Source organism: Coenobita brevimanus, chromosome 19 (genome assembly GCF_032717465.1).
Source record: "Coenobita brevimanus isolate Jiangsu-jjx chromosome 19, ASM3271746v2, whole genome shotgun sequence".
Classification (NCBI taxonomy): domain Eukaryota; kingdom Metazoa; phylum Arthropoda; class Malacostraca; order Decapoda; family Coenobitidae; genus Coenobita; species Coenobita brevimanus.
The window spans coordinates 19,716,861-19,788,949 of record NC_136972.1 but is presented as its reverse complement, the minus strand read 5'-3'; positions in this window follow the sequence as shown (position 1 = coordinate 19,788,949).

The window sequence follows — 72,089 nt, the reverse complement described above, 5'->3', positions numbered from 1 at the left end:
TGAAAGTGGCAAAAATTAAACCCTATAATCATCCGTCATAGTACCTCCCTCCAGGTCATAGCATTTTGAAAAAAGAAAGGCTTTCAGCTGTCTCTTAAAGGATTCAACAGTAGAGAGTTGTCTTATGGACAATGGCAATCTGTTATATAATCTAGGGGCTCTATATGCAAAAGAACGATCAGAGAAAGATGACTGGTGAATGGCTCCTGGCTCATCAAGGCCCAAGGAATCATCTTCACTGCGTAACATCACACCCGGGCGTGTCGATGGGAGTTTTAACAATTCAGCAAGATACTTCGGTTCACCAAACTTAAGAACCTTGAATGTAATAAGACACAGTTTAAATTCATTTCTAGCCTTTACTGGTAACCAATGAAACTCAATCAGAAACGGGGTAGTTGAGGTTCTCGGGGGGAGACCAAAGATAAGCCGTGCCGCCCTGTTCAACACAGACTGAACTTTTGTTAGCATATTATTTGGAAGACCAACCCACAGTGAATTACAATAATCAACACGAGACAAGACCACTGCATGGACCAATGTTAAGAGGCACCGTCTATTCAGGAATCTTCTCACAGAGTACAGATTTCTGATATGCAAGTTACACCCTCTTACAACCTGATTAATATGTTCTTTGTAATTTAACTTAGAATTAAAATAAACACCCAGATTTCGAACAGAACTGACTGGATGCAGCTGTGACACACCGATGTTCAAAGCCAGGGCATTGTCAGTGTCATCACCCCTTCTGTTTCCTCTGATGATGATGATCTCAGTTTTACCATCATTCAGTTTAAGTTTTCTCTTAGCCATCCAAATCTTAATATCAGACATTAGAGATTCAAACTTTGTCTTAGTATCTTTGATATCTGACATCTTAACATAGAGCTGGGTGTCATCAGCATAAAAATGATAGGACACATCATGAGCATCAAGTAGAGACGATAAACTACTTGTGTAGATAGTAAATAGAATTGGACCCAAAACAGATCCTTGAGGGACTCCAAATAGAAGAGGAGCAGAATCAGAGCTAGCGTAATCAACAACCACTCTCTGAGATCTGTCCGACAGATATGACTTAAGGAGCAAAAGGGCACTATCACGAACGCCATAAAAATACAGATCATCCAACAATAGTTTATGATCTACCGTATCAAAAGCTGCAGACAGATCCAAAAGAACTAGAAGAGAGGACATCCCACTACAAGTGTTTGCCACCAAGTCACTCTGAATCCTTGTTAGTGCAGTTTCAGTTGAATGGTATTTTCTGTATGCTGACTGAACAACAGGAACAACTCTGTTGTGTTCCAGTAGTGGTAAGAGTTGGTCAAGTATGGCCCGCTCAATAATCTTGGATAAAAAAGACAGGTTAGAGACAGGACGATAATTTGTCATGCTCTCGACATCAAGGCCAGGTTTCTTAATTAGGGGCCTAAGCAAAGCACGTTTCTCAGACTGCACAAAATTAAATTCTAAGAAGCATCTTTTTTTTTTTTTTTTTTTATGTGTCCGACTCTGGGCAAAGGCTTCAGGGCCTATATCTTGGGGGCAGTAGCCTATCCCAAGGCCCAGTAGTCCTCCTACACCTCCACATGTCACCACTTCGGCGCTAACACCCACCGTCCATACTGAATACATGCTAGGGCTGTCTCATACAGGACTGGTGTATTGGTATTAGCGGGGGTATTTATTTATTATGTTGCAGATAAAGTATGCAGCATGCTCATACACATCAGGCAGTTGTGACATGTTACATGGATCGAGTGAGCAAAATGTTTTATTAAGTTCTCTGATGTAACATTTGACTTTGTTTACATCCAGCGGATGAAATGTTGAAAGCAAATGATCCACGGTGCACAGTGGCTGGAAGTCAACTGAGTACGCTTCACTAGGAGAACTGCTGTCTAAATCACTTCTTATGCGAGATATCTTACTTGTAAAAAATGAAGCAAAATCAGAAGCCAATTGGGCATCAGATACAGAAGTTGGTTTAACAATTACATTCCTCCGACCAACCAAATTGTTCACAACTGCAGACAGTTTTTTTTTTTATCACCACCACATGAATCAACTTTATTTTGATAATACCTAGCCTTTTGGGCTTTTACAGTGTGAACGACTGCTCTTCTCGCAAAAACATAACACAAACGAGTTACTTCGGTCCGCTGCAAGCGCCACTCACGTTCTGCCCTTCTACATTGTCTACGCAAAGAATTAATGGATGGACCATATCACGGAGAATTATCACGTACAGTGAATGTTTTTATTACCTCAGGCCAGTAATGGTCAAAAATTGACCTGAGCTCGTTGTTGTAAATATCAACCAATTCACCAGAAGAAAGACTTGAAGAATCAATGGAATTTAAACGTTGATTAATTTCAAAACACATCAACTGGCGGTCAACATTGTTGTAATTTCTGAACCTGATGACCTTTTTATATGAAGAGGATTTCGGGACATCAAAACTAAGAGTGATCAGAGCATGATCAGAGATGAGGGGGTCAAATGAGTCAACCTCCACATCTGATATGCGCCTGCAACCAACAGGGGACAAGATCAAGTCAAGGACATGTCCTGAGACATGAGTTGGATTACTCACATGATTGAAAAAATTGTTCTGGATGATCAACTCAAGGAATTCTGAAGAAAATGGTTTTGACTCTGGACTGTCAACCCAATAATTGAAATCACCACAAACAAGAAGTCCTCCAGGTTTAAGAGAAAACCCTTCAAGAAACTGCCCAAACTCCTCCATAAAACCTCAATCTCTGCCCGGATGACCTGGTCGATAGACAATTGCAATTCTAATGGTATTCTGATGGAAATTTATTAATACTTCCATAAATTCAAAGGAAGATGGTTTCAGGTCTGAGTCAATGAGAGAAACGTTTGCAAGTGCTGCCGAGTAGATGAGTGCTGTGCCTCCTCCCGGATAGTCAGCAGCAGGCCTGGGAATACTAATAATAGAATGTGTCTTAGGCAAAGCATTACCGATACCTGGTAATCCGGCCCTGGTTGCATGGTGTACGCGAAGTCAGCACACCACGCGGCTCACTCTACCGTCGGCTGTTCTGTGTATGAAATTGACTTTGATACTTATAATACTGTCAGGGGCAATGAATGGCATCTAAATATTGACTGACCTTTGGTAAAGCCAGCAACCACGTCATGGCCTCGGCTTGACTAGCTTAGGCGGTTTAACCACCAGACAAGCTGTCATCCAGTCCCTGTTGCCCAACGTTATCTGATATCATGTATTAAGACATCAATAACCAAGATATTACTCATCATTTGTTATACTTGTCAGCAACATTATACTATTATCACACATGGGGTATTAGTAGTAAATAATGGTAATGACCTATAACAGAGTTTGTAAAGTAACAGTGATTACGTCAAGCAAAGGAACGAGCACACCGCCGACCACTACAAACATCTGCTTATAGCTTCCGACTGTTTAATATTACACACTGACTGTATACAACCGTCAAAATGATAAATTGTATGATTACGGAGCTCACTATCATACGAATATACTACTATTTTATATCACCCTGCGTTCAGATTTGGTGTATAAATAACTATGCTATGGAGTAACACACTGTGTAATGTGTTTTTATGCGTTATCATAACAAAAACGTTATTTTCCAAGACAAATGGATGACAGAAGAGTGGTTGAGACAGTGCGACAAGGCCTTACTGTCTTGCCCTTGAATGTGGGGAGGGTGGAGGGTAGATGAATGAATGAGAACGAGGGAGGGGGGGAGGGGTTGAAATTGGGGGTGCGGCGGTGCCACATATACCAACCTGCTCGTTGAGCCGGTCGCTCAACTTTTGCTGGAGACTGTACCTCTCCACTCCATCCCTCCATATCATCCTCGGCCTCCCCTTCCCTCTCCCCCCCTCTACCTCCCTGAGGCCACAGTCACACTGCAGGTACGACTTATCGCAAACCACCCACGACCTGCAAGTCATGGGTGGTTTTGGTGAGGTTTACGACTTGTCTTCATATGTCTTGGTCTAGCCGCAGGCCACCAAGGTGACCAAATAATCGTCATGAGGTTTTTCGTGCTGCACGAAAAACCTCTCCGTGACCACTTATGTTGTGGCATGGAAGCTGCCCGGTGGGCGGCTGGACTGCGTCTGGCTGCCTTACAGACTGTGCCTGGTCAGCCACACCTGATTTTTAAGCTGTGGTTGCCATCCAGACGGAGGCTGGTCGCCGCCCGCTATGTGCGGTGGCAATCCACACTCCGTCAAGGTTACGACTGGACTGCGGTGGCCGCCGCCCACAAGCCTCCTGTCTGGGGTGGTGGTTGAAGTCCGGCAGCCGTCCAGCCGGCAGATGGTCGAGCGACAGGTGGTGGGCTGGACCGAGACCAGCTGCCGGCCAATCTGCGGCCGGTGTCAGTCTAGTGGCGGCCTAGAGGTTGCGGTCTAAACTGCGACAGGATGTGGACCGGCTTCCATTTGTCGGCGGCCTGCCGACAACTGGCTGGCCACCTGTCGGTGTCTTGACCTGTGTGTACCTGGCCATGGTCGCCGTTCGGCCGCCCACTGGACGGACGCTGGATGGACACTGGATGACCACCGGTAGCCGATCAGTGATATGACTGCTCGGAGACCTCCACGGTTGGGGACTGGTTTCGTGATTTTCAGGTTTGTGACAAGTCGTACCTGCAGTGTCATTGGGGCATAACATATATATATATATATATATATATATATATATATATATATATATATATATATATATATATATATATACATATATATCTATCTATCTATCTATAGCCCGATGCCCCAATCCCACAAAGGGTGGCCGCAGACAAAACGCCTCCAAGTCGCTCTGTCACCCACCATTTGACTACCCTCCCCCCAACTCACCCCCCCCTCCCTCATATACCTCTCAACTCCATCCCTCCACCTCATCCTCGGTCTACCTCTCCCTCTCCCTCCCTCCACCTCACCTACATACACCCTCTTAGTCAGTCTTTCATTCTCCATTCTCTTCACATGTCCAAACCATCTCAGTGTATTTCTCCTAATCTTCTCAACCACATCCACATCCACCCCACAGCGGCCCTTCACTTCTTCATTCGTCAACCTGTCCCTCCACTTCACTCCACATGCTCCTCTCAAGTAACTCATTTCCACTGCTCTCACTCTTGACTTGTTCCCCTCTAGCAAGGTCCATGCCTCACTTCCATACGTCAGGGTAGGGATCACAATACTATCATGCAGTGATTTCTTAACTTCCATACTCACCTCCCTATTTCTCATCATTGCTTTCAGTGTACCGACAGCCTTCCTTCCCTACTGTACCCTTTCACGCACTTCATCCCCCAAAGTTCCATCCCTACTCATCACACTACCCAAGTACTTGAATGCACTCACATTTTCCATATCCTCACCATCCAACCTCACTGCACACTCTGTGACTTCATTCCTCTCAAACACCATAACTTTACTTTTGTTTACATTAACTTTCAGATTCCTCCTCCTACGCACTGTCCGAAATTCATTCACCAAACCTTGCAACTCCCATGCATCTTCACTCAGCAGTACTGTATCATCAGTAAACAGCAACACCGGAAGCTTCCAAATCTCACCCTCATTCATTAGAGCCACCCCCACATCCACTGCCCTACCCTGCACTTCCTTTACAACCCCATCCATGTATATATTAAACAGTCATGGAGACATCACACAACCCTGTTTCAGTCCCACATTGAGATCAAAGAAATCACTCAGCTCACCATCCACTCGCACCGCAGCCCTAGCTCCCTCATACATATTCTTCACAGCACTCAACAATTTCCCCTCCACTCCATATATTCTTAATACTTTCCACATACCTTGCCTATCTATTCTGTCATAAGCTTTCTCCAAGTCCATGAAGGCAGCATACACTTTCCTTCCCTTCTCTAGATACTTCTCCACTAAACATCTTCGAACAAATATCTGATCTACACACCCTTTTCCCTTCCTAAATCCCCCTTGTCCTTCTCCAACTAGCTCCTCTGTCATATGCCTAACCCTATCAATGAGTATTCTACCATATATTTTACTAATCACACTAAGTAGGCAAATACCCCTATGGTTACCACATACTTCTCTCTCCCCTTTTCCTTTGTATAAAGGAACAATTATACTTGATTTCCAGTCCTCTGGAAACCTTCCCTCTTCCCAAGCCAATCTACACAACTTCCATATCCACTCCACAACAATCTCACCCCCATACCTAAGCATTTCGCCACACACTCAATCAATTCCTGGGGCCTTTCCTAACTTAATCTTCTTCATCACTTCCACTACTTCCGCCCTGCTGATCTCTTCCTCCCTCCTGTCATCTCTTCTTCTCCCAGCCATTCCCCAACCACTTATACTCGCACTGCTCTCACTCTCTACATTCAACAAATCTTCAAAGTGCTCCTCCATCTCCCCAGTTTCTCTCTCTTCTCCACCAACAATCTATTATTCCTATCTTTCACTCCCCTACTATTTCCCGTTTCACACTGCCTTACTTTCTTTACCTCCTTCTAAAACAATGTATATATATGTATATATATACACATATACATATATGTATATATATGTATATATATACACATATACATATATATATATATATATATATATATATATATATATATATATATATATATATATATATATATATATATATATATATATATATATATATATATATATATATATATATATATATATATATATATATATATATATATATATATATATATATATATATATATATATATATATATATAAGCAGCCGTGGCTCAGCGGGTTAGAGCGCTCCGCTCTGACCGAAGGGTCAGAGGATCGAATCCACCCAAGGGTCATTGGTAGTCATCAGGAAGGGCATCCGGTCATAAAATGCTACATGGTCCATACCAAATTCCTCTACCCAGGGGCAACGCTTTATCCCTTATCCAAAAAAGGGGTACCTGGCATAAAACTCACTTTATATATATATATATATATATATATATATATATATATATATGCAAACTAACCACAGGAGAAATGAAAGGAGAGACAGTGAGTACTTTCCTATATTACATCTTCAGACATAATGAGACAGAAACGTAAAGGGTAGAGGTGTTTTATCCACACTCGCAGCAGGTAGTGGCACACAGAACAATGGATGACCTGAATTTTAACTGCAGCTTAACTTATGGTCACCTGCAACACAACAAAGGATGACCTGAATCTAAAATTGCACGTGACAAAGGAGGAGGGAGTAGGAGGGGAGGAAAGGGGAGTGGGAGGGAGGGGGAAGGGAGAGGGGAAGAGGAGAAGGGGGAAGGGGTTAGGGGGGAGGGAGGAAGGGATAAATACTGCTGCCTAACTCAAGACCTAGACTCGCAGGAGTCGGCAACTTCCGGCCCGCGGGCCAGATCCGGCCTGCAGAGTCTGAACTCATGGCCTGTCACCCTGCTTGATATTTATATAACAATCCAGCCCGCAACAGCCTAGCCAGCTGAATAAGTCAGCGCTTCGCGACGAAGCCCCTGCCCCCCTGCAGATGGAGTTGGTGGAGCTTCAGTGTAATGACGAACTGAAGGCAAATTACCTTACCACTTCTCCATTGTCCTTCTTCCGTGACCTCGTCCTCCCTTCTGACAAATTTCCAAATTACATTGAGCATGTAAAACGCATCATTGCTATGTTTGGCAGCACTTACTGTTGTGAGCAATTCTTTTCAAAAATGAAATATACAAAGTCTCGCATTCATTCCCAGCTAAGTGACCGCCACCTCAATGACATTCTGCTCTTGTCTACCTCATCAATCGATCCAGACATTGAATCACTTCTCCATGGCAACAGCACTAACCATCCCACTAATCTGCATGTCTCTTGATATAACTGTTTTCTGCAGTCACTGATTTGCATGTTTTTCAATAAATTTCTAGTAATCTAGTCACTGGTTTGCTTGCTTTTCTACAAAATTTTTGCATATTGTCACAAACTGTTTTCTGCAGTCACTGATTTGCATGTATTTCAATAAATTTCTTGTAATCTAGTCACTGATATTTCTGCTTTTCTATATATTTTTTGTATATTGTAACAAACTGTTTTCGGCAGTCAATGTTTTGCATGTTTTTCAATAAATTTCTTGTAATCTAGTCACTGGTTTGCCTGCTTTTCTATAAAATTTTTGTACACTGTCACTTTTGGGTTCTCTTTGGCACTCCGGCCCGCAGGCTACTCCTAGAAGCTTTCTCTGGCCCTCGCACTGAAGAGGTTGCCGACCCATGACCTAGAGGATTAATGCTTCGTGTGTCCCACACAGGTGTGACGAAACCACCAGGAGATGACAGGGAACAAACACTTGTTAGTCTGGGGGATACAGTTTTAAAATGAATTCAGTTAACAATTTATCACACTTAGAATGACCATACCACATGTTTACATTCTTTTCATATGTGCCAGAAATTAGACAAGATTCTATTACATTTCTTTCATCTAAGCTTTTTGATCTTGCTAGAATCTTGGAGCCTGTCCAGTCAATATGGTGATCACTGGATTCTTTGTGCTAAAATAAACCACTACTCTTTGGGCTGTCCTTACACTGTATTTATGTTGTGAGATACTAGTTTCCAAATCTTTTCCAGATTGTCCTGTGTAAAATTTGTTACAGCTTTTACACGGGATTTTGTAAACAACGCCCGAATTACTGAAAGGGCTGTTCTTGATGAGGGTTTTATTTTTTATGGTGTTATAATATTTGAATACTACTTGTACATTGAGTTTCCTCAGTATGTGAACATCAAGAAAATTTTCATGGAAGGGGAGGACAAGGGTTCTTTGAATGTTCTGGCGATCTGGCTTATTAGTTTTCCCTTCAAGGAATCGTTTCTTGGCTGTATTATGGCACTGAGTTAGTATGCTTTGTTCTGTGTGCCACCACCTGCTGCGGGTGTGGATAAAAGACCTCTACCCTTTACGTTTCTGTCTCACTCTGTCTGAAAATGTAATATACGAAAGTACTCACTGTCGCTCCTTTCATTTCTCCTGTGGTTACTTTGCATACATATCTTCACGATGAAACGAAGTCTCTCTCTCTCTCTCTCTCTCTCTCTATATATATATATATATATATATATATATATATATATATATATATATATATCCCTACATGTCAAGTGGGGTTGGTGGAGGATTAGTGCCCCTCCACGTAAAACAATTAACTCTAAGCCCTTGGCCACCCCGTTTGGGATACATGGCATCTGGCAATGAATGAATGAATATAATATATATATATATATATATATATATATATATATATATATATATATATATATATATACTGTATATATGTATATACATATTGTTACGGAACAGAGAAAGATAATGTACACTTTAAGTGAGAATACTAAAAATCACTACTGTCCCGTAAAGTTCCAGGTTCAAAACAAAAGAGTTAGGTAAAATTACAAGTTAAAGTTTAATGCTCAAACTAACAACTAAACATTCAGGACTCATGAGGATAATGTAATGGCAAAAAACAGGTTAAATATATGGTTAACTGCAATAGCCTCTATTAACACGAAATTAGCAAGAGTAAATTTATCTAAGTCAGCCCTGATAAAATGTGAATGCCAGATAATACTCAGTGAATGCAAGATATATTATTGCAGATACGAAATAAAATTAATAAGGGCTGAAACCCAAAACACATGAATCACAAAAACCTTACTAGGCCTATGAATTAACACCCTACGATACACAGTACAAGAAAAAATGTAATAACTCATACTCAAATTACACAGCTGCTAGATGGTTGGAGATTTCCTGAGCACTCACAATAATAACAACTGTACAGGGGAGGACAGAGATGTGAACAAAATGAGGAGTAGATCTAAGTGGCAATTAATGCAGAGACTGAGCTCATTATATACGGGCCGGCAGAGCTTGATAGAACTTGTAAGAAGGATGCGCAAATGAAGCCAGAGGGGACAAAGAGTTGACACTCCTGCTCTGAACAACAGAAAGAACGACTTACTCTACTATTAGGAAGGAGGGGGGGAGTGAGGTAGAACACGCTCGTGATCAAACATGCAGGATACTGTACGTTAGAATTACACAAAGGATGATGAAATCATAGGCTATGTAACAATATATGTATATATACAGTATATCTATATCTATCTATCTATCTATCTATATATATATATATATATATATATATATATATATATATATATATATATATATATATATATATATATATATTGCCAGACGCCTCAATCCCGTTTGGGGTGGCCACAAACAAATCGCCTCCAAGTCGCCCTGTCCCCCGCTATTTCACTGCCCTTCTCCCAACTCACACCCCCCTCTCTCATATACCTCACCACCCCATCCCTCCATCTCATCCTCGGCCGCCCCCACCCTCTTCCCCCCTCCACCTCACTCACATACACTCTCTTCGTCAGTCTTTCACCCTTCATCCTCTCCACATGCCCAAACCACCTCAGTGTGTTCCTCATAACGCGTCCTATCACATCCACATCCACACCACAACTCTCCTTTATATCCTCATTCGTCAGCCTGTCTCTCCATGTGACTCCACAGGATCCTCTTAAATAACTCATTTCCACTGCTCTCACTCTTGTGTTCTTCCAACAACGTCCAAGCTTCACTTAAATACGTTAGAGTTGGTATCACAATACTCTCATGTAGTAACTTTTTCACTTCCACGCTCACTTCCCTGTTTCTTATCACTGGTTTCAAAGAACCAGCAATCTTTCTTCCCTGCTGTACCCTTTCAAGCACTTCACCCTCTAAACCTCCATCCTTACTCATCACACTACTCAAGTACTTAAACGTACTCAAATTTTCCAATTCCTCACCATCCAACCTCGCTGTACATTCACTGACTTCACCTCTCTCAAAGACCATCACTTTACTCTTCCCTACATTCTCCTTTAGATTCCGTTTCTTATACGTACACTCTTTCAAACTCATCCATCAAGCCTTGCAGCTCCCTTTCGTCTTCACTCAACAACACAGTATCATCTGCAAACAACAGTACAGGGAGTTTCCAAACACTATCCTCTCTCACCAGGGCCATTCCAACATCCACTACCCTACCCTCTTTTATTACCCCATCCACGTACAAATTGAACAGCCATGGAGACATGGCACATCCCTGTTTCAACCCAACTTTGTAAGAGAAAAATTCAATTAGTTCACCATCCACACGCACTGCAGCCCTCGCACCATCGCACATACTCTTCACAGCATTCAACAACTTCCCATCTACTCCATATATTCTTAACACTTTCCACAATCCTTGTCTATCCACCCTGTCATATACTTTCTCCAAATCCATGAAAGCCGCATACAACTTCTTTCCCTTCTCTAGAAACTTTTCCACTAAAGATCTAAGAATGAATATCTGATCTACACAACCTCTTCCCTTCCTAAAGCCTCGCTGTTCTTCTCCAACTAATTTCTCTGTTCTTTATCTAACTCTGTCAATAAGTATCCTACCATACACTTTTCCTATTATACTAAGAAGACAAATGGCCCTATGATTACCACACATTTCTTTTTCCCCTTTTCCTTTGTACAAGGGAATAATTACACCTGATTTCCAATCCTCCGGGACTCTACCTTCCTCCCAGGCCAATCTGCACATCTTCCACATCCATTCTACTACTATCTCTCCCCCATGCTTCAGTATTTCACCACACACTCCATCAATTCCTGGGGCTTTCCCCGATTTAACTTTCATCATTGCTTCCACAACTTTTTTTTTTTTTTACAAATAACAGAACGGAGGAAGGAAAAACAAATGGGTAAAAAAAAAAAATCCATACACAAGATTACTGGTGTCCTCTGTTCATAAAATATCTGTAACAGTTAGACTTGAACAGTTGTGGGTTGAAATTTGGAGGAAAATAACTCTGGGGAAGCGAGTTCCAGAGAGATGCAGTTCGGGGAATGAAAGAATTCTGATAGGCAGAAGTTCTGCAATATGGTTGAGTGAAATTCCAGTCATGAGTGCTACCAGATGCTCGTGTAGCACGAGGGAAGGCATGGAGAGGTGGCACCATGGACGCAACTTCGTCTGAGCATTTGCCAAAAAAATATCTGTAAAATAATGCAAGGGAGGCAACATTCCTTCTCACTTGCAGGGGAGGTAGTTTATATGTAATGGCAGGGTTGTTAATGATTCTAACGGCTTTATTCTGAATTTTGTCTAGTTGTCTTAATGCAACCTCTCCACAACCATTCCACAAGGGTGAGCAATATTAAAGCTGAGAGCGCACATGACTCTTATAAATTATAGCTAACTGCTCATCGGCAAAGAAGTTACGGACTCTGTACAATAATCCAAGTTTCTTTGAGGCAGTTTTAGCAAGTGATCTGACATGAGAGGTCCAGCTGAGGGCACTGTTAAGTGAGACACCAAGAATTTCAATACTTTTGAAGATGGGAATATTAGTAGCACTGAAGGTAATGTACGAATCTGGTAATATCTGTCTATTAGTAAACTGTATATATTTAGTTTTACTAGCATTAAAAGAGACAAGGTTGTTTTGTCCCCATTCACTGATTGTAGATAGATCTTGATTTATGGAGATGGCTGTACTGAGTTGAGAGGTAGAGATATTAGACTTTGTAAATGGATGTCTGAGTGTGAATGAACTATGTAGTGTTGAGTCATCTGCGTATGAGTGAATGGGATTGTGAGTGACAGATAAGAGATCATTAATATGAACCAGAAATAGGGTTGGCGCCAGAACTGATCCCTGCAGCACGCCGGCGTTAATTGAGTGGAAATTCGAATATACATCATCTACTTTTACTCTTATTTTCCTGTCACTAAGATATGAAGAAATCAAAGGAACAAAAGACGTTAGTCCATAGCAAGGGAGTTTGGACAGCAGGGAACGGTGCCATACTCTGTCGAAAGCTTTAGAGATATCAAGAGCTACCGCATGAGTTTCTCCAAAAAGATCAATTGATTGATGGATGGTATGAGTTAAGAGATTGAGTATGTCAATGGTGGATCTTTCGTGGCGAAAACCGTATTGTCTATCACTAATTAAGTTGTTGGATTCAAGATGTTTAATAATATGCTTATTAATTAAAGTTTCAAATACCCTACCAAGAGAAGATGTGACAGCTATTGGTCTGTAATTGGAGGGGTCAGACGAACTTCCCTTCTTCGGAACTGGGTGGATATTGGCTTCTTTCCATGAATTTGGGAATAAAGAAGTACGTATGCATAGTCTGAATAATTTAGCTAGGACAGAGGCAAGTTCAGGGGAACACTTTTTCAAAACAATTGGCGGAATTCCATCTGGGCCTGGAGCTTTGTTGGTAGGTAAATTGTCTAGGTTTACGTATCTTGTCTGTATTTTAAGTGGGGCAATTTCGGGAGAATCAAGTTCCAGTAATGAGACATTCTGGCTGATATCATCTATGGTAGAGTTTCTTGCAAAGGTACTAGCAAAGATAACTGCTTTCCCACGTGGGTCATTTGTAATATTGCCATCTGAAGATTTTAGTGGGGGAATGGAAGATGACTTGTTAAAGTTATTATTGAAAGAATTAAGAGTTGACCAGAATATTCTATTGTCATTAGGGTTGTTAAGTAGTTTTGATGATTGCTTTTGAAGAAAGTTTGATTTAGATAGATTTATTACAGCTTTTGCATGATTTCTAGCAATTTTAAATTGGGAGAGTGATTCAGATGTTTTTGATTTTAAGTAAGAGTTATATGCTAATGACTTTGGGCTGTTGCTCTGGCACAGTTGCCATCAAACCATTTTGGAGAGTTTGATCTTTTAGTGAACTGTTGACTTGGTATGAATAAATCCATACCAGCTAGTATTAAGTCGCAAAGGTGGGACTGGGTAGAATTGGGATCACTAGAGAAGAAAGACTGCCATGGAACATCAGCAAGATAAATTCTAAATCCATCCCAGTCTGCCCTGTCAAAGTGCCATCGGGTCACCCTGACAGGTTCAGAATGGGGAGGTGTAGGAGGGTTAACTAATGAGGCTTTGATGAGATTGTGGTCAGAGGATCCAAGTGGTGACAGTACCTCTATCCTGTATTGATCTGGATTATTTGTCAAGAATAAATCCAAGAGATGGGCATTATGGTCAGGATTATCAGGTATTCTGGTTGGTTGTTTTACCAACTGGGTGAGATTAAATGATTCCACAAACAGCTCGCTTTCTAGACCAGCGTCGTCAGTAAGGGCAGAATGCAATAACCATTCAACATTGTGTATGTTAAAATCACTCAAAATGGTAATTTCATTGCCAAGGGCAAGGTCAAGGTTACTCAACTGAGTGGATATGGAATCAAATACACTGGGTTCTGAAGAAGCATTGGGGGAACAATAAACTACACAGATATATTTGGTAATGTTTTGGCAATTTAATTTATATAATGAGTAATAAAAACTGGATGAAGTGAAATTTAAAATTGTGTCAACTGCATTTTGGGATTTGATATAACAACAGGTGCCGCCCTTGTTTCGAAAGTTTGTAAGATGGTAACCAGGAAAACAAAATGGAGATATATCGGTAGAGGGTGAGATTTGCGGTTCTGTGAGGAAAAAGGCCAAAGGGGATATGGACTGAAGGAAAAAATGAACTGAGTTTAAATTTGTGGTAAGGCCGCGGATGTTGGTAAAGAATAAGGCCGCACCGTCACCTCTTCGTCAACGAGCATTCCCGGAAATAGCAACAGTCGCTGCCGGGAGAGTCGCTTGATGGCGACCGGGAGGACCCTGTGCCTCCAGCCCTACCCTGCCTGTGGTGGGAATCTGAGGTACCACCTCATTTGATAGTAAGATTGCAGCGGCCATTACTAAAGATGTGAATAGAAGGTGTGATATGTTATGTGCATGTAGTGTAGTGAAGACAGTTGAAGGTAGAGGTATTATGAGAGCATGCTGGCCTACTCTCTGGGTAAATGAACGCACTGAAAATGTTCAGAAAAGGGAGATGGTCAGGATCAAGTCCTGAGGGCTGGTGAAACGGGAGCTCCAGCTCTCCCTATCACCAGCTTACCATCAACCTCGGGAGTTCTGCCCTGTTCGACTGGTGCTACAGTCTACCACACACACCACATACAATATATATATATATATATATATATATATATATATATATATATATATATATATATATATATATATATATATATATATATATATATAAAGTATATATGTATCTCTCTCTCTCTCTCTCTCTCTCTCTCTCTCTCTCTATGGGGTGGTACTACTACTCTGCGGCCAGGTTGTGTTAGGAAGAATACTGCCACCGTATTCCCTGCGTGTCGTAAAAGGCGACTAAAAGGGGCGGGGTGAGGGGACTAGGGACCCCCTCCTCTGTTTTTTAGTTCCTAAAAAGAGACAGGCCAGAAAAAGGGATGGGGGATGGAGTTATCCCCGTACCCTGAAGATTGGGTCTATGAATGTGCGTGGATGTAGTACAATTGAGGCTAAAAGGGAGGAGATTGGGAGAATGTTTGTGAGAAGAAAGTTGGATGTGTTAGTTTTGAGTGAAACGAAGATGAAAGGGAAGTGGGAATCTATGTTTGGAAGTGTGAATGGAAGATTGTCAGGTGTTGATAGAGGAAGGGCAAGGGAAGGTGTGGCCTTGTTAGTGAGTCCGGAAGTACAGCAGTGTGTGATTGAATGGAAGGAGGTGTCATCGAGACTGATGTGGGTGAAAGCGAAATTTGAACGTGAGTTGTGGGTGTTTGTGAGTGCATATGGGCCTGGTAGTGAAAGGGATGAACAAGAGAGGGAGTCTTTCTGGAATGATGTTGATGAGTGTCTGCAGAGTTTTGGAGCAAATGTGAATGTGGTAATGATGGGAGATCTGAATGCTAGAGTGGGAAATGTAGCAGTTGAAGGCGTAGTTGGTATGCATGGTGTGCCTGGAAGAAATGAAAATGGGGAACGAATGATAGCGATGTGTGTTGAGCGAGAGATGGTGATTGGGAATACGCTGTTTGAGAAGAAAGATATTTATAAGTATACATGGGTGAGACAGGAGGGTGGAAGGGTTGTTGATAGAGCCTTGATGGACTATGTGGTTGTGTCTAGGAATGTAATAGGAAGATTGTTGGATGTGAGAGTTCTGAGAGGGGAGGGTGGAGGTATGTCTGACCACTACCTGGTGGAGGGAAAGTTAAGAGTAGGTAAGAGATGGGTGAGAGCTAGGAGGGTTAGGTGTGGCAGGGAGGTTTTGAAAGTGAGTGAGTTGGATAAAAGAGAGAAAAAGATAGAGTATCAGGAGAAATTGAAAGATGAGTGGAACGCAGTGAAAGATCGGGAAAATGGCAGCGTAGAGGGTGGAGGAGCAATGGCAGTTGTTTAAGAGTGCTGTGGTGGGGCATGCAGAAGAGGTGTGTGGTGTGAGACGTGTGGGTGGTGGTGTAAGAAAAGGAAGTGAATGGTGGTGCGAGGAAGTAAGTATGGCTGTGGCTGAGAAGAGACGTGCATATGAAGTGTGGCTGCAGAGGAAGGATGAGATGTCATATGAAAGGTATAAGGAAAAGAGGAATAGAGCAAGAAGGGCTGTGTGTGATGCTAAAGTGGCAGCAGATGAGAGGTGGGGTAGGCGGCTGACAGAGAATTTTCAACAGAATAAGAAAATGTTTTGGAAGGAGGTGAAAAGGGTGCGAAAGGGAGAGTCTGGGAAGGAAGAACGAGTAAAAGCAGAGGATGGAAGGATGTTAATTGAGATGGATGCAGTAAGGAAGAGATGGGCAGAGTATTTTGAAAGATTGTTAAATGTAGAGGAGGAAAGGGTGGCTGAGATTGTGGCAGATAGAAGGGTGCAAGGAATAAATGTGTTGGAAGAGTTGAATGATTCTTTGATCACGAAGGAGGAAGTGGAGAAGGCAGTAAAGGAGATGAAAACAGGGAAAGCTGCAGGTATGGATGGGTGTGCTGTGGAATGCCTGAAGGGTGGTGGAGTGACTATTGTTGACTGGTTAGTAAGATTATTGAATGTGTGCTTTGAGAAAGGTATGGTCCCAATTGACTGGGCAAATGCTTGTGTGGTCCCGTTGTATAAAGGCAAGGGTGATAAGTATGAATGTACTAGCTTTAGGGGTATAAGTCTGTTGAGTGTTGTAGGTAAAGTGTATGGTAGTGTTAATTATGAGAGTTAGATAGGGTACAGAGGGAGTGATTAGTGATGAGCAGTGTGGCTTTAGGAGAGGGAGGGGATGCGTTGATCAGGTGTTTGCTGTGAGACAAGTGTGTGAAAAGTATTTAGCGAAAGGCAAGGATGTGTTTTGGGCATTTATGGATTTAGAGAAAGCGTATGATAGAATTGGTAGGGAGGCTTTGTGGACTGTTTTAAGATTGTATGGACTTGATGGTAGGTTACTAAAAGGGGTGAAAAGTTTTTATGTAAATAGTAGAGCCTGTGTAAGAGTGGGAAATGCTGTGAGTGATTGGTTTCCCGTGAGAGTGGGGCTGCGACAGGGATGTGTGATGTCGCCTTGGTTGTTTAATATTTACGTGGATGGTGTTGTAAGGGAGGTGAATGCAAGAGTTTTAGGTGGTCTGAGTCTGGTAAATGTTGATGGAGGAGAGTGGAATCTGAAGCAGCTGCTGTTTGCAGATGATACTGCACTGGTGACTGATTCAGAGGAGAGATTGAGACAGTTGGTAGAGGAGTTTGGAAGGGTGTGTGAAAGGAGGAAATTGAAAGTAAATGAGAATAAGAGTAAAGTGATGAAGTGTACGAGGTTGATAGATGGTAGGGGGATGAATATAGTTTTGAATGGTGAGTTGGTTGAGGAGGTAGATTGTTTTAAATATTTAGGGTCACATGTTGCTGTGGATGGAAGAATAGATGCAGAAGTGAAGTTTAGAATAAATGAAGTAGGAAAGGTGCTGGGAGGAATGAAAAAAGTGTTTAAATGTCGTTCGCTTAGAATGGATGAAAAGAGAAGGCTGTATGAGGGTGTTGTGGTACCGACTGCATTATATGGGGCTGAAACATGGAATATGGGTGTAGCAGAGAGGAAAAGTTTGAATGTAATGGAGATGAGATGTCTGAGGAGTATGTGTGGAGTGACGCGTATGGATCGAGTGCGAAATGATGAAGTGCGAAGGAGAACTGGAGTTGTTCGGGAGATGGCTGGTAGAGTTGAGCAGAGGGTGTTGCAATGGTTTGGGCATATGGAGAGAATGGATAATGAGCGATTGGTGAAAAAGATAACTAGATCTCATGTGAGAGGTGTAAGACTGAGAGGAAGACCACGAATAGGATGGATGGACAGTGTGAAGAGAGCGCTGGATGCGAGAGGGATGTCTGTCGAGCAAGGAAGAGTGGCTGTGCGTGACAGAAATAAATGGAAAGAAATTGTGAATGAATAAGTGATGACGCAGCCCTGAGGGGATATCCTCCCGCATTTGGTATGATCAGCTAGTCAGGTCAGGTGCGGGTAAGGGGATGGGTCTGTTAAGATGTGGCAGGGGTAAACCAGTTCTGCTGTCGGGCCCTGCTGTGGATGTCACCGATTGCATTGCGCAGTTGACCCTTGTGCAGTGTGATGCGGCAAGGATCTGTCCGTTCTCACCTTTGGGGCTAAGATGCGAATGAATGTGTTTGAATGGATGAGTAAATGGAGAGTGAGTTGTCCTGTCTCGGCTACCTCCCTTTCCGTGGGGGAAGCAGCCTAGGTATATAGATAGATAGGTAGATATGTATATATATATATTTATATATATATATATATATATATATATATATATATATATATATATATATATATATGTATATATATATATATATATATATATATATATATATATATATATATATATATATATATATATATATATATATATATATATATATATATATATATATATATATATATATATATATATATATATATATATATATATATATATATATATATATATATATATATATATATATATATATATATATATATATATATATATATATATATATATATATAATATATATATTATTATATAGATATATATATATATATATATATATATATATATATATATATATATATATATATAGAGAGAGAGAGAGAGAGAGAGAGAGAGAGAGAGAGATACAGATAGATAGATAGATATATGTATATATATAAACATATATGTATATATATGTGTATATAGATATGTATTTATATATGTATATATATATATATATATATATATATATATTATATATATATATATATATATATATATATATATATATATATATATAAATATGTAGAGTAGAAATATATATATATATATATATATATATATATGTATATATACAGTATATCTATATATTACATCTATATCTATATCTATCTATCTATCTATATATATATATATATATATATATATATATATATATATATATATTGCCAGACGCCTTATATCCCGTTTGGGGTGTACAACAAATTGCCTCCAAGTCGTCCTGGCCCCCGCTATTTCACTGCCCTGCTCCCAACTCTCTCTCATATACCTCTCCACCCCATCCCTCCATCTCATCCTCGGCCTCCCCCTCCCTCTTCCCCCCTGCACCTCACTGACATACACTCTCTTCGTCAGTCTTTCACCCTTCATCCTCTCCACATGCCCAAACCACCTCAGTGTGTTCCTCATAACGCTTCCTATCACATCCACATCCACACCAGAACGCTCCTTTATATCCTCATTCGTCAGCCTGTCTCTCCATGTGACTCCAAAGGATCCTCTTAAATAACTCACTTCTACTGCTCTCACTCTTGACTTGTGTCCTTCCAACAACGTCCAAGCTTCACTTCCATACGTTAGAGTTGGTATCACAATACTCTCATGTAGTAACTTTTTCACTTCCATGCTCACTTCCCTGTTTCTTATCACTGGTTTCAAAGAACCAGCAATCTTTCTTCCCTGCTGTACCCTTTCAAGCACTTCACCCTCTAAACCTCCATCCTTACTCATCACACTACCCAAGTACTTAAACGTACTCATATTTTCCAATTCCTCACCATCCAACCTCGCTGTACATTCACTGAGTTCACCTCTCTCAAAGACCATCACTTTACTCTTTCCTACATTCACCTTTAGATTCCGTTTCTTACACACTCTTCCAAACTCATCCATCAAGCCTTGCAGCTCCCTTTCTTCTTCACTCAACAACACAGTATCATCTGCAAACAACAGTACAGGGAGTTTCCAAACACTATCCTCTCTCACCAGGGCCACTCCAACATCCACTACCCTACGTTGTACCTCTTTTATTACCCCCATGCACGTACAAATTGAACAACCATGAAGACATGGCACATCCCTGTTTCAACCCAACTTTGAAAGAGAAAAAAATCACTTAGTTCACCACCCACAAGCAATGCAGCCTTCGCACCATCGCACATACTCTTCACAGCATTCAACAACTTCCCATGTACTCCATATATTCTTAACAGTTTCCACAATCCTTGTCTATCCACCCTGTCATATACTTTCTCCAAATCCATGAAAGCCGCATACAACTTCTTTCCCTTTTCTAGAAACTTTTCCACTAAAGATCTAAGAATGAATATCTGATCTACACAACCTCTTCCTTTTCCCTAAAGCCTCCCTGTTCTTCTCCAACTAATTTCTCTGTTAGTGTTCAGTTCCACATTTTTCGTTCGGTTTCGTGCTTCCCATACGTTAGAGTTGGTATCACAATACTCTCATGTAGTAACTTTTTCACTTCCATGCTCACTTCCCTGTTTCTTATCACTGGTTTCAAAGAACCAGCAATCTTTCTTCCCTGCTGTACCCTTTCAAGCACTTCACCCTCTAAACCTCCATCCTTACTCATCACACTACCCAAGTACTTAAACGTACTCATATTTTCCAATTCCTCACCATCCAACCTCGCTGTACATTCACTGAGTTCACCTCTCTCAAAGACCATCACTTTACTCTTTCCTACATTCACCTTTAGATTCTGTTTCTTACACACTCTTCCAAACTCATCCATCAAGCCTTGCAGCTCCCTTTCTTCTTCACTCAACAACACAGTATCATCTGCAAACAACAGTACAGGGAGTTTCCAAACACTATCCTCTCTCACCAGGGCCACTCCAACATCCACTACCCTACGTTGTACCTCTTTTATTACCCCCATGCACGTACAAATTGAACAACCATGAAGACATGGCACATCCCTGTTTCAACCCAACTTTGAAAGAGAAAAAAATCACTTAGTTCACCACCCACAAGCAATGCAGCCTTCGCACCATCGCACATACTCTTCACAGCATTCAACAACTTCCCATGTACTCCATATATTCTTAACAGTTTCCACAATCCTTGTCTATCCACCCTGTCATATACTTTCTCCAAATCCATGAAAGCCGCATACAACTTCTTTCCCTTTTCTAGAAACTTTTCCACTAAAGATCTAAGAATGAATATCTGATCTACACAACCTCTTCCTTTCCTAAAGCCTCCCTGTTCTTCTCCAACTAATTTCTCTGTTCTTTCTCTAACTCTGTCAATAAGTATCCTACCATACACTTTTCCAATTATACTAAGAAGATAAATGCCCCTATGATTACCACACACTTCTTTTTCCCCTTTTCCTTTGTACAAGGGAATAATTATACCTGACTTCCAATCCTCCGGGACTCTACCTTCCTCCCAGGCCAATCTGCACATCTTCCACATCCATTCTACTGCTATCTCTCCCCCATGCTTCAGCATTTCACAACACACTCCATCAATTCCTGGGGCTTTTCCCGATTTAACTTTCATCATTGCTTCCACAACTTCCATCCTACTGATTTCTTCCTGTCTTCTCACCTCCCTCCTTCTCCCAGCCATTCCCCAGCCACTTATGCTCGCATTACTTCCATCCTCTGTGTTCAACAATTCCTTAAAGTGTTCTCTCCATCTGCTCACTTTTTCTCCCATCTCTACTAGTAATCTACCATTTTTATCTTTCAGTCCCCTGCTAACTTCACTTCCATCCTATCATACTGTTTTCACCTCTTTCCAGAACATTTTCTTACAGTCCCTCCACTTTACACTCAGATTCCTTTCAAATTCCTCATACACTCTCTTCTTACTCTCTCTTACTAATCTTTTCACCTCTCTCTTTCTTTCTACATATAACTCTCTCTTCCGCCTCTCAACTTCTTCCACGCCCCTATTTCTCATCCATTCATTGTATGCTTTCTTCTTTTGTGCCACAGCCTGTCTCACCTCTTCAGTCCATCACGCTGTTCCTTGCAACCCCCCCCCCCTCCGTCTTCTCTTCCTTTCACACACCACATCACATGCTGTACATATTTCTTCTGTAAATATCCTACACACACCTTCCACGTCTCCCATCTGCTCCAATTCATATTTGCCCAATCGTTCCTCCACTTCTCTCTTATACTCTGCCTTTTTCTCATCCTCTTATAACCTTTCCACTCTCCTTGCAACTACTCCTTCCTCTCGTCATTCCCTTCCTCTATTCCTCCATCATACTTGTATATATATATATATATATATATATATATATATATATATATATATATATATATATATATATATATATAAATATATATATATATATATATATATATATATATATAGATAGATATAAATATACATAGATATAAATATAGATATAGATACATACCTATAAATATATATATGTATATGTACATATTTATATATATAATTATATATACATATTGTTACATAGCCTATGATTTCATCATCCTTTGTGTAATTTTAACGCACAGTATGCTGCATGTTTGATCACGAGCGTGTTCTGCCTCAGTCCCCCCCTTCTACCGTTATAGTAGAGTAAGTCGTCATTTCTGGAGTTCAGTACGGGATTTTCAGCTCTTTGTCCCCATGGCTTCATTTGCGCGTTCTTCTTACAAGTTGTATCAAGCTCTGCTGGCCCCTATATAATGACCTCAGTCTCTGCATCATTGCCACTTAGATCTGCTCCTCATTTTGTTCACATCTCTGTCCTCCCCTGTACAGATATTATTATTGTGAGTGCTCAAGAAATCTCCAAACATCTAGCAGCTGTGTGTAATTTGAGTATAACTGTTACTGCATTTTTTCTTGTACTGTGTAGCATAAGGTTAATTCTTAGGCCTAGTGAGGTTTTTGATTAATGTTGGGTTTTATGTCAGTCATTTTTTATAATAGTTTGTATCTGTAATAATTTATCTTGCATTAACTGAGCATTACCAGGTGTATTTTCATTTTATCAGGGCTGACTTAGATAAATTTACTCTTTCTAATTTCGTGTTAATAGAGGCTATTGCAGTTAACCATATATTTAACCTGTTTATTTGCCATTACATTATCCTTATGAGTCCTGAATGTTTTGTTGTTAGTTTGAGCATTAAACTTTAACTTGTAATTTTACCTAACTCTTTTGTTTTGAACCTGGAACTTTACGGGACAGTAGTGATTTTTAGTATTCTCACTTAAAGTGTACATTATCTTTCGCTGTTCCGTAACATAAATTTGGCGACCTCTTATCAGGATATTCAGGATATTATCATAAGGATATTGCTTGATATTTTGTGACTGTGATTTATTCATGATGTCTACTATTACTACACTTGATGAAGCCAAAGATTTTTTGTCAAATGTGCAAACAGTGTGTGATATAGAAAACAGAACAAAGAATGAACTTAAGCTTGTTGCTCAACAATTGGGAATTGCTGTTCGCTCTAATCATTCTAAAGATCAAATTGTTGACATGATTAATGAAAGCTTGTTTAATGTAACTCCTCCAAATAAGCAAACGCAGATTGAATTAGCTAAGTTACAGCTAGCTCTGCAGGAGGCTCGTGCTAAAGAAGCTGAATTTCAGGCAAATGCTAAGCAGGTGGAGTCTCAGGCTCGTATTCAGGAGGCTGAATTTCAGGCAAATACTAAGGAGGCGAAGTCTCAGGCTCGTATTCAGGAGGCACAGATACAGGCACAAATTGAACTTGCCAGGATTCAGGTAGACCATGAGTATCGCATGAAACAAGGTGGAACTGGATCATCTAGCTCTGATGATTTTGATGTGGCTAAAAATGTTAAACTTGTCCCTCCTTTTAATGAATCTGATTTAACAAAGTATTTTCAGTTGTTTGGGAGGGTAGCTACAGGTTTTAATTGGCCCAAACAGAATTGGCCAGTACTCCTTCAAACTGTTCTCACCGGTAAAGCTCAAGTAACTTATGCATCTTTGCCTCAGGATCAATCTGATAATAATGATGTAGTTAAGAGCTTGATTCTTAAGGCCTATGAGCTTGTTCCTGAAGCCTATAGAGTAAAATTTAGGACAACTTATTAGCAAGATAAGCAATCCCATGTTGAGTATGCAAAAATCAAAGAAGATCTGTTAGAGCAGTGGTTAAATTCTAAGAATGTGGATTCTGATTTTGGTAAATTTAAGCAGATGATTTTGCTGGAGGACTTCAAAAGGTGTATTAGAAAAGATGCAAGCCTATATCTTGATGAGAGAAGAATAGATAATTTGTCTGATGCTGCAGTTTTAGCTGATGAATATGTTCTCACTCACAAGAGATATTCTAGAGAAAAAGGGAAAGCTGAGAGTAAGTACGTTGCCTCTACTCAGAGTACAGGTAACAGGAAAGAGAATAAAGATGATGTTTCTCAGGAAGTAAATACCAGCTTCACCTCTAGATTTCAGAAACGTAAATGTACTTATTGTAGTAAACTTGGTCATACTACGGAGAGATGTTTCAGGAGACAGCGTGATGTGAACAAAAAGGAGTCTCTAAATATTCAGTCAATTGGTCTAGTGTCCACTCTTGAGAGTTCCCAGAATTCTTTAACTGAGTTAACTGAACCTGCTTTGAGGGGTAACTTAAATTCTCATGATGGAGCTCCTCTTTTGAGCAGTAACGTGGGTGACACTCTCAAGAGTTCATGTGCAAATTTCCTGTCTGATGGTTTTGTCAGTCCTCTGGACAGTAATGACAGGAAATCAGTTCAAATATATCGTGAGACAGGTGCTTGCCAATCCCTTATGCTGACCAGTGTTCTAGGCTCTAATGTTAATTCCTCTGATGAAACTGTAATCTTACAAGGTGTAGGGAATAATTACTTCTCTGTCCCTCTGTGCAGAGTGAATTTAGAGTCTGGTTTTGTTAATGGTTCCGTTATGGTTGGGTTGGTTGAGACACTCCCAATGTCAGGTGTAACTTTCTTACTTGGAAATGATATTGGTGGAAGTCAAGTGTGTCCAGCTCCTCAGTTGTCTAGTGAGCCAGTGGCTCCGTCCCAGGATTCTGATGTCCCTGATGTGTTCCCTGCATGTGCTGTCACTAGGGCTAAGTCTAAAGTTACTGGTGACTTAGAGGATAATGATGATGATGATGTTATCCTAGCTGACACTTTTCTTGCTAATTTGGACCACTCACCAGATGAGGCAGTACCCCGTAGTGTTGATAATTTGTCTCGTCAAGAGTTGGTTGAGTTGCAGGTTGCTGACCCTGAGTTGAAAGGTCTACCTAACTCTGCTTGCAGTGAGGAAGAGTTAGCTGGTGCTTCTACTTGTTATTATATAAAGTCAGGAGTACTTATGAGAAAGTGGAGACCCCCACCAGCATCAGCCGACTGTGAATGGGAGGTTGTACATCAAGTTGTCATCCCTCGTGTTTGTAGGCAGAATATCATTAGAGTGGCTCATGATTCCAGTTTAGCAGGACACCTTGGAGTGAGGAAGACTGTGGCACGCATTTTGAAACACTTCTACTGGCCAGGTATCTTCAGAGATGTTTCCTGGTATTGTAAGTCTTGTCACACCTGTCAAGTTGTGGGGAAGTGTAACCAGACCGAAAAGGTTGCACTTCTAGTTCCCATTCCTTCTTTTGAGGCGCCATTCACCCGTGTGTTGGTGGATATTGTGGGCCCTCTTCCTAAGACTTCTTCAGGATTTTCTTATGTGTTGACCCTGATTGATATGGCTACTCGTTATCCTGAAGCCATTCCACTTAGAAATATCTCAGCAAAGAACTTGGTTAAGGAAATGCTGGGGTTCTTCACCAAGTTTGGTCTGCCCAAGGAGGTACAGTCAGACTGGGGAAGTAATTTCATGTCAAATGTTTTCAAGCAGTCTCTGAAAGAGTAGGGCATCACCCAGATCACATCTTCAGCTTACCATCCCCAGACCCAAGGAGCGTTGGAGAGATATCATCAAACACTCAAATCGATGCTCAGGAAATACTGTTTGGAACATCAGAAAGACTGGGATTAAGGTCTTCCATTCGTTGTATTTGCTGCAACAGAATCTCCAAATGAATCACTGGGCTTCTCACCCTTTGAACTACTGTTTGGCCATGACGTAAGAGGACCCCTTAAGCTACTCAAGGAATGCTGGCTGTCGAAGGAAGATGACGTCAACCTGCTGGAGTATGTGATGAAGTTCAAAGAACGGCTGTCCACTGCTTTACAGCTGGCGAGAGAGAATTTAGGAGCTGCTCAGGAGAACATGAAGACTTGGTATGATAAGAAGTCCAGGTTATGCCACTTTCAGCCAGGAGATCAGGTTTTGATTCTGCTACCGGTGCATGGGCAACCTCTTCAAGCCAAGTTTAGTGGTCCTTATTTCGTGGAGAAGAAACTCAGTGATGTCAACTATGTCATTGCCACACCAGATCGTAGAAAGAACAAGCAACTTTGTCACATCAACATGCTAAAGTTATATCACAGGCGGGACGAAAATAACCCAGTCTGCACTGTAGCTGTTCCACCCGAGTCTGCAAGTGAAATTCTCCCATGCAGTATGAGCCTGAGTGATAGTTTGGGGAAGAATCCTGATATCATGAATGATCTCCAGACTAAGCTTTCTCATCTAGCTCCCGAGGAAAGGCAGGAGTTTTCGGCATTACTGCAGGAGTACCCGCAAGTGTTCTGTGACACTCCAGGAAGAACCACTGTGGTGATGCATGATGTCGATGTTGGACACGCAAAGCCAATTAAACTGCCTCCTTACCGTGTGAACCCAGTGAAAGTTCCTCTCATCCAGAAGGAGTTTGGCTACCTGTTGGACCACAAGATGATTGAGCCCTGTCAGAGCGAGTGGAGTTCTCCTGTCACTCTAGTCCCTAAGCCAGGAGGGTCACAGTGGCTTTGCATCGACTACAGACGTGTTAATCAGATAACCAAAACAGACACTTACCCTCTCCCTCGCGTGGAAGATTGCATAGACAAGATCGGAAAGGCTAGGTACATAAGTAAGTTTGATTTGTTAAAGGGATACTGGCAAGTACCTATGACTGAATGTGCTAGGGAGATCTCATGTTTTGTAACACTAGGAAAGACTTCTGCATGTTCTGTAATGCCATATGGTATGAAGAATGCACCAGCCACTTTTCAGAAGCTCATGAGTGTTGTAACAGAGGGTTTGGCAGAGTGTGTTGTTTATATTGATGATGTATTAACCTTCAGTGACAACTGGAAAGATCACCTATGCCATGTCAGTAAATTTCTTGAGCGTTTGGTTCAGGCTAATCTTGTAGCTAATTTATCAAAGTGTGAGTTTGCTCCAGCTAAAGTTCAGTACCTTGGGTACGTAATTGGTGATGGAGACGTTGCACCACCAGGAGCTAAGGTTCAGGTTATAAGTGATCTTCCCAGACCTAAAAGTAGGAAAGAGCTACAAAGATTTTTGGGAATGGTAGGTTATTACAGGAGATTTGTTCTTAACTTTTCAATTCTTGTATCACCACTTACAGACCTACTGAAAAAGGGAGTTAAATTTGTCTGGACCGATAACTGTGAATCCTCTTTCAATAAACTTAAAGCTATCCTATTAAGTCAGCCAGTGCTCGCTACTACAAATTTTGCTAAGCCTTTTAAGATGGCTGTTGACGCAAGTGATACAGGAGCTGGGGCTGTTTTGCTGCAAGAGGATGATCAGGGTATTGAACACCCTGTATCTTATTACAGTAAGAAGTTCACTGCACCTCAAAAGAACTACTCCATTATTGAGAAAGAGCTTTTGGCCTTGATTTTGGGTTTACGGCATTTTTCATTTTATTTGTGTTCTGGTTTTGACCCCATAGTCATTTATACCCATCATAACCCACTGAAATTCCTTAGTAAGTTTAAACATAAAAATCAGAGATTGACAAGATGGAGTCTACTTCTTCAGGAGTATTCATTAGACATACAATATGTCAAGGGGAAAGAAAATGTTATTGCAGATTGCTTATCTAGACTTTAGACAGATTGTTTTAGAGAAATAAGAAATTTCCTTTGTAAATTTCTTTTCTCTGTGTGGAGGTGTTACATAGCCTATGATTTCATCATTCTTTGTATAATTCTAACGCACAGTATGCTGCATGTTTGATCACGATTCGCCTCGTGGCTTCCATAGTGACCAGGCTTGCATGTTCTACCTCACTTCCCCCTTCTCCCCCTTATAGTAGAGTAAGTCGTTCTCTCTGTTGTTCAGAGCAGGAGTGTCAACTCTTCGTCCTCTGTGCCCTCATTTGCGCGTCCTTCTTACAAGTTGTATCAAGCTCTGCCGGCCCCGATATAATGAGCTCAGTCTCTGCATTAATTGCCACTTAGATCTACTCCTCATTTTGTTCACATCTCTCTCCTCCCCTGTATAGTGTATTATTATTTTTGTGAGTGCTCAGGAAGTCTCCAGCCATCTAGCTGCTGTATAATTTGAGTATAAGTGTTGTTACCATTTTTCTTGTACTGTATGGCCTAAGGCATTAATTCGTAGGCCTGGTAAGGTTTTTTGTGATTCATGTAGAGATTTTAATGTCAGCCAATATTAATATTATTTTGTATCTGTAATAATATATCTTGCTTTAACTGAGCATTATCCGGTTGTCTCATTTTATCAGGGCTGACTTATATAAATTTGTTCTTGCTAAATTCGTGTTAAAAGAGGTTATTGCAGTTAACCATATATTTAACCTGTTTTTGCCATTACATTATCCTTATAAGTCCTGAATGTTTAGTTGTTAGTTTGAGCATTAAACTTTAACTTGTAATTTTACCTAACTCTTTTGTATTGAACCTGGAACTTTGCAGGACAGTAGTGATTTTACTATTCTCACTTGAAGTGTTCATTATCTCTCTCTGTTCCGTAACAATGTATATATATATATATATATATATATATATATATATATATATATATATATATATATATATATATATAGATAGATAGATAGATAGATAGATAGATAGATATCCATCGATTCATCCATCATCCAATCCTACGTTGCCCCATGAGGAGCGTAGGAGTTCGGGGCTAGGCAAGTTGGTCCTGACGTTTAAGATGAGAGTGACCAGCCTCACTCATCCCTGAGTGGTATTACGTGAGGAATAACCCCAGCCACCCCTTGGATATAAACCTTCACCAGCTAAATCCGACTGGAGCACCGCAATTACCTACTAAACTACAAGGCGCCATAATTTGGTTATATGGTTACCACCCAGCGTAGTAAATGGTTTCCTGGTGTAAAGGAAACCATTGGGCTTGTCACTTACTGTAGCGTCACCCACATGTGGAAGGACGAGGAAAGAAAGACAGAAGGGGAAGGAAGGAATGGAGAGAGGAAAGGAAAGGGCAGACACCCGAAACCAGCACTACATCGAGTAAATGGATGGTGAGCGCCCTCACCTTCAACTCTCTCTCTCTCTCTGTATATATATATATATATATATATATATATATATATATATATATATATATATATATATATATATATATATATATATGACAGAACAGAAGAAGGAAAAACAAATGAATAAAAAGAATAATCCATCCATCAGACTACTTGTGTCTTCTGTTCATAAAATATCTGTAATACCGGTAACAGTTAGACTTGAACAGCTGTAGGTTGAAGTTTGGAGGGAAACAACTCTGGGGAAGCGAGTTCCAGAGAGATGCAGTTCGGGGAATGAAAGAATTCTGATAGGCAGAAGTTCTGCAATATGGCAGAGTGACATTCCAGTCATGAGCGCTACCAGATGCACGTGTAGCACAAGGGAAGGCATGGAGAGGTGGCACCATGGACGCAACTTCTTTTGAGCATTTGCCATAAAAATATATGTAAAATAATGCAATGGAGGCAACATTCCTTCTAACTTGTGGGGGAGGTAGTTTATTAGTAATGGCAGGGTTGTTAATAATTCTAACAGCTTTGTTCTGAATTTTGTCTAGTTGTTTTAATGGAACCTCTCCACATCCATTCCACAAGGGTGAGAGTGCACATGACACTTATGAATTATAGGTAACTGCTCGTTGGTGAAGAAGTTATGGACTCTGTACAATAATCCAAGTTTCTTTGAGGCGGTTTTAGCAAGTGATCTAACATGAGAGGTCCAGCTGAGGGCATTGTTAAGTGAGACGCCGAGAATTTCAATACTTTTGGAGGTGGGAATGTTAGTAGCCCTGAAGGTAATATACGAATCTGGCAATATCTGTCTATTAGTAAATTGTATATATTTCGTTTTACTAGCATTAAATGAGACAAGGTTGTTTTGTCCCCATTCACTGATCGTAGATAGGTCTTGATTTATGGAGATGGCTGTACTGAGTTGAGAGGTAGAGATATTAGACTTTGTAAATAGGTGTCTGAGTATGAACGAACTATGTAGTGTTGCATCATCTGCACATGAGTGGATGGGATTGTGGGTGACAGATAAGAGATCATTAACATGAACCAGGAACAGGGTTGGCACCAGAACTGATCCCTGTGACACGCCGGCGTTAATTGAGTGGAAATTGGTATATACATAATCTACTTTTATTCTTATTTTCCTGTCACAGAGATATGAGGAAACCAAAGGAACAAAAGACATTAGTCCATTGCAAGGAGTTTAGAGAGCAGGGAACGGGGCCATACTCTGTCAAACGCTTTGGAAATAACAAGGGCTACTGCATGAGCTTCTCCATGTAGGTCAATTGTTTGATGGATGGTATGAGTTAGGAGACTGAGTATGCCAACGGTGGATCTTTCATGGCGAAATCCATATTGTCTATCACTAATTAAGTTGTTGGATTCAAGATGTTCAACAATGTGCTTATTAATTAAAGTTTCAAATACCTTACCAAGAGAAGATGTGACAGCTATTGGTCTGTAATCAGTGGGGTCAGAGGAACTTCGTTTCTTTGAAATTGGGTGGATATTGGCTTCTTTCCATGATTTTGGGAATGAAGAAGTACAAATGCATAGTCTGAACAATTCAGCTAGAACAGGGGCAAGTTCAGGGGAACACTTTTTCAAAACAACTGGCAGAATTCCATCTGGGCCTGGAGCTTTGTTGGTAGGTAAATTGTCTAGGATGGATTTTACATATCTTGTCTGTATTTTAAGTGGAACAATTTCGGGAGAGCCAAGTTCTAGTACAGGGACGTTCTGGCTGGCATCCTCTATGGTAGAATTTCTGGCAAATGTACTGGCAGAAATATCTGCTTTCCCAGGTGGGTCATTTGCAATGTTGCCATCTGAAGATTTTAGTGGGGGAATGGATGATGGCATGTTAAAGTTATTATTGAAAGAATTAAGAGATGACCAGAATATTCTATTGTCATTAAGGTTGTTAAGTAGTTTTGATGTTTGCTCTTGAATAAAGTTTGTTTTAGCTAGATTTATTACAGCTTTTGCATGATTTCTAGCAATTTTAAATTGAGAGTGTGATTCATATGTTTTTATTTAAGTAAGAGTTATATGCTAATGACTTTTGGGCTGTTGCTCTGGCACAGTTGCCATCAAACCATTTTGGAAAGTTCGATCTTTCAGTGAACTGTTGACTTGGTATGAATAAATCCATATCAGCTAGTATTAAGTTCCAAATGTGGGACTGGGTAGAACTGGGTTCACTAGAGAAGAAAGACTGCCATGGAGTGTCAGAAAGATAATTTTTAAATCCATCCCAGTTTGCCCTGTCAAAGTGCCATCGGGTCACTCTGACAGGTTCAGAACGGGGAGGTGTGGGGGGGGTTAACTAATGAGGCTTTGATGAGATTGTGGTCAGAGGATCCAAGTGGTGACAGTACCTCTATCCTATATTAATCTGGATTATTTGTCAAGAATAAATCCATGAGATGGGCATTATGGTCAGGGTTATCAGGTATTCTGGTTGGTTGCTTTACCAACTGGGTGAGATTAAACGATTCTGGAAACAGCTTGCAGTCTAGACCAACATCGTCAGTCCTGGCAGAATGCAATAACCATTCAACATTATGTATGTTAAAATCACCCAAAATGGTAATTTCAGTGCTAAGTGCAAGGTTAAGGTTACTCAACTGTGTGGATATGGAATCAAATACACTGGGTTCCGAGGAAGCATTGGGGGAGCAATAGACTATACAGGTATGTTTGGTAATATTTAGACAATTTAGTTTATACAATCAGTAATCAAAACGAGATGAAGTGAAGTTTAAAATAGTGTCAACTGCATACTGGGATTTGATATAACAACAGGTGCCGCACTTGTTACAGAAGTTTGTGAGGAGATGATAACCGCGAAAACAAAATGGGGATATATCAGTAGAGGGTGAGATTTGTGGTTCTGCGAGGAACAGGGTCATAGGGGATATATATATATATATATATATATATATATATATATATATATATATATATATATATATATATATATATATATATATATATATATGCTAGGAAGAAGGAACCAAGGGCCACGAGCCCGCAATAATCGTTCCTTCCAAGAGAAAAACAAAATACAAGAGAGAGCCAAATTCAAGATCTGATCATTTCGAGATGCCGAGACACATTGTGTTAGAAAGACTGGAGATCATAGCTAGCAGGAAATACAGACAGAGGGAGACAGTTCCAGAGCTGACCTGTTGCATAAATGAAGGACTGAGAGTAACGGTTAACTCTTGCATTAGAGAGTTGGACAGAAAAGGGATGAGAGTTTGCTGCTAGATGGGTGCAACGCGCCCGTCGTAGAGGTGGAGGAATGCAAACAAACAGTTCAGAGGAGCAGTGACCATTGAAGTAGTGACAGAAAAGAGATAAAGATGCAACAGTGCGGTGAAGAGACAGAGGTTGAAGGGACCCAGTAAGAGGAGGAAAGTTAATGAGACGAAACGCCTTTGACTCCACCCTATTCAGAAGAGTTGTATGTGGGGAGCCTCCCCACACATGCGAGTTGTATTCCACACAGGAGCGGATAAAACCCGTGAATAGAGTCAACAATTATGCAGGGATAAAGAAGGAATGGAGACGACTTAGCACACCTAATCTCTTAGAAGCAGATTTTACAAGAGATGTAATATGATCTTTCCAAGACAAGTCCTGAGTGAATAAAACCCCAAGCATATTAAAAAATGATGCAGGATTAAGCTGATTATTATTAAACATTAGTGGGTACAGCTGTGGAAGATTTTGTCGGGTTGATAGGTGTAAGAACTGAGTCTTTGGTGAATTAAAAACAACAAGATTATTTTTACCCCAGTCAGAGATTCAAGCTAAGTCAGACACTAGGTGTGCCATAGCCTCATCCTTTGTTTGTTGAAGTAACTGCTGAGATAGACGTTGCGGGAACCGAATGGAAAGGTTAAGAGTGGATAGGGTTAGATGTACAGCTTACAAGGTCATTGATGAATAAAAGGAAGAGAGTGGGTGATAGGAGAGAGCCTTGAGGAACACCACTGTTGATAGATCTAGGAGTAGAACAAGGGTCATCTGCAACAGAGGCTATAGAACGACCAGAAAGGAAGCTAGAGATGTAGGCACAGATAGAAAGATAGAAACCATAAGAGGGCAGTTTGGAAATTAAAGACTTATGCCAGACTCGACTGAAAGCCGTTGAGATGTCAAGTGCAATGGCAAAGCTTTCGCCAAAGTTCCGAAAGGAGGATGACCAGGTGAGAAGATCGCCAATGGAGCGTCCCTGACGGGACCCATACTGATGATCAGAAAGAAGGTTGTGATAGGAAAGATGCTTTAAAATTTTTCTATTAAGCATTGACTCGAAATCTTTAGAGATACAGGATGTTAAAGCAACTGGACCATAGTTAGAGGGTTGGGAATGGTCACCCGTCTTTGGGACTGGCTGAATGAGAGCAAACTTCCAACAAGAAGGAAAGGTACAAGATGACAGACAAAGGTGAAAGAGTTTACCTAGGCAGGGTGTAAGCACAGAAGCACAGTTCTTGAGAACAACAGGAGGGACTCCATCAAGCCCATATGCCTTGTTAGTGTTGAGGAGTGAGATAGCAGAAAATACACCACCTGAAGAAATTATGTCAGCCATGAGGAAGTCAGAGGGGGGAAGTGATGGAAAAACAGCACTGGAATCATCTATGGTGGAATTGGAGGAGAAAGTCTGAGAAAGAGATCTGCTTTATCAGTAGAAGAAATAGCTACAGAACTATCAGAGCAGAAAAGAGGAGGGAAGGACGATGAGGTAAAGTTGTTAGAAAGGTTTCTGGCAAGGTGCCAGAGGGAGTGGGAAGAATTCGAGTTGGAGAGTTGAGAGCATTTAGTACGGATGAAATTATTTTTAGCAGTGTGAAGAACAGACTCAGCATGATTCCGGGCAGAAAAGTAAAAAAGATGTGATTTAGGGGTGGGTTGGCTCCCGTGCCATTTATAGGCCCTTACCTTGTTGTGGACAGCATTAGAACAAGCTTGATTTAACCAAGGCTTTGTTGCATTAGTCAAAGGATATGAAAAAGGAAAGTCTGCTTCCATGCCTGAGAGAATAACCTCCATTATGTGCAAGGCACACTCAGATGGCTCCCGGCCATGAAGCAATAATCATTCCAGGGAAAATCAAAGAAGTACTGCCTGAGGGCCTCCGAATCTGCAGCTCCAAAGTGCCACAGTCGACGTTTCTTTGGAGGGTCCACAGGCCTTACCAGAGCGATAGGACAGATTAAGGTAATAAGGTTGTGACTGGAGGAGCCCAATGAAGAAAAAAGATTAACAGTGTAAGTAGAAGGATTAGTTGTAAGGAAGAGGTCAAGTATGTTGGGACTCTTTCCAAGGCGGTCAGGGATAAGGGTAGGGTGCTGTACAATCTGCTCCAGGTCATTAAGGAGAGAAAAGATGTAGGCTTGTTCACCAGGAGGATCAGTTAAAGGAGAGAAGAGCCAAAGCTGGTGGTGAACATTGAAATCTCCTAGAATGGAGATTTCAGAGAAAGGAGAAATGGATCGAATGTGTTCCATCGTAGAAGTAAGAGAGTCGGAGAATTTTTCAAAATCAGTAGAATTAGGGGATAAGTAAACAGCGCAGATTTATTTAGTCAGAAAATGACAAGAAAGCCGAAGCCAGAGTGTAGAGAATTAAGAAGAATCGAGTTCAGGAACACGAGAGCAAGATAGGCCGTTGGATATATATATATATATATATATATATATATATATATATATATATATATATATATATACATAACAACCACCTTTGGCTTTGAAATGAGTATAGAGAAAGTAGAAGGATACAGAAAAGGGTTTGCTGTTAGTTGCCTCAGACAGCTGAATCTCAGTTAAGGAAAGAAGGTGAGGTTTGGAGGAGGAGAGGTGGTGCTCAACAGAACGAAAATTAGAGGAAAGGCCACGAATGTTGCAGAAATGAAGAAGTGAGTCAGACAATGGTTCCAGGCAGCTCTGGTCGTCATTGGGAAGGGGGGTGGAAGGTGAGGGCATTTATGGTCCCCCCTCTGGGGACTCCTAGGCTAGGTGTTCAGACTCCACGATTTATTTTTGAGTTTTAGAAAAGGAAGTGTAGTGTGTACTGTGCATGTAGTTTGGAGGTGATAGTTAGAGAAGCTTGTATTGGAGAGCATGCTGGCCTACTCTCTGTGTTACTGAAACAGTAAAAAAGTTCAGCAAAGGGGGATGGTCAGGAACTAATCCTGAGGGCTGATGAAACGGGAGCTCCAGCTCTCCCCGTCATCAGCTTTCCATTCCCCTTGGGGGTACTTCCCAGCTCGATTGGTGCTACAGTTTAATCATATATATATATATATATATATGATACACTATATACGAGGTGCTACCCAAAAGTTCCAGTAATTTGAACAGAAAGAGGCAACCATTTGCAGTTTTGCCTTTTGCCACTAGGAGGATTCAGCAGCACCCTGTGTGCATCAGTGTGGCCCTGGCAGTGTCTGTGAGCAGACATGTTGTTGAGCTAAGCTTACTATTGTAACGTGGTGTGTAGGTGGTTTGGCGGTTTTGCAATGGCGGACCTCACGGAACAAAGAACCTGCATCAAGTTCTGCTTCAAGATCAACAAGATGGTTGCAGACTCTCACCATGTCCCAAAACAGAGCATTTTTCTGGTACAAGTGGTTCCAGGAAGGACGAACGTCCGTCGAAGACGATGACCCTTCTGGACAGCCGTCAATTGCAACAACACCGAAAACGTCGGAAATGTTCATTAGGCTATCCTTGTTGATTGTAGACGAAATATCCATGATGTTTGTGATATAGTTAGACTGTCGTACGGGAGCATGCTACATTTTGTTTGACGTGTTGGGCATGAGATACATCACTGCAAAATTTGTGCCAAGACTGCTGAGTGACGAGCAGAAGGCACATCGTGTTGCAGTTTGAAGGGAGCTCAAGAATCAGGTCAGAGATGATGCCACCTTCATCTTCAAGGTCATAACTCGTGATGAATCATGGGTTCATGGTTATGACCCGGAGACAAAGCAGCAGTCATCACAATGAAAGTCTCCCAATTCACCGAGGCCGAAAAAAGTGCAAGTTTGTTTGCAGCAATGTCAAGTCGATGTTGATATCTTCTCTCTATATCCAAGGGATTGTTCACAAGGAATTCGTCCTACACGGTCAATCTGTCAGTGGAAAGTTTTATTGTGAAGTTTTGCAGTGTTTGAGGGAGAACATCCACTGCAAACGTCCAGAACAGTGGAAGAACGAAGACTGGGTCCGGCATCATGACAACACCACCATCCACACATCAATAATTGTTGTCCGGCAGTTCCTGGCTTCCACTAACACGGTAATCATTCCTCACCTACTCTGTTCGCCTGACCTTGCCCCCCACGACTTTTTCCTATTTCCTAAGCAGAACTTATGACTGAAAGGGCGTCGATATGACTCGATTGATGAGATCCAGACAGAAGCGCAGGAAGTGCTCAAGACCATCAAGCATGAAGCCTTCCAGGGATGCATGGACTCGTGGAAAGAAAATGCTGGGACCACTGTATACATGCCCAAGGGGACTACTTCGAAGGCGACAGTGAGAACTAGGAGGTAAGGTAACTTATTTTCCTACAATATTCAAATTACTGGAACTTTTGGGTAGCACCTCGTGTGTGTGTATATATATATATATATATATATATATATATATATATATATATATATATATATATATATATATATATATATATTGCCAGATGCCTCAATCCTGTTTGGGGTGGCCACAAACAAATCGCCTCCAAGTCGCCCTGTCCCCTGCCATTTCACTGCACTGCTCCCAACTCACACCCCCCACTCTCATATACCTCTCCACCCTATCCCTCCATCTCATCCTCGGCCTCCCCCTCCCTCTTCCCCCCTCCACCTCACTCACATACACTCTCTTCGTCAGTCTTTCACCCTCCATCCTCTCCACATGGCCAAACCACCTCAGTGTGTTCCTCATAACGCTTCCTATCACATCCACATCCACACCACAACGCTCCTTTATATCCTCATTCGTCAGCCTTTCTCTCCATGTGACTCCACAGGCTCCCCTTAAATAACTCATTTCCACTACTATCACTCTTGACTTGTGTCCTTCCAACAACGTCCAGGCTTCACTTCCGTACGTTAAGAGTTGGTATCACAATACTGTCATGTAGTAACTTTTTCACTTCCATGCTCACTTCCCTGTTTCTTGTCACTGCTTTCAAAGAACCAGCAACCTTTCTTCCCTGCTGTACCCTTTCAAGCACTTCACCCTCCAAACCTCCATCCTTACTCATCACACTACCCAAGTACTTAAACGTACTCACATTTTCCAATTCCTCACCATTCAACCTCGCTGTACATTCACTGACTTCACCTCTCTCAAAGACCATCACTTTACTCTTCCCTACATTCACCTTTAGATTCCATTTCTTATACACTCTCTCAAACTCATCCACCAAGCCTTGCAGCTCCCCTTCGTCTTCACTCAACAACACAGTATCATCAGCAAACAACAGTACAGGGAGTTTCCAAACACTATCCTCTCTCACCTGGGCCACTCCAACATCCACCACCCTACCTTGTACCTCTTTTATTACCCCATCCATGTACAGATTGAACAACCATGGAGACATGACACATCCCTGTTTCAACCCAACTTTCAAAGAGAAAAATTCACTTAGTTCACCATCCACACGCACTGCAGCCTTCGCACCATCGTACATACTCTTCACAGCATTCAACAACTTCCCATCTACTCCATATATTCTTAACACTTTCCACAATCCTTGTCTATCCACCCTGTCACATGCTTTCTCCAAATCCATGAAAGCCGCATACAATTTCTTTCCCTTCTCTAGAAACTTTTCCACTAAAGATCTAAGAATGAATATCTGATCTACACAACCTCTTCCCTTCCTAAAGCCTCCCTGTTCTTCTCCAACTAATTTCTCTGTTCTTTCTCTAACTCTGTCAATAAGTATCCTACCATACACTTTTCCTATTATACTAAGAAGACAAATGCCCCTATGATTACCACACACTTCTTTTTCCCCATATCCTTTATACAAGGGAATAATTATACCTGATTTCCAATCCTCCGGGACTCTACCTTCCTCCCAGGCCAATCTGCACATTTTCCACATCCATTCTATTACTATCTCTCCCCCATGCTTCAGCATTTCACCACACACTCCATCAATTCCTGGGGCTTTCCCCAATTTAACTTTCTTCATTGCTCCCACAACTTCTGTCCTACTGATTTCTTCCAGTCTTCTCACCTCCCTCCTTCTCCCAGCCATTCCCCAGCCACTTATACTCACATTACTTCCATCCTCTGTGTTCAACAATTCCTTAAAGTGTTCTCTCCATCTGCTCACTTTTTCTCCCTTCTCCACTAGTAATCTACCATTTTTATCTTTCACTCCCCTGCTAACTTCACTTCCACCCTGTCTTACTCTTTTCACCTCTTTCCAGAACATTTTCTTACAGTCCCTCCACTTTAATCTCAAATTCCTTCCAAATTTCTCCTCCACTCTCTTCTTACTCTCTCTTACCAATCTTTTCACCTCTCTCTTTCTTTCTACATATAACTCTCTCTTCCGCCTCTCAACTTCTTCCACGCCCCTATTTCTCATCCATTCATTGTATGCTTTCTTCTTTTGTGCCACAGCCTGTCTCACCTCTTCAATCCACCACGCTGTTCCTTGCACCCCGCTCCGTCTTCTCTTCCTTCCACACACCACATCACATGCTGCACATATTTCTTCTGTAAATATCCTACACACACCTTCCACGTCTCCCATCTGCTCCAATTCATATTTGCCCAATCGTTCCTCCACTTCTCTCTTATACTCTGCCTTTTTCTCATCCTCTTGTAACCTTTCCACTCTCCTTGCAACTAGTCCTTCCTCTCGTCTTTCCCTTGTTCTATTCCTCCAACTTACTTGCATTCTAATTCTGGCCACCACCAAGTAGTGGTCAGAAAGTCCACTCCCCCAACCTCTACAAACTCTTGCATCCATTACACATCTTCGCATCCTTTCATCCACACACACATAATCAATCATTGCCTTCCTTTCATTAAGTTCACCACCCACCCTTCTCATCACTCGCCATGTATACCTGTGGATCATTTTATGCCTGAAGAGGGTATTGGCTATCACCAACCCCCTCCCAGCACAATTGTCCACTAATGCACTCCCATTCTCATCTATCTCAGCAGGCACACCCCACTCACCAACTATTCCATCCACCTTCACATTCCCAACTTTACCATTCATATCACCGATCAAAAACACTCTCTCATTCCTTCCAAGCTTTTCCATGCACACTTCTACATTTGTCCAGAACTCTTCTATCACTCTTCTAGCACGATCTTGCATTGGCGCATACACACACACAATCGCCCACATTTGTATTCCAACTTTCAACTTTACCCACACAATCCTTGACCCAACTGATCCATAATGCTCTTCTTCCATCTTTTACTCACAACTATACATACTCCTTCCTTTGGCCTCTCATTCTCACCTACTCCTGCACATATACCCCATCCATACTCCCATTCTCTCACACTTTCTCCTCTCCATTTTGTTTCAGTTATTCCACATACATCCACTTTCGCACCCTCAAGCACCTGGACAATCTCTCTCTCTTTCACCTCATCATTCGCTCCCCTTACATTCCACGTTCCGATAACCATGTCCTTTGTCCGGTCCTTGGTTGTCATCGTTTGGTCAGTCCTTGTCCGAGGCTTCTTGTTTGTTTTTTTATTTAGTTGTTTTCCGTGGAGGGGCACTAACCCTTCGCCAACCCTTTTAGTCGCCTTTTACGACAAGCAGAGATACTGGGGGAGTATTCTTGAAAATCCCCCCTATCCCCAGGTAGTGTGGGCAGTACCGAGGCAAAAGTAACGAGTTACATTACCGAGTTACAATTCGACTACCGGTAGCAGTAGTGACGGTACTTTTTTCGTCAGGTACCGAAACTGGTACCGACGGTACATTTTTAAGCATATTTTTTCGGTACTCGGTACCGGTACATTTTATTTATCTATATTCACTCATCGTGTGATAAAAAAAAAGGTGAGGAGAAGGCCTACATGGGAGTGCTGTTGCCAACCCTGGCCATGTGCCTCAAGAAATTAAGAGGTGAAGGAAAGCGCCGATCTGACGGTGTGCTAGCCTCTAGTGAACGCAGTGATCGGGGATGTGGAAGGCTGGTTCAGTCATCGTTTCGAGGACAGTGACTGGCTCCTTGCTGCTGCCTTTCATCCCCAATTCAAGCTATCGTGGTTGGCGTGGTTACCTGAGTCTGCCTCCTACGACACAGAGAAAATGAGGAGGAGGTTGGAGAAGAAGATAGTGTCACTCCTGGAGAGCAAGCTAGGGTACGCGGAGAGCAGCATCACTGATGATGATGACGAGCAGGATGTCAAGGAAGAGTTTTTCGAACCCCTTTATGTAAAAGGGAGGAAGAAAAGGGAGACTGGGATAAAGCTAGTAAAGGAATTTTTAGAGAAACCCCAGAAACATAAAATCAACAAGAACTGCTTTCCTTACAAGGTTTTCAGAGACTTATTTGTAACTTATAACACGCCAATACCATCCACTGCTGCTGTGGAACATCTGTTTTCATTGGGGAAGGATGTGCTCTAACCAAAACGGGTGGGACATAGTGACTATCAGTTTGAAGTGCTCATTTTCCTCAAGGGCACCACTGGATAAGAAAACTGAAGTGCACTGTGTGCATATAATGACACGATGTAGTCATAAAACTGTGTTTATTTTGATAAACATTAAACTAGGTGTATAAGAATGTGATTTACAGTGGCCGGTTGTAGTTTAGCGATCTATGTATTGAAGGTAAAGGACTGAACGGTCGCAAAACCTTATGCTTTAATCACCCCATAGTTAATGTAACTGTGACAATTGTTTGACAACATCTTTCATCTCTCCTCAGGTCCGGCTCTGCTGACAAGACTGGTCTCTGAGTCCTCAGTGTGGTAAAAAAAAAAAAAAAAAAAAAAAAAATACTGAGCAAGTTTACTTCATTCATATTCATGTACCGTGTACCGAGTAACGAGCCGGTACTCGGTACTTCTTTTCTTTTGTATCGATACCGGTCGTCCCATCCATTGCCAGACGCCATGTATCCAAAACGGGGTGGTCAAGGGCTTAGAGTTAATTGTTTTACAGGGAGGGGCACTAATCCTCCACCAACCCCACTTGACACGTAGGGATGCCAACAGCATCTGGTGTTCCCAGGCGGTCACCCATCCAAGTACTAACCAGACCCAAAGTTGCTTAAACACTACAATTTTAGGCAAGCACCGGTACCGGTACGGACGGTACTTTTTGTGTACCGGGTGCCCATCTCTCTCTCTCTCTCTCTCTCTCTCTCTCTCTCTCTCTCTCTATCCAGAGTTGCCCCACGAGGAACGTAGAAGCCCGGGGCTAGGCATGTTGGTCCTAGCATTTAAAATGAGAGGTATTGTACCACCTTCTCTCTTCTTTGAGCGGCATTACGTGGACAATAAACCCAAATCACCCCATGGATATAAACCTACACATGCTCAATCCGGTTGGTGCGCCTTAATTAATCACAAAACCACCCGGCCCATAGCTTGGTTATATGGTTACCACCCAGCTTAGTAAATGGTTTCCTGGTGTGCAGGAAAACATTTGGCTAGTCCTTCAGTGCAGAGTCACCCGTAAACAGAAGGAAGAGGAAAGAGAGAAGGAAAGAAAGACAGAAGAGGAAGGAAGGAAAGAAGGAATGAAGAGAGAAAAGGACAGTCACCCTTGAGCAGCACTATATTGTGTGCGTGGATGGTAAGCGCCCCATCTACCACTATTATGACTGTATAATATATATATATATATATATATATATATAATATATATATATATATATATATATATATATATATATATAATATCTGTCACTCTAACTCTGCTTATATATCTACATAGATATATTTCTGTTTATATTTATATACACTGTATACTGCGATTATGTATATACATGTACTTGAATATTATAAATGATACATATACCTGAATATAAGAAATTTATATATCATCATTCATCATCATCATCCGGACCTTCTTTCCCACCCTAGGGTAGGGTGAGGAAAATTTATATATATATATATATATATATATATATATATATATATATATATATATATATATATATATATATATATATATATATATAATCTCATAAGCTGTTTGAGTGTCCACTGCAGGACCGGCCTATCCTGACCGAAGTGGGGACGATACAGCCAATGTATCTCTACCAAGTGGCTTAGGCTGTCTGGTAGAGATTGTATGTAGGGTGAGAAGTGCTTGTAAATGTAATTGTAATGTTGTAGTGGCTCTGGATGTGTGTGTAGTCTATGAACCAAATGCAATTGGCCCGGGCAAGCCGACTGGGTGGAATCATACTTTATGGTACGCGACACTGGTTGAATCACAGCACCCCTTGTGCCCGCCAAAGCAAGACGTGACCAGAAGAACGTTCCCAAAGTTTATTACCCTGGTGGGGCGCGAACCCACGTTATTCAGTGTACGAAAACGCACACTTTACCACTGTACAATAGAGGCTCCATATATATATATATATATATATATATATATATATATATATATATATATATATATATATATATATATGTTTGTACTCTTCTTCTTTCTTTTGCCAGATGCTTTAATCCCATAACTGGTGGCCACAAAGTAATCTCCTTCATGTCACCTTGTCCTCAGCCATTTCTCTGCTCTACTCCCAGATCACATTTCCCTCTCTCATATGCCTCTCCACTACATCTCTCCTTCTCATTGTGAGCCTCCTCCCCCCTCTCTCCCCCTCTACCTCATTCACATACACTCTCCTCGTCAGTCTCTCACTCTCCTTCCTCTCCATTTGGCCAAATCACTTCAGCGTATTTCACCCAATGCTTTCTATCAGATGCACCTCCACACCACAATGCTTCTTTATGTACCGTACTCATTTGTCAATCTGTCTCTTTATGTGACTCTGCATGCTCCTTTCAGATAACTAATTTCCACTGCTCTCACTCATGATATGTGTCCCTCCAACAAGGTCCAAACTTCGCTTCCATACGTTAGAGTTGGTATCACAATACTGTCATTCAGCGACATCTTTATTTCCATACACACTTCCCATTTTTTTTTTTTTTTCAGGGAAGAAGCAACCACAGGCCAGGAGCCCGTACACCGTTCCTTTAAAAAAAAAAAAAAAAAAAAAAAAAAAGCCAAACTCAAGATCCGTTCATTTCGAGATACCTGGACTGACTACATTTGAAAGACTGGAGATGATCGGAAGTACGAAATACAGACAGAGAGGGACAGTTACAAAGCTGACCTGTTTTATAAATGAAGGACCGGGAGTAACAATTAATTCTTGCATTAGAGAGTTAGACAGAAAAGGGATGAGAGTTTGTTGCTAGACGGGTGCTACGCGCCCGTCATACATGTAGAGGGATGCAAGCAGGCAGTTCAAAGGAGCAGTGACCATTGAAGTAGCGACAGAAAAGAGATAAAGATGCAACATTGAGGCGAAGAGACAGAGGTTGAAGGGAGCCAGCAAGAAGAGGAGAGTTAATGAGACGAAAAGCCAATGACTCCACTTTGTTGAGAAGAGCTTTATGTGGAGAGCCTTTTGACACATGAGAGTTGTATTCTACACAGGAGGGAATGATATCCCTGTATAAAGGAAACAACGGTGCCGCGGCAAAGAAGGTAAGGGGATAGCTTAGCACACCTAATCTTTTGGAAGCAGATTTTACAAGAGAAGTAATATGATCTTTCCATGACTAATCCCAAGAGAATGAAAACCCAAGTACGTTTATGAATGATGCAGGATTGAGCTGGATATTATTAAAAATTAGTGGGTACTCCTGTAGAAGATTGTGTCGGGTTGATAGTTTTAAGAACTGAGTCTTTGATGCATCAAAAAAAGATTACTTTTACCCCATTCAAAGATACAAGCCAAGTCAGCCATTTGGTGTGGCATAGCCTTATCCCTTGTTTGTTGAAGTAATTGCTAGGATGGACGTTGAGGGAACCGAATAGAAAAGAAAAGAGTGGAATCATCAGCGAATGCGTGGATAGGGTTAGATGTACAGCTTAAAGAGTAATTGATGAATAAAAGGAAGGGAGCTGGTGATAGGACAGAGCCCTGAGGAACACAATTGCTGATAGATCTAGGAAAAGAACGGTGGCCGTCTACAACAGCAGCTATAGAACGACCAGAAAGGAAGCAATAGTTGAAGGCACAGATAGAAGAATAGTAATCGTAAGAGAGCAGCTTGGAATTTAAAGATTTTTGCCAGACTCGATCAAAAGCCTTTGAGATGTCAAGTGCAATGGATCCCGAAAGAAAAACGAAAAGGAGTCTGAGAAGTAGGTGAAAGATCGCCAGTCGTGTGTCCCTGACGGAACCCACACTGACGATCAGAAGGTTGTGATTGGAAAGATGCTTAAAAATGTTTCTGTTAAGAACAGACTAGAAAATTTTTGTGACACAGGATGCTAAACCAGTTGGGCAAAGGTTAGAGGGTTGGGAATGGTCACCCTTCTATGGGACAGGCTGACTGAGAGCAAACTTCCAGCAAGAAAAAAAGGTACAAGTTGACAGACAAAGGGGAAAGGATTTACCTAGGCAGGGTGTAACCACAGAAGCACAGTTCTTGAGGACAACAGGAGGGCCTCCATCAGGCCCATATGCCTTGTCTGTATTGAGGCCAGTGATGGTAGGAAATAGATTAGTTGAAGAAATTTTATTGTCAGCTAAGAGGAAGTCAGAATGGGGAAGTGATGGAGGAACAACACCGGAATCGTCTAAAGTGGAACTGGAGGAGAAAGTCTGAGCCAAGAGATCTGCTTTATCAGTGAGAGAGATGGCTTCAGAGCCATCAGAGTAGAGAAGAGGAGGGAAGGATGATAAGATAAAGGTGCCAGAAATCCGGGAAGACACATAAAAAAGATGTGTTCAGGGATGGCTTGTTTCTTTTCAGTGCTTTCAAAGAACCAGCAACCTTTCTTCCTTTCTGTACCTTTTCAAGCACTTCACCCCGTAAACTTCCATCCTTATTGATCACACTTATATATATATATATATATATATATATATATATATATATATATATATATATATATATATATATATATATATATATATATATATATATATATATATATATATATATATATATATATATACAGTATATGTATGTATTCATCATCCGTACTTCCTTGGGAAAGGAGGTATGGATGATGAATATATATATATATATATATATATATATATATATATTGTTACGGGACAGAGAAAACCGTCCCGCAAAGTTCCAGGTTCAAAACAAAAGAGTTAGGTAAAATTACAAGTTAAAGTTTAATGCTCAAACTAACAACTAAACATTCAGGACTCATAAGGATAATGTAATGGCAAAAACAGGTTAAATATATGGTTAACTGCAATAGCCTCTATTAACACGAAATTAGCAAGAGTAAATTTATCTAAGTCAGCCCTGATAAAATGAGAAAACCGGATAATGCTCAGTGAATGCAAGATATATTATTACAGATACAAAATATTATTAATAATGGCTGACACCCAAAGCACATGAATCACAAAAACCTCTCTAGGCCTACGAATTAACACCTAATGCTATACAGCACAAGAAAAAATGTAATAACACTTATACTCAAATTACACAGCAGCTAGATGGTTGGAGACTTCCTGAGCACTCACAAAAATAATAACAACTGTACAGGGGAGGACAGAGATGTGAACAAAATGAGGAGTAGATCTAAGTGGCAATTAATGCAGAGACTGAGCTCATTATATAGGGGCCCGGCAGAGCTTGATACAACTTGTAAGAAGGACGCGCAAATGAAGCCATAGGGGACAAAGAGTTGACACTCCTGCTCTGAACAACAGAAAGAACGACTTACTCTACTATAAGGGTAGAAGGGGGGAGTGAGGTAGAACACGCTAGTGATCAAACATGCAGCATACTGTACGTTAGAATTATACAAAGGATGATGAAATCATAGGCTATGTAACAATATATATATATATATATATATATATATATATATATATATATATATATATATATATATATATATATATATATATATATTCATCATCCGTATATATATGTATATATTCATCATCCATATCTCCTTTCCCACGCTAGAACAGAATGAGGAGCAGCAGTGTCCAGACAGCCCAAATTAATTTACCCAGTCCAATGGGCCACACTTCCATTCACTCATCATTCAAGCCTATGGAATCCTGGCTCTATCGGATATGCCATAAACATTCACCACATTCCGTAGCTTCACATAAACGTATCCGATTGAGTCAATGCGGACGCTGCCACGTTGAAAAAGGATGCCAAATTCCTGATCATACACTTCCGCTCACAACATTCATCCAGCCAGCTTGATCTCTTGTCAGTTCCCTAGCCTCACCGACTTCCAAACCTTTCTTCCTTACACACTCATTCACCACATCTCTCCACCTTCTCCTTGGCCTACATCGCCTCCTCCCTCCTTCGAATTCGGTCAGATATACCTTTTTCACCACTCTATTGTTATCCATTATCTCCACATGACCATACCATCTCAGTACACTCTCTTCGATTCTGGTGTCCACCGACTTCCTTAATGAACATCTTTCACGAATCCCATTATTTCGTATCCTATCCACCCTCTGTACTCCACATATATTCCTCAGCAGTCCCATCTCCACTGCTCTTACTTTTGACTTTTCATTTTCATGCCACAACTCACATCCATATGTTAAAGTTGGCACTACACTCCTTCAGACAAGCCTCGTGCAGCTGCAACACTAAAGCCTCTGTTTCTTATCAAGGCCTTCATTGGACCAGCTACCTTTCTTTCTTGTGTCACTCTACTTTCAACTTCTTTTGCACATTTTCCTCACGTTTCTATCACTGTACCCAGGAACTTGAACTCTCTCACCAATTCCAGTCACTCTCCATTCACTGTAACATCTCACTGGGAGTCACCTTCTCTCTCAATAACCATCACTTTTTTTTTTCTACATTTATTTTCAAGGCATGACGTTCAAAGACATCAGCAAAACTCTGCACTAGCCTACCAAGTTCTTGTCCGGTACTTGCAAGCGGTACTGCATCATCATCACACAACAAATTTGAGATATTCCATCCATCACCATTCATTACCAAAGCCATCCCCTTCTCCATTACTCGTGTTTTTCTTCTCTCATCACCCCATCCATATATATATTGAACAACCATGGGGACATCAAACAACCTTGTCGCATGCCAACACCAATCGTGGACCATTCACTTAGATGCCTATTAACCTTTACACATGCCTCACTACCATCATAAAAACTCTCCACGGCACCTAGGAGCTTACCATCTACACCCTACATGCGCAAAACTTTCCGCAGTCCCTCTCTGTCCACTCTGTCCTATGCTTTTTCCAGATCCATGAATGCCATAAACACCTTATGGTCTTTCTCACAAGCCTTCTCTGCTATCTGTCTTACTGCAATTATATTATGATCTACACATCCTCTGCCACTCCTAAAGCCGCTCTGTTCATCACTCACTAGGACTTCTGAAATCTCTCTTACTTGTTGTATAATAATTCTTCTACATACCTTCCCTACCACACCCAGTAAACTTATGCCATGATATTTCATGAAAGCACTTTGCTTACCTTTATTTTTGTACAGGTGTACAATCACAGTCTTTTTCCATTCTGCAGGCACAGTTTCACTCATCCATGTCTTCTTACATATCTCCAGCAAGCACTTCATTCAACTCTGTTCACTACACTTAAACATCTCTGCATATACCTCATCAGCCCCAGCTGCTTTCCCATTTTTCAGGCGCTTCACAGCACTCTTCACCTGTGTGAGTGTCGTGCCTCTTGGCACTGCATTCCTTCTCTGCACACCCGCAAACCAATCATGTTTATGAGCCGCTTTGCTCTGTCTATTCCCATTCATCAACCTTTTAAGAAATATTCTTTCCATCTGGTCCTTACTTCATCCCCATGGGTTAATAATCTACCACCTACATCCTTCACACCATCACATTTCTTTCCACTTTCTCTTCTACATTTCCGCACCTCTATCCAGAATAACTTCCTGTATTCAGAGTAGTTCGCATTCATTTTCTTCCTAGGTCATCATTTACCTCTTTCTTTTCCTCTTCACTACTCTCTTTACGTGGTTCTTGGTCTCAGTATATTCAGTTCTTAATTCAACTGAACCCCTGTCCTGTAACCACTTTAGCCACTTCTTCCTCTTTTCCTCCACGACTCTCTTAACCTCCTCATCCCACCATGCCGTACCATTTTTTCTTTGTTGTTACACCACACACTGCTTTAGCAATCCTAACTAAGCAGTCTCTATATGCATTCCACACGCTGTTCAGATCCATTTCATTCCAATTCACTGATTCTATCTCCTCCTCTACTTTGGTCCTGTAATCATCTGCCATTTCTTTGATCATCAGCTTCTAAACTTTCAGTCTTTCTCCCTGACTGCTCCTCTCTCTCCTATTCCATCTCGCTCCTCTCAGCTTGATCTTGCATACCACAATCATATGATCTGACAGACCTCCACATCGTCCTCTCACAGCCCTCGTATCAGCAATCATTCCCATCATCGACCTCTCTAAGAGCATGTAATCGATCATGCTTCTTTCAGCACGATCCTCGTTCCCTCTTTACCATGTTCAGTATATTCATGTCCATCTTTGTGTTTGAAATACGAGTTACAAATGCACAACCTACTCTCTTGACACATATCCTTTAGTCACTTCCCATTATCATTTTCTCCTGGTACTCCATAACAACCCGTTATGGCATCCTCAGGACCAGTGGCTACTCTTCCATTCATTTTACAGTTCCTGGGCATTTCTCCCACTACTTCATCCAGCTCGTCCCAAAATTTGTCTTTCTCTCTCTCACTCCTGGCTTCACACGGTGCATAATGCTACAATCACCTCCACTTTCACCTTCTCAAATTTGAACTTGACATACATAAACCTCAAGCTGACACATTTGTAGTCTCTCATTCCACTCTGCCACACCTCATTCATCAACAAAGCAACTCCTTCCTTGCATCATCCTCGCCCATTCATGCCTGATCTTACACATTTCAAACCCTCCCACTCAACTTCATACCCTTTCATCTTCGTTTCACACATTGCCATCACGGCTTATCTCGCACTCTTGAACATATTCATCACTTCCACCCTCTTGCTCTCCTCATTCACACCTCTCACATTCCACATGGCCACACGAGTCTACCCATTTGGTTGGGGCCCTGGGCAGGTATTGGGTCCTCCGAGGCTTTCTGAAATGACTGCCATGATTAAATGATTTTAGATAGGAGAATCTGGGGGACACTTAACCCTGCCTGAAACCCTGGTTATATGGTTACCACCCAGAGTAGTAAATGATTTCCTGAGTACAAGAAACCATTTGGCTTGTCACATAGTGTAGAGATCATATGGCATCTCTAGATTGAGTGAGTGGATGTTGGCCACCCCAAACTACCACATACGTATATATATATATATGTGTGTGTGTGTGTGTGTGTGTGTGTAACAGCAGCAGTTGCTGGCCTGTCACGACCGAAGTGGGAACGATACAACCTATGTATCTCTACTAAGTAGCTTAGTGAAATACCCATGCGGCGGGGTGAACCCGACACCAGCACCCCAGGAGGAGAGTATGAGGGTGTGATACCCATCCCCACAAGGAGATGACAGAGAGGCTGGCTTACCTGACACACCATCCAGGCAAGAGCAACATATCTCTCCCGTGACCCAACGCCCCTTTTCCCCATAGCCAGACCACCCAGCAGTGTACAGGAAAAGTACACTACTCTCCAGCAGAGGGAACACTGGCCAGAATTGGAGTGGGACTTGCAGTGGCAAGATCCCAAGCAAACCCTCGGACACCGAGTCCCCTGGATCGGCCTTCTATTTAACAGAGGACTTAGGAGGAGCCTCAAGGGTTGCTATCCCACTACCCCGACGGAAGGAGGACACGCTCCACCAGAGCTGTGGCTTAAACCGAGAGAGTTCACCCGACCTCTTCCTCTCGACGTCACTGGGACAGGGATCCCTATCCCAGTGGAAGGGGGACACGCTCAGACGACGCTGTGGCTTAGGCTGAGAGAGTTCGCCCGACCTCTTCCTCCTGACGTCACCGGGGCAGGAGTCCCAGGCCCTATGGCAGGAGTGCAGTCTCCACCGGAGCCATGGCTTTTGCCAGGAGAGCCCGTCGGGTGCCTATTCCCAGCCGCCAGGGCCAGCAGTGTCCAGAGGAGTCTCCTCCGACTCCTCTCACGCCCCTGTCTCCCGTAGGAGTACAGGCAGTGCCCAGCAGGGCTGCCTGACGGAGAGAACATCCCCAGGACCTCCCCCGCACACCCTGGACTGGTGTTTCAGTGGGGCCTCATGGGCCCGCCAAGTAGGAGGGTCAAACCTTGGTCGCTTTCCCTCCGCTAGTCCCCAAGCTCCTACAGAGGGAAACACCTCTTGCTCCACCCACCCCTCCTGCGGTGGAGCGAGGCGTCCCTCTCCCCGCCTCGCTCCTCGAGAAAGTGGGATCTGTTCCCCTACAAGAACCCCACCAGAGACCAGACCAGGCGAGACATCCCCAAGGCCAGGTGTCCTGTCCTTGCAGCCCCGCCCTCCCCAGGTGATGACGGACTCCGCCAGGATGAGAGGCCGTAGTCCAGTCCTGATGGCCTCCTCCCACAGACAAGACCGCAATTCCCAGAGTCAGCAGGCCTCCCCAGATGCCTGTTGCAGCAGCTGGACCTCCCCTGGTGCAGGTGGCTGCAGTTCCTCCCTGACGGCCGCCCCTGCCAGACGTGATGGCAACTCAGCCAGGGTACCGCCCTCCCCCTGCCGACCCTAGGCCCAGGCCGCCCCAGGTCCGCCCCCAGGACCCCGACGATGACTAAGGGCCAGTGCCAAGCAACACGCCTCCTGGCCCTCTTCAGCCCTAGCCCAGAGAGCCCAGACTCCAGCCGGACTGTCACGGCTAGGGAGACGCCCTCCACATCACCCACCAACTTCTCCAGGACTAGTGGCGACCACACCAACAACCTACCCCCATGCTATACCCCAGACGGCCCACCCCCTACACCCAGCCGCCACCTGAGGTTCCCAGCATAGGCCCTCTCGCCACCCGTGGCCCATGCCCTCCACTCCGCCAGGACTGTGAGTACAAAACTCTAAGACTGTGTGTCCCCCTACCCCAGTGCTAGTGAACCCTGCCCCCATGCCCCCCTGTGTTGTTGTGTCCCCCAGTGTTCGTACACCCCATCCCAGTGAACTAGCCCCTACTTATTCCCCTGGTGGACCTAGTGTCATTCTCCTTTTGTATAAGATTGTACTCCTAACCATTCAAGCGGAGTGTGTGTGACGCTCACCCACTGGTCGACCTCAGATGTGAAAACTTCCCCCAGTGTTGCCCCTTCCCCACAGGACACTAAACGTCAGTATAACCCCCAGTGTACTCCCCCCCCAGGCCCCCAATTCTTGTCTCCCCCCCCTGTGAACAGACCCACCATAGACTCACTCAAACCCCCCCTCCCTCCCGACCAGTGCAGGACATCATATATTCTCGTCCTATGTAAACGCATACATAACATAAGGTTAGCTAGGATATCGTCTGTCACACGGATGTATTGTACTAGATAGGAATTCGTCTATGTCACGTGACCACACAGAGTTAAGGGCTTGAATATATATTATAGTCCACGTCACGCACGTCATATTGGGTATGATGTACTATATTGTCTGCGTGCGCTGAACATAACATACTTGACATATTTGTGTGCGTTTTAGTACACGGGTGAACCAGGGTTCGCACCCTGCCAGGGTAATAAACTCTGGGAGTGTTTACCCGGTCACATACTGCATTGACGGACAGAAGGGGTGCTGTGGTTGAACCAGTGTCGCTTACTGTAAAGTATGCTTGCATCCAGTTGGCTTGCATGGGCTGATTACACTTGGTTCACAGACTACACACACATCCAAAGCCACTCCAACACTACAATTACACTTACAAGCACTTCCCACCCTACATACAATCTCTACTAGACACCCTAAGCCACTTGGTAGAGGTACATTGGCTGTATCATCCCGATTTCGGCTGGGATAAGCCGGTCCTGCAGTGGAGACTCAAACGGCTGATGATGATGATGATGGTATATATACTGTATATATATATATATATATATATATATATATATATATATATATATATATATATATATATATATAGATAGATAGATAGATAGATAGATAGACAGATAGATAGATAGATATAGATAGATAGATAGATAGATAAATAGATAGATAGATATAATCATCAGCCATTTGAGTCTCCACTGCAGAACCAGCCTATCCCTACCACAGTCGGGATGATACAGCCAATGTATCTCTACCATGTGGCTTAGGCTGTCTAGTAGAGATTGTATGTAGGGTGAGAAGTGCTTGTAAGTGTAACTGTTGTGTTGGAATGGCCTTGGATGTGTGTGTAGTCTGTGAACCAAGTGTAATTGGCCCACGCAAGCCGACTGGGTGCAAGCATAATTTAGGATGCGACATAGGTTCAACCACAGTACCCCCTGTGTCCGCATTAGCCAATGCCATACGTGGCCAGAACACTCCCAAAGTTTTATTACCCTGATGGGGTGCGAACCTTCGTTCTTCAATGTACGATAAAGCACACTTTTACCACAGAGGCTCCATATATATATATATATATATATATATATATATATATATATATATATATATATATATATATATATATATATCATCTCATCAGCTGTCTGAGTGTCCACTGCAGGACTGGCCTATCCCACCCGAAGTGGGGACGATACAGCCAATGTATCTCTACCATGTGGCTTAGGCTGTCTGGCAGAGATTGTAAGTAGGGTGAGAAGTGCTTGTAAGTGTAATTTTAGTCTTGTGGTGGCTTTGGATGTGTGTGTAGTCTGTGAACCAAGTGTAATCGGCCCGCGCAAGCCAACTGGGTGCAAGCATACTTTATAGTATGTGACACTGGTTCAACCAAAGCACCAATTATGTCTGCCAATGCAGTACGTGGAAAGAAGAACACTCCCAAAGTTGATTACACTGGCGGGGTGCGAACCCTCGTTCTTCAGTGTACAAAAACGCACACTTTACCACTGTACCACAGAGGCTCATATATATATATATATATATATATATATATATATATATATATATATATATATATATATATATATATATATATATATATATATATAATCAGGTTGTCACAGCTTTTATCACGCCTTGGTCGAGTGGAATCAGTGCCTGACTTCTATCTAAGAGGTCCAGGGTTCGATTCCTAGTCAAGAGCGTACAAATATATTTGTACACACGCGTTTAATGTGTCTCTCCAACACACACACACACACACACATATAGATAGATAGATAGATAGATAGATACTGATTGTCTTATAATAACTTCTTTGGGTAATATGTTCATTTTGAATATATTGTTTACGTAGACCTCAGTTATGTAGTATACTGTAATCTTGTGTGTGTGTGTGTGTGTGTGTGTGTGTGTGTGTGTGTGTGTGTGTGTGTGTGTGTGTGTGTGTGTTCTTACCTAATTCTTACCTAATTACCTTACCTAATTGTATCTTTACAGGAATGAGTCAAGCTCGTACTGTCCCGTGTCTTAAACCATATTTATCGTACATATCCTTAAATTTGTGAATTGTATTGGCACACACTATTTCATTCGGTAGTGCATTCCATTGATCAATTGCTCAGTTTGGGAAACTGAATTTCCTTACGTCTTTATCACCTCTCTTCTTATGCAGTTTTTTGCAGTGTCCTCTTGCTGATGCTTCTCCATATGTTAAGTAATCATTTATGTCTATTTTCTCCTTCCCTGAGATGCGCTTATATAGCATTATCATGTCACCTCTTTTCCTTCTCTCCTGTAGCGTTGGTAGATTCAGTTTATTTAGTCTTTCTTCGTAGCTTAGGTGTGTGTGTGTGTGTGTGTGTGTGTGTGTGTGTGTGTGTGTGTGTGTGTGTGTTGTAGCACAGTCAATACTGGAAAAAGAATTTTGATGATACTTGGCAGGATGGTTGGAACTGACTCCCAGATGTGCAATGTCCAATTTCACGACGATTGAGATTTTCTGAAGGGGTGTTTTGGCCCCTAATAAATGTCCTTATTGGTGTTGCATTATGGAGCCAGGATCTCGAGGGCTTGAATGATAAGTGATTGGAAGCATGGCCCATTGAACTGGGCAACCTTTGGCTGCCTGGACGTTGCTACTTCTCACCCTGTCCTAGGGTGGGAAAGGAGGTCCTGATGATGATGATGATGCATTATGCATATTTTGGAAAATAGAACGGGGTATTTCCTTGGAGTTACTTGCATCTCCGGAGGAGTAAGTATATCAAATGGGCCACACTCCAAAGGGAAGCACTGTCCAGAAACGGCTGTCATTTGGACAAGTGCTGAGAGGCCGGGAAAGGCCACAAAGTGCTTGTTGGGCCTATTATTCTTTTAGGAAAAAGGGGGTGTAAGAAGGTAATGGCTTAACTTCAGGTTTTCAAAGCTTATAATATTGATATGCACTGTTCTGAATTAGGATATAGCTTCATGTTAATGTTTCAGTTAATTATTTATTAAGTTCGAATACTAGGTCAGTATAAGTTGACGTATGGGTAGCTATCACAGGATATGAATTTGTTGTTCTGGAGCTGCCTACCAATACACATGTCTGCTGTCTATACTTGTACACAGGCCAGATGTTATCTGTATACAACTGACGCAATTGGAGAATCACCCCCATCCTCCCCGGTTAAAACACTACCTCTCGTACAGAATTAACATAACCACAGAATTGCCGTATACACACAAAGATCACACTCACAAACAGAGGTGGTTCTAATTTCTACTTTGAAAGCTGTCATGAGCAAAGCAAAATTCAACAAGAGGCCCCCCAAGGGGAGATTCACACTAGCCGTGAGCCGATACATACCTAGTGCCGCTAAATTTCGAACTCGTCTGAGATTTTCATCCCTACTAAACACCTGTAAAATTTGGTGATGATATCTTGAGCGGTTGCGAAGTTATCCTGCTAACAAACACACAGACAGATTCACAGACAGACAAACCGAAAACAATACCAGCTTCGCTATCACGGCTGGCAAAATCACTTGTCTGTTTATTTGCTCTCCCCACGGTCCTTTACATGCACCACATGGCCCCCATTGAGAGTGAAGCTTTAAATTCACTTTTCTGGAAATAAGTTAGTTTGGGGCCAATCTAACGCCGATCACTATCAGTGGGAGTAGCTTGAGGACTGATAGTCGAGGGGAACAAGTAACTGATATTAAACTACAGTCCAACCTCTGTCATCTGATCGATGGTACAGCAACTCATGTAGAATATCGTACGGGTAATGTTTTGGTCATAGACCTATCCCAGGTATACATCAAGATTTCTCTTAGGATCCTTAGGAAGACACCTTGGGAAGTGACTATTAAACCATCCATCTTTCTTATACACACGACGTTGATTTGGTGTCTCCAATTCCAAAATTTAACTTTAAGAACGCAGATTAGGGATCCGTCTCAGGGATTGCTGAGTTAGATATATCTGAGGAGACTCTAGATGTAAAAGTCCAAAATTTAACAAATTTCATCCTGCACGTGGCTGAGGCTGCTTTTCTCAAGACTTCACCAATTCAAGTGAAGCACAGAGCTCATTGGTGGATGCCAGATTGCAGATAAGCATTCTGGAAATGCAGTAGATAATACAGGATTTTTGTCACTCAACCTAATGAGGAAACCGGTATTGCCTGCAAACAGGCATGGACTGAGACAAGGAAAACAATCATAAGGCCTAACATGATTTCTAGCATTCTTTTGTGTCCATAGTGAATCGCTGTACCCCTTTACAGAAAATCTGATCCGCTATTTAATTATTAAATATCAAAACCCCTTACATCCTTGTGATCACTAATTGCTATATACTCCTTTCAGTAAAGTCTGGCTCACTATTTAATCTATCTATATACCTAGGCTGCTTCCCCCAAGGAAAAGGAGGTAGCCAAGACAGGACGACACACTCCCCATTTACTCATCCATTCAAACACATTCATTCGCATCTTAGCCCCAAAGGGGAGAACGGACAGATCCTCACCTCACCACACCGCACAAGGGTCAACTGCGCAATGCAATCAGTGACATCCGCAGCAGGGCCCAACAGCAGAACTGATTTACCCCTGCCACATCATAACAGACCCATCCCCTTACCCGCACCTGACCTGACTAGCTGATCAGACTATTTAAATATTAGATAATAAAAGCCCTTACATCCTAATGATCACTACAGGTGAGTAATACCATCTATGACGATCCCATGAACGTTCCTAACATCCTCGCCAGTTTTCCTCATATAAGTAGTTCAGCCAATTATGATCAGAGCGTCCAAGGCTAAAAATGCACAGTTGAGCTACGAGTATTACGGCCATAGTCTTAAACTGTGGGCAGGCATTCACCTTGCCCTATCTGCAACATTTGGTATAACGCACGAAAGGGAAAGCGTTCCCTGGTGAACGGGTGAGGATTACCACAGGGTAGTACTGGAATCCGCGGAGAGTCTCATAGCACCCCTTTGCATGCCCCTTCGTCATATTATAGCAGCCTTATGCAAAGAAAATTTGCATTTGAAGGACCCTATGGTGTGTGTGATGGGAATTTTAATTTAGAGATAAAAACACTGTGTAAAGGAAAAAAAATAAGCATTCAATATTTTTATCATTTGGACAAGTTTAAGAGGAGTGAGAGATTGTTTTTGACTGGAGACATGAATGGCAAAGTGGGGAATGTATGAGTAGATGGAGTGGTTGGTCAGTGGGGTGTGCCAGCTGAAGTAGGTGGGAATGGTAGTGTTTTGGTGGACATCTGTGCTGGTAAGGGGTTGGCAATAGCCAACACCTACTTTCGGCATATAATGATCCACAGGGATACATGGAGAGTCATGAGGAGGATGGATGGTGACCTTGTGGAACGAAAGGCAATGATAGACTACGTGTGTGTGGATGAGCGAATAAGAAGACAAGTGTTGGATGCAAGAGTGTGGAGAGGGTGGGGGAATGGAATCTCAGACCATCACTTAGTGATGGCCAAGGTAAGGCTGCAAAGAAAGTGGGTGAGGAGACGAAGGGGAAGACAGGAGGAAACAGCTCCTGTGAGAAGAGAGGAGAAGTTGCAAGATAGTGAGGAAATGGCAGAGTATAAGAGCATAGTGGAAGAAAGATTGGGAAGGTATGAGTTAGAGCAGATGGAATGGGTGGAAGACGTATGTAAGATATTCAGGTAAGAGATATGCACAGCGTGTGAGATGGTTTATGGACTGAGGAGGAGATGCAGGGTGTGCAATGGAAAGCATGTTGGAATGATGAGGTGAAACGAGCTGTGGAACAAAAGAAGAAAGCATATAGTGAATGGCTAGTGAGTAGAGGTAGGGAAGAACATAAGAGAGAGAAGTGAGAGGTATATGTGAGCAGGAGAAGGGAGGTGAAAAGATTGGTGAAGAAGAGTAAAAAGAAATTGGATGAAAAGTTTGGGAGGAATCTGAGTGTGAAATGGAGGGAGAGTAAGAAATTGTTTTGGAAGGAGGTAAAGAAAGTAAGGCAGTGTGAAAGGGGAAATAGTAGGGGAGTGGTAGATAAGAATAATAGATTGTTGGTGGAGAAGAGAGAGAAATTGAGGATATGGAAGGAGCATATTGAGGTTTTGTTGAAGGTAGAGAGTGAAAGCAGTGCGAGTATAAGTGGTTGGGGAATGGCTGGGAGAAGAAGAGATGAAAGAAGAAAGAGATCAGTAGGGCGGAAGTAGTGGAACCAATGAAGAAGATCAAGATGGGAAAGGCCCCAGGAATTGATGGAGTGTGTGGTTAAATGCTGAAGTATGGGGGTGAGAGTGTAGTGGAGTGGATATGGAAGTTGTGCAGATTGGCTTGGGAAGAGGAAAGGGTTCCAGAGGACTGGAAATCAGGTATAATTGTTCCTTTATACAAAAGAAAAAGGGAGAGAGAAGTATGTGGCAACCATAGGGGTATTTGCCTTCTTAGTGTGACTAGAAAAATATATGGTAGAATACTCATTGACAGCATTAGGCATATAACACAGGAGCTAGTTGGAGAAGAACAAGGGGGATTTAGGAAGGGAAGGGGGTGTGTAGATCAGATATTTGTCCTAAGATGTTTAGTGAAGAAGTATTTAGAAGAGGGAAAGAAAATGTATGCTGCCATCATGGACATGGAGAAAGCTATGACAGAATAGATAGGCAAGGTATGTGGAAGGTATTAAGAATATATGGAGTGGAGGGGAAATTGTTGAGTGCTGTGAAGAGTATGTACGAAGGTGCTAGGGCTACGGTGCGAGTGGATGGTGAGCTGAGTGAGTTCTTTTATCTTAATATGGGACTGATACAGGGTTGTGTGATGTCTCCATGGTTGTTTAATATATACATGGATGGGATTGTGAAGGAGGTGCAAGGTAGGGCAGTGGATGTGGGGATGGCTCAATGAATGAGGGTGAGATGTGAAGATTCCGGTGTTGCTGTTTGCTGATGATACAGTATTGTTGAGTAAAGATGAATGGGAGTAGCAAGGTTTGGTAAATGAATTTGGGAGAGTGTGTAGGAAGAGGAATCTGAAAGTTAACGTAAACAAGAGTAAAGTTATGGTGTTTGAGAGGAATGAAGTCACAGAATGCACAGTGAGGTTGGATGGTGAGGATATAGAGAATGTGAGTGCATTCAAGTACTTGGGTAGTGTGATGAATAAGGATGGAACTTTTGGGGATGAAGTGCGTGAAAGGGTATAGCAGGGAAGGAAGGTTGTTGGTACACTGAAAACAGTGATGAGAAATAGGGAGGTAAGTATGGAAGTTAAGAAGTCACTGCATGATAGTATTTTGATCCCTACCCTGACGTATGGAAGCAAGGCATGGACGTTGCTAGAGGAGAACAAGTCAAAAGTGAGAGCAGTGGAAATGAGTTACTTGAGAGGAGCATGTGGAGTGACATGGAGGAGCAGGTTGACGAATGAAGAAGTGAAGGAACGTTGTGGGGTGGATGTGGATGTGGTTGAGAAGATTAGGAGAAATACACTGAGGTGGTTTGCATATGTGGAGAGAATGGAGAATGAAAGACTGACTAAAGGTGCCATCACACTGGGACAAAAGTGGCTAACATGCGAGTCAGTTTTGCTAGCCGCTAGCCAAACTGACTCACGGTGAGCGAGATTTCGTTTGTGAGGCGAAATGGATAACAATTCTCGCTCACAGCTTGTTGGTGGGATTAGAACTCAAATGAGCCTATATTAATTTTGTAATTGGTGAGAAAATATTCTGCTATTCACAGAAGGAAACTTTAACTAAAATTAAGTAAATACAATTTATGTCTTGTGGTTTTTATTCACTTTTATTTTTTTCTTGTAACATGAAATAAATATTCGGACACTCGGGTGACCAACCACGGAGGTTGTCTGTTTTGTCTCCAAACAACAAATAGAAATCAGATTTCGATATGGATCCTGCGGCAAAGAAAACTCTAGTAGACTGGTTTATGGCTCTGGAATTCCTAAAGTACGTTAGGAGGTTGCAGAAACTGAGGAAAAGGGAGTGGGTACTACGTGGTGGCTTGTTTACAAATGACCACGAGGCGCCAAGGCAGATGACACTGTTAGCCGTTTCGGCTCGCAAAAACACACGAGTGTGACGGACACTTGACTCTGCTAGCCGTTTTCACTCGCAAAACTGGCTCGCATGTTAGCAACTTTTGGTCTAGTGTGACGCCGCCTTAAGAGGGTGTATGTAGGTGATGTGGAGGGAGGGAGAGGGAGGGGAAGACCGAGGATGAGGTGGAAGGATGGAGTTGAGAGGTATAAGAGGGAGAGGGGAGTGAGTTGGGGGGCGGGTAGGCAAATGGTGGGTGACAAAGCGATTTGGAGGCGTTTTGTCTGTGGCCACCCTTTGCGGGATTAGGGGGTCGGGCTATAGATAGATAGATACATAGTTTCAAAAGACTTCACCACTTCTCTGGAGATGGTTAATTTACGACGAGACGAAAACAAAGATAAGATACTGGATCCACTTCCTTTTTATTTATCAATATTTCTACCAAGCTGTTAATCAGATATGGTACATGACACTTTAAAATTAGTTTGATTAGTACGTGAAATAAGTCCTACAGTAAAGAATGGCCGAGTACTACCTAAACAGACGACTGGTGCACAGCCAGTGAGTCTGAATTACGAAGACTCATGTTTGCGTTCGGTGAGCTTTTGCAAGTCCCCACTATTTTATTTTGGCTTGGCAATATATTTTTATGGTTTATTTTGGTGTGATTTGAACGAATTTGGCTTTTATTTTCGGTGTTCGTGATTGGTTTTCAAATTAACCCCCCACCCCGTGTCTTGGGGGGTGGGATTTCAGGGTTCTGGGTGGGAAGAATGGCAAAAATAAGCATTTGGGGCAGAAATATAGTCATAATCGGTATGACCAGCCAAGGCATATTCGTAGGGTTATTACCGACCTCAAGAACCCCTTTGAAGCAATGTTTGACACCGAATTTTTCCTACGGTACAGGTTCTCCAAAGCTTGTATGCATACTCTTATACAGAGTATTTAAGAACAAATACCAGTCTGTAATAATAGAAGAAGTAAGAATTGGAAACATTATATTGTGCATGAATCGTAGAGACTGTCATATTTATTGTTTTAATTTTAAGATTTTGAATTTTAAAATTAGCAGTGTTGTTTCGCCCACCCACACGAAGGGGTGCGCTGTCCCGCTTTCAAGATTACAGCTTACGTTGAAGGGTGAGCTTCCACTTCGAGCAGGCGTTAGACTTTGCCACAGAAGTGAATTCCTGTACAACCAGGAGTTCACGATGAATGAACTCCCTGCATTAAAATCCTGTAAAGATACCAGTCCGGGACCAGATACCATCACGTATATTTATAATCCGACATCTTAATCAGGACAACCTGATTAAGTTGTTGGCATTGCATAATGAGCTTTGGACATCCCGAACTTCTTCTTCTTTCTTTTTTTTTAACGTGTCCGACTCTGGGCAAAGGCTTCAGGACCTATTCCCAAGTCCCATTAGTCCTCCTTGGGGCCCAGTAGTCCCCCTACATCTCCACAGGTCACCACTTCGGAGCTAACACCCACCATCCGTATTGAATACATGCTAGGGCTGTCTCATACAGGACTGGTGTACTGGTACTAGCGGGGGTACTTTTCTGACATGTCGGCGGTTCATCTGGTAGATCAGAAAGTCTGCTTTTTATGAAATTCAAATCCTCAACCTGTTCCCTGCCCCAGCCACGATTTGAACCTGGGTCCATTAGGACTGCAGACCGCCTCTCTGCCGATTCTATCACCGCCTTCCAAACTCATTGCAGTTTATGCTCAAACAGGCTGGTCGTCATATGAATCCCACATCATTTCGTCCAATTGTGTGGGCTTCTCATTTATGTAAGGTCATGAAATAGATAGTTAATAATAGGCTTCTAATTGTCTTAGAGTAGAAGAATTTTAATTATTAACAGTGTGCTTCCGTAAATACGGAAGTACACTAGATCATCCGATGAATTTGGAGTAATGTTTTAGGGGGGCATTTGCCTGTACAAAATTTATGATAGGGGTGTTATTGGACATCCATAATGCCTATGACATGACATGGCGACACAGTTTACAAATGAAGCTTTGTGCTTGTGGTTTAAGAGGTAATTTGCCTGTATTTATTTCCACTTCTTGGAGGAACAGAACTTTCTCGGTCACACTGTCCCGTAAGGTAACATTCAATGTATCTATCAAAGAAAACAGCACGCCTTAGGAAAATGGACTTAGTCCCACTTTGTTTAGTAGCCTTTTATAATCAATGATAGTCTCTTATCAGCTCCCATCCCAGTGAAGCTTAAATAGACCTACTCACTCTATGCTGATGATTGTGCAATATGGCACTCATCCCGTAGTGCACAATTTTCACATGGGCAGAGCTAAGTAGCCCAAGATTCCGTCCACCAGTGTTTTCCTACAGTGGTTTTCCATCCCTAAGTGTACCGCTTTAGGTTTACCATCCGTAATATGCCTGACTTTGGATAATCAGCCGGTTCATTTTCAAAGTTCTGTAAATCTTTTGGGCCTCCATTTTGATGGCAAATAAACTATAAATTTTATGTTTACAGCTTACTTGATCATACTTACTGCTTGGGTAGCCGACAGAAAACCTTTATTAACCCTTAGGTTAGGCTAAGGAGCTGTAATCAGCGTCCATGAAGCGGCAAATAGGGAAAAATTAGGATATTTTCACTACTAGTTTTGACCCATTTATATCTTACTAAATACTTAATAATTTTTGTCACACAAAGTTAAATCTTTCCTCTAACCTTTGAGATAAACGTCCGTCGAAGGTCCATGGATGGAGGGAGGGCAAATTGAAGAGAACGTGCTTTTTTGCAGTCTGTGAACATGAGATACACGAGTGGGTTGGGTATTTTTTTTCTTCGAGTGCTGTTAGTCATCCAGTCACATTGGCACTGTCGGAACGAGGTCACTGAGAAACGATTCAGCAATGTAGCGCCTTCACTCAGGAATACAAGAAACAGTTCAGCTAGTGAAATAAAAAAAAAAAAAATCATCAGAAAAGCCGTGCTTTGGCATTAAATCAACTGATACCTAATCAACTTAGGTCTAACCTAATGTTCACATACCATAATACCTTATTTTGTTTGGGGGAGGACGACAAAGGTGCGATGTTTGCCGAGACTTTTCTCGAGATACTCAGTCCGACTTTTCCAATATGACTGTAAGACCATTCAAACCAGCCAAAAAAGTGTAGGAGGCCACAAGGCAGTGTTGTAAGTAGCCGCCATACCACGCGGGGGGACGAAGTCTGGCAGATGAATTACGTGCTTGATGACACCAAATCAAATTATTTTCTTCATATTCTATGAAAAAGAATTTGATGCAGTGCAAAGTGTTGTAAGTGGTCACGATGCCAAGTGAGGGAAGAAGTTTGGCAGATGACTTACGTGCTTGATAACTCCAAAAATCTTTTTTTTTTTTTTTTTTTTTTTTTTAAATGATAAGAAGACTTGACGCATTGCACTGAGGCTATGGATGTACCCTACAAGAGCACAGTCACAAGTGCTACACTTATCGCTAAACATGCCACGTGAGCATAATTGTAATCATTGTGACAATACATCGTATGTGCTTATTTTTTTTAACATTCTTACTAGTTTGGCACCCGCAAGGTTTTCATCATCAGGGTAGGGCAGGGGAAGGCACAGCTTGGCAGAGGAAGGCAGGGTAGGGTAACGAAAGGCAAAACATGGTAACCCTGCAATTACAACAAAACATGCCATGTGAACGTAATTATAATAGAAGTGACATCATATCGTTTTCCTTATATGTTTTGCATTTTGTCACCAAAACATTTCATGTTATCATTTTCTACTACAGTGTTACATATAATGCATTGAAGTAGCATAATCATAAAGAGATACCACGTGAGGAAAAAAAAAAAAAACTGTAACACTTGAAAACCCCATAATAGCCATTTATTTATTAAGATATCAATTGGTTCTGAGCTCAGGGAAATTTGGGTTATTTTGGAAACTGAGTGTGAGGATAAAGACATAACCCAAGAGGTTTAACAACCCAGGGAGATAGGTTTAAAAACATAAACTCAATCTCTACACTCCTCAAAATTTAAAATGATTAATAGTTACTGAGCTCAGGTAAAATTGTGGTTGTAAAAGTAGAATTTAATATAATTGTAATTCAAGTAGATTAGAAATGTCAAAACGTCTATTTCCTTGGTACAGAGGTCATCCCGTGGTAAGGCAGGATGGGTAACGAGAGCCATAAATGATTGTAGACAATCATCAGATGAAATACATCAGACAAGGGAGAAATTAAGTAGTCTTTTGAATATACTAAAAGACAGATGGACTAAGTGTGAAGAAAGTTACGTTAATTTAGAAGCAGCAATAGTGAAAGATGATAAAGATCTTTTGCAGTCGGAGACTGCAAAATTTGAAAGTGAATTAGTGGAATATACAGGGTGTCCCCCAAAAATGTACTCACTCTTTGACTGCCCATTACTCATACAATTTTTTTTTTTTTTTTTTTCAGGTGCAACTAACGTGAACTGGCAGACGTACGACTAACTTTTGAAGAAAGATAATATGTCATAAAGTGCTATTGAAAGTACGAAAACGTCACGGAAGTGCAAAGACAATTTAGAAGAAAGTTTTACAGAGATCCACCAACGCGATGCACCATTGCTCGCATCAGAGATACGTTGTCCTTCTCTTGCAGGGCTGGTGGATGTCCGTGATCTTCCAGAACGTTGCTTATGGACGTCGTGTGCAGTTCCATCTGCTTCAAACTTATCTCTGATGCGAGCAATGGTGTGTTGCGTTGGTGGATCTCTGTAAAACTGTCTTCTAAATTGTCTTTGCACTTCCGTGACGTTTTCGTACTTCCAGTAGCACTTTATGACAAATTTTCTTTCTTATAAAGTTAGTCGTACGTCTGCCATTATTTTTCACGTTAGTTGCACCTGAAACAAACAAACAAACAACAATGTATGAGTAATGGGCGGTCAAAGAGTGAGTACATTTTGGGGGGACACTCTGTATAACAATTGTGAAGCTGAGTCAAATTTGGCTAATACTACCGCAGAAACTCAAGTTGTAGAACAGCGGAGTAAAGCTGCACTGCCACAAATTACACTTTCAGAGTTTGATGGGGAACGAAATTGGAAATCCTTTTGGGGTCAGTTTAAACTCTTAGTCCATGATAGGACAGTTCTCCACCATGTAAGTAAACTCTCATATCTATTAGGACAGGTCAAGGGGACGCCATACAAGCTGATACGGAATTACCTGTGGAAGAAAACAATTATGAAGCGGCTTTGACTATCCTTAGACAGAATTATGAAGAATGTAGGAATACACTCTGAAGAACAAACTCCTGAAGATAAAATAACTTTGGATTTGTGTAATCAGACTGTGGAACATAGAGATGGACAGTGTTGGGTAGGATTACCATGGAAACTAAACCATTCGGAGTTACCAACAAATTACCAAGCAGCTAAGGCTCAGTTAAATTCTCCTCTCAGAAAGATGAGAGACAAACCAGAACATCTAACCATATATGATAATATTATAAAATATCATTTGTGAAGAATGAATTAACAGAAGAGGTAGAATTCCCTGTTAACCATAAAGAAGGACATTACTTACCACATCATGCTGTAAACAAGGATTCAGTAACTACTCCCATAAGGATAGTTTTCAATTGTAGTAGTAAAGCTTCCAAAGGATCAGCCAGCTTGAACGATTGCCTATACTCTGGACCTGCACTAACAGCGAAGTTGGGGAATGTGTTACTAAGATTTAGAGAGAAACCTTTACGCTTATACAGCAGACATTGGTAAGGCTTTTCTCAGAATAGGGCTGAGAGAAGAGGATGGGAAATTCACAAAATTCCTCTGGCCTCAGGATCCTCAAAATGAGGATAGTCCATTGAAAACTACTGCTTCCCATCGGTGCTCTTTGGCTCTTGTGCTAGTCATTTCCTACTTTGCAACACTTTGAAGCATCATTTTGGAAATGCCAAATGCCCAGAAATAGGGCAGTCTTTTTATATGGATAACTTGCAAGGTGTTCCTGATACGGAGACGAAAGCATTGAAGGCTTTTGAAGTAGCCAATTCTGAACGTGGGAAGGCAAATTTGCCGTTACAGAGCTGGAATACAAATTCACCGCTTTTATGAAATAGAAAACATGAGGACTATGCAAATACTGACATTCCCAAAACACAAAATGATTTGGGTCTTAACTGGGATACAAAAGCTAATTAAGTAAGTTTAAAGACAATTAAGTTCTCTGATGTCATTCTCACCAAGAGGTCCTTGTTAAGTCAGGTCTCCATGTTATTTGACCCATTAGGATTGGTCAGTCCTATAGTTATTGAGGGCAAATGTTTAGGACAAGAAGCTTGGCGAAAAAGTTAGACTGGGACACTGTATTAGGTAAGACGTATGTTGAACAATGGGAACAGATTAGAAAGGAGTTTCAAAAAACATCAAGTGTATGTATTCCCAGGAAAATAAACAGTAATGAGAAGTCACATTTCCATATACTTTGTGATGCTTCTCAAAAGGCATATGGAGCAGTAGCTTACTGTTGTGCAACAGGAGAGGATAGTAAAATTATTATTGCATGTCCAAAGCCAGAGTTGCACCAGTCAAAGGAAGAATCCTACCTCAAATGGAACTGGCTTCCATAGAAGCAGGAACTAAATTGGCCACGTATATAACCATTGCTCTTGATACTCAGTCTGAGGATATTTATGCACGGACTGACAGTGAAATTTGTCTTTACTGGATGGGAAAGGAAGACAGTAAAATTCCTTTCGTCTGCAATAGAATGAAGACGAATGATGACCATCAGAGAACTGTCTTCCAAATTTAAATTTATGCATGTATCATCCAAGCAAAACCCAGCTGTTCTGCTCTCGAGAGGTTCGACAGTCAAGAGACTGATCAAGGATAACTTGTGGTTTAAGGGTCCTGAACGGTTACTTACTAAGGAATGGCCTGAGCAGAGACAGTATAGTATTGCTGAGGTTAGTGTGTAAACTTAGATTCTGTAGTACCTGAGACAGATGTGATAGACATAAGTAGATTTTCATTACTAAGACAACTTCTTGAACACTACTAAATTACTTGTTAATTTTTAAAATAAGAAAGTGGGGTTTGAGCAATTTGATCCCATGGAATATTGGCTGAAAAGTCTTCAAAGGAAATGTTACGGAGAGATTTTTGACCTTTTATGCCAGGGCACTAGCAGCAATAATAAGATGATAAGAGATTTAAGATTATTCTTAGACGGAAAGGGTCTAGTTAGATGGCATGGCAGAATAGTTATGGTCGATCTGTTTCTCCAAACTAGACATCCTTTATTGTTACCCAAGAATTATTGTTTTGTACAGTTAATTGCTAAGGAAACTCAAGAGTCAACTCCTCATTAAGGTGTGCCGCAGACTTTGGCCCGAGTCCGAGAAAGGTATTGGATTCCTAAGGAAATACAGGTTGTAAGGAAATATCTCAAGAGATACATTATATGTAGGAAATATGAACAACAACCATATGACTATCCAGGACCACCTGCATTACCAGAGGATAGGGTAAATATAAGTCATAGAACTGGAGTTAATTGCACAGGGGCTATAACTGTTACGGGTGAGGGAACTCCCTATAAGGTGTACATGTTTGTTTACTTGCACCTACACTAGGGCTGTCCATCCAGAAATGGCAGAAGATTTTTCAGAGACATTCCTGAACGTATTTAGAAGATTTGCAGCTAGAAGGTGTTGTCATAGTAAATTAATTAACGACAAAGGAACTAATTTCGTTAGAGCAGCACCTCTACTTTTAAATATAATGAATGACCCAAAGGTTAAGTCGGCACTGGGAATCCGAAATTGTTCCTGGCAGTTCATAGCTCCAAGAGCACCATGGCAAAATGGATTTACAGAATGAATAATTGGTATTGTGAAGAACTGCCTTAGGAAAACCTTAAACAGAACTAAGATCACCAGAGAGGAGCTGAGAACAGCGATAACTGAAATTAAGGCCAGGATGAATGGTTGACCTTTAACCAATCTGGATGATTGAGGCATTGACACCGGCTCATATGTTGTATGGCAGAAAGCTCCACCGCGTGACTTGGGTGGATATCCAGGAGGAGGTAGATGATCCAAGAACAGAGAATAATGAGCTAGGACAACATCTGTGTGAGGTATTGGACACCTGGAATAGACACTGGAGCGAAAAATACCTTTGAGCCTAAGAGAAAGATTTTATGGGGCTCAGGTTGCCAGCAACAAGTCAGTCATAAACGTAGGAGATGTGGGCTTAGTAAAAACAGAACAACCAAGATCCCAGTGGCCATTAGCTAAAGTGATCTCAACACATCCAGACTCGGAGGGGGTGCTGAGACTTGTAAAAATTAAATGTAGGGGACATATCAATATAAAAACTATTGATAAACTGGTGCCCCTTGAGTTAACGGCTACCCCGGAGACAGTGAGTGGTGGAGAACAATTGGTTCAAGAAGCGCGACCTAGAAGGGCCTCAGCACAGGGTTCTTGAAAACTGTGGAGAGAGCTCCTGGCTAAGGGTCACATTACTGTACATGCTACAGCGTATCATTTTTTGCCCGTCCCCAAAACTGTGGGAAATATTTTTCCCCAGAGCGGTTGCGCTGTCTATCTTTTAAAATAGTTGTCCCCGTTGAAAACAGAGGAAAACCCGCAGAGCGTTAACGACTAATTCAAGCGGTTTTATAACTCTGAGATTATATTGTTTAATAATTCTTATTATTAATAAACTAAATGCCACTCCATTTAACCATTGTGGACAAATATGTTTGTAAATACATGTAAATACTTAGGAATTTTCCATGGACCTAACTGTGCCTGCATGGTAGGATGACGTACCCTCACGAGAAAACGAAGGAAGTGTATAATTCATATTTACATACAGTAGATAAAGGGAATATTTGGCTTTAGTTTGATTCAAACTAAGATTAAGTTAGATTTGCACTTTATATTTCATGAAGTAATTCAACTGTATTTAGATAATTGTATTTACTAAATAGTTGGCATCCCTGAATCCTATGAGGGAAGAAGTGACTCGCCATTTTTGCATTTTGTTCCCAAAGCGTGTTTAAGCTGCACGTTGCAAAATACGCACCTAAGAACGCTTGGAAACCCAGGCAAACCGACCAAGACCTCACGCCCGTCGTCATCTGTTATTCTGACTCTAGCTAGCTAAGCAACCTTAATAATTTGGCCAAATAGGGGGGACTAGCTAGGATATAAGGAGATAATTACTGATGAGTTAGAGTATTAATTATATCCTAATTTCCTAAGAGATTTATACTGTATTTTTTAAATTTAGTGTTGGTCTACAGAGAGTGTATAAAATTTCTAACAATTATAATTCCTCCACCTTTTTTTAAATTCCTGTCTCTTCTCCATAAATTATATTCCTCTAAGTTTAAAATATCGTTTGATATCCTTGGGGTTAATTTTGTTTCAGTCAGGCTAATAATATGTGGTTCCTTTTCTCTGATATAATCTTTCATTTCTAATAATTTTGATACCATTCCATCTACATCTGAGTACATCCACTTAACCATTGTCAGGTAACCTGGGGTCTATTGGACCCCATGCAATTTTTCTTAGTGTTTCTCATATATTACTATAAGGTCTCGGGATCTGGTTTTCCCTCTACCTTCCTGACTAGTAAATTAGTTTAGGGAGGTGAGGGGGTCAGTTCGGGATCTGGCTCTATTTTCATGCTAAAGGGCCTTTGGGGTCCAGTGGACCCAGGTTACCTAACCTGTGATTTTTTTTTCCCCATATATATTTTCCATACCAAAATTATTTATTATGACATGTGCTTCTCTTTCTTCTTAAAGATACATTGGCCAATGGTCTACAGCAGGCATTGGTAGAAAACTGGTGGAACATATCAGTTTTGATATGGCAGCCACTAATTTTCGTTGGTATAAAATTTGTCAGTGTTTTTAATTTTAATTTTCTTTACAATATTTCGTCACTTGTATTTTCATACATTTTGCACCAAATTGAAGGAAAAGGGCTACAGACACCGTGTACAAGTGATTGTTTGAATAACTGTGTTGTAAGTATTTCTGGCGATTTTCTAAAGATTGGGGTCTGGCAGACCCCAGGTTACCTGACATGTTATTGGAATTGTAGGGTTACCTTACAAGGGCTAATCATCTTGTTTACAGTCTTGCCATAGGTTGAGTCCATTACCTTCCTCTTTTTTTTTAATTCTTTTCTGGTTATGTACTACTTTCGTAGCTGCAATCCAATTACTTTGTAAAAAATTTACTTTTCCTCTGATCTTTCCTCGTTTTTTTTTGTTTTTGCTTCCTCCCTCTTCTCCTTTAGTGTACCCAGTTCCTCTTGAGTTTGGCATCTTTTTATCCATACCTTTTTTGATTCCTGCTTTTCCATGAGTTTGTTGTCATTTTTTAGTATTTCCTCTACAGTGTTTGCACTCTGCAATGTTACTTTCAGAGGCCTTGACTTACTTCTCTCATATTTCCCTAGCCTTTTATGTTCTTCTATATCTTTCTCACAGATATCGTCTCATACTTGCTGCAGTATGTTCATTATATTTTCCATATCCTTTTTGTCCCTTGAGATTCTGTTATTTTATTTCTTCTTTACCTATGCCACTGATTATATGGATCTGTTAATGCTTCCCTGACAAGTTTTGGGTTATTGGTTATAATTTCTTACACTTTTTCTTCTACTGTTGTATCTAAATCATTCTTTACTTTCACCATTTCAGTATACATAGCTTGTACCTCATCTTGGTAATTTCTCATCATTTCATTTACCTGTGTTATATTTTCTCTTCAGTGTTACTACTTTGATTTATCAGACTGCTTGCATGCCTGATTTTCTCCGTATCATTTCTGAAATCATCCATAATTCTCTCATGGTTAACAATTGTACATCCCATTTCATTAGCCTTTGTTCTCAGTGAATTTACCTCAGCTGACGATTCACCTACTGGCATAGCTTTTCTCATTATTTCTTTTATTAATTCCTCATTTCTTTCCTTCTGTCTGCATAGCTCATTCTTGATTTCTTCAATTTCCATTTGAAAAGATCTTTCTAGTCTGTTCACTTTTTCAACTAGTTAATCGTAAGTTTCCTTTTCAACCAGGTCTGGGTAGAAGTCATCATCCTGTTTTTTACCTTTGTCTCTTAACACCTTGTAAAGGCATCTTTCCAAAATACGAAGCCATCTTAAAGATCTCTAATTACAGTTTCTGCATCACTCTGTCGTCTGCTAGCCTTGATGTTGTCCAGTTGACTTAAGGAAATTCATTACATTCCTTGTCACTGATATGGATGTTTACTTACTTTAGGCTACACTTCTTTATTTCTTGTTTTACTATGTTGGATCATCACTAAATTAGCATGATACGAGCTTGACCCATAAATATATACAATTTAGGTATCCGAAGAGCGGAGCTCAGTGATACATGTCCGACCCGTGCGCTAGTGGAGCAGTGTGTGTGTGTGTGTGTGTGTGTGTGTTCTTACCTAATTCTTCTTACCTAATTGTATCTTTACAGGAATGAGTCTAGCTCGTACTGTCCCGTGTCTTAAACCATTTGCATCATACATCTTAAATTTATTAA